The 72,089-nt window shown below is 32.6% G+C and overlaps 1 protein-coding gene and 2 long non-coding RNA genes across 16 annotated transcripts; all 3 read right to left on the bottom strand.

Moving 5' to 3' along the window:
• Positions 1-17,590: 17,590 nt before the first annotated feature.
• LOC112783241 (uncharacterized) lies at positions 17,591-22,629 on the bottom strand. 13 transcript variants are annotated; one of them, XR_011878400.1, is made up of 12 exons: positions 22,397-22,535; positions 22,032-22,283; positions 21,789-21,918; positions 21,257-21,330; positions 21,026-21,151; positions 20,541-20,645; positions 19,575-19,977; positions 19,374-19,424; positions 18,923-19,288; positions 18,355-18,849; positions 18,175-18,204; positions 17,591-18,014 (listed from the first exon to the last, which is right to left on the bottom strand). It is a non-coding gene; the product is annotated as an uncharacterized lncRNA (long non-coding RNA). The 13 variants fall into 13 exon arrangements; XR_011878399.1 differs by lacking the exon at positions 21,026-21,151 and having other exon boundaries at positions 18,923-19,291; positions 22,397-22,629; XR_003816357.2 differs by lacking the exon at positions 21,026-21,151 and having other exon boundaries at positions 18,140-18,204; positions 22,397-22,613.
• A 28,969-nt stretch (positions 22,630-51,598) lies between these two features.
• On the bottom strand, positions 51,599-54,166 carry LOC112785726 (coniferyl alcohol acyltransferase-like). The gene is made up of 2 exons (XM_025829164.2): positions 53,741-54,166; positions 51,599-52,667 (listed from the first exon to the last, which is right to left on the bottom strand). The coding sequence occupies exons 1-2, from the start codon at positions 54,164-54,166 to the stop codon at positions 51,648-51,650; spliced, it is 1,446 nt and encodes a 481-aa protein (XP_025684949.1). The 3' UTR covers positions 51,599-51,647.
• A 589-nt stretch (positions 54,167-54,755) lies between these two features.
• LOC112785225 (uncharacterized) lies at positions 54,756-59,283 on the bottom strand. Of its 2 annotated transcripts, none has more exons than XR_003194192.3 (7): positions 58,526-59,283; positions 57,741-57,904; positions 57,198-57,659; positions 56,992-57,083; positions 56,802-56,872; positions 56,551-56,651; positions 54,756-55,104 (listed from the first exon to the last, which is right to left on the bottom strand). It is a non-coding gene; the product is annotated as an uncharacterized lncRNA (long non-coding RNA). The 2 variants fall into 2 exon arrangements; XR_003194190.3 differs by lacking the exon at positions 54,756-55,104 and adding an exon at positions 55,853-56,072.
• Positions 59,284-72,089: the final 12,806 nt, after the last annotated feature.

Here is a 72,089-nt window from a genome sequence, read left to right as displayed (position 1 = left end):
AATAAAACTTTCAATAAATATTTTGTCGAAAATTTGTGCCTCCACAATATTATTGTTATCTAAATGAGTATAATGATCAGAATTCGTGTAATTATTGGACCCAATACACAAGCTCAAGTTCTTACCCTAAGCCAAGAGCACCCCTTGATAGAGCGTAGAGTTTCCATTGACATAGTCAACGGTGGTGTTGACCACGGTTCAAAGTGTTCCGTCAACGATCTGGTCAAAGATGGCTGAATTTGGCGTCGTTCGTAATGAAAGTAGCGGGGGTGTAGCGGTAAGGGAAATGCACTGGTGTAGATGTTATGGAATTTGTCTTTGCTAACAGGGACGGATTTATTCTTGTGGGTGTGGGCAATGTCTCACTATAATTTAAAATTTTATTAAGTAGTATATAATAATATTATTTATTTATTCCTGTTAAATTATTAAATTTAATTTTATAATAATTTTTTATTTAACTTTTAACATTATAATCAAATTGAAAGCTTCATATTAGATATCTATTATAATGATCAATTTTTAAATTTAAATAAGATTGATGTTCTTTTTTAAAAATCGATTCGAAAGAATATTATCTATCCATTTATGTTTTTTCTTTTAAAATTAGCTTTAATTTTTTCATAATAACTACACTAATTGAATGAACTTTTTTAACTATGAATATCATCAAGAACTAATTGTACGAAAATTGAATTTTAAATAATTGTTTAATGACATATACAAAAAAAAGACACTTTGATTATATTATCAAAGTTTCAAAATATGAAATATAAAAAATTAAATTTTAAATTATATGTTATTATTTAAATTACTATTTTAGTATTTTAATTTGTACTTAAATATTTTGAAACCTAATCATATTTTATAATAACAAAATATAATTATAACAACAATTATGCTATGTATACATAAAATATTCACTTGTACAGAATAAATTTTAAAATACAAATTTTAAAATATAAAATACACATTAAAAATAAATTAAATAATATATATATTTATACACAAATTTATAGTAGATAATTTGATAGTTAATTTTTTATATAAACATAATATTTTTATTATAAAAATTATTATCATGTTATATATATTTTTGTAACACCCTAACTTTTAGCACGTCACGATCGTACCAAAAGTGAGGCATTACTGACCTGTTTTCCGTATTTACTATTTAATACTGAACCTTTAGTTCGATTTTGCGTTTCAATTTTTAGGAAAAAGCCGAAAAATTTTATTTCTATTAATTAAAATCATATATCAAAGATCTCCAAGTAAGACTAGTCACATAGTTATTAATAATATAAATATTATACAAAAAAATTCAAATAAAACTCACTTACAACTCTTATCTCTCTGTATAAAATAAAATCTTAAATAATAAGGGCGAGGAAATTCTATTAAAGCAACTCAACAAATAAAATTAACTTAAATAAGACTAATATTCGCCCACAGCTTCAAACTGAATCTTCAAAACTGTGTCACTGAAAGGGTGAAAGATTTTGGGGTGAGACGTTCTCAGTAGGGAATATGAATGCCGTAAAAGTAATAGATATAATGCAAATAATTAAAGTAAAACTATTTTGTTAAATCTTTGGAAATACTTTTTACTATTACTTTATATAATTAATTACCTTCTTTAAATTTCTGAACTTAAGACAAGTTTCAATCACAACCTCAGTTCTCAGTCACCTCAATACATAAACTAATAGGACAGGAAACAGATCAACAGACAAACAAATAGCAATAAGACAAACAGCACAATCACAGAGAGACAAGATAAGCAAACACAATCAAATGCAAATGTGCAAACAATGATGATGCATGTCTAGTCCTATCGCAGGTAATGAGCTCATTTGTCGGTTTCGACCCGCACCCGATGCAATCCGACTCGCAAGTCAGATAAGGTATTCCAGCGACATAACCTTTGCAAGTTTCTACTTCTTGCAGGCGCTGATTCTTCAGCTGAAGTATGCCGAACATGACCTCTGCAAGTACTTGCAGGCGCTGATTCTCCAGTTGAAGCATGTGCCACTTTCTCCTGAAAGTCATTCCATACATACGGGCATCTCCGCAATACAATCATTCATACATAAAGCCCACGACTTAACATTCTCACATCGGCACCCTAACTAGTTACTTTTCGTCACCCTCTCGTGACTTTTTATTCATTTCATAATCACACGTGCCATGTTCTCTTTCCTCTTTTCTTCTTTCTCTTAACAAACCGAACTCAAATAATAACTTGAAACAAAATCTATTCTCAAAAAAACTGAATGTAAAACCTTATACTTTCTTAATAAATCAAACTGAAAATAAGACTTTCTGTAATAACTTGAAATCAAATAGTTTTCAATAATTGAAACGTTTTCTTTGAAACTGAGCCACTTTCTATTTTAATAAAATTCAGACCTTTCAAATCTTATGTTATTGAGTCAAACCAATTATTAATAAATCAAATCAATAATTTCTCAAGATAAGCTTATAAAATAGATTTTAAAAATGAAATCACTTTTCGTATATTTTTACAAAAATTGGACAGCATCTCCCTTTAAAATTGGACTTCACCACCCTTTTCGGGTCCCAACCGAAATCATTCTCAATTTTTTTTCAATCATTTCCAATAACTCAAACTAATTCCAATATCAGAAATCATTTTCAAATCTCAATTCAATACCAACAAATCAAACCAAAACCAATCTCACCAGTTAATTACTCACAACAACGAAACCAGTCATAATCACAGGCATAATTTAACCAATTTCATCACATTTAATTATATTCACAATTACTAACAATATCAATTTCATCAATTTTCATCAGTTAATCAAACGAGACATTTATGAATTATTTGCAGTTATTCACTAAACTTCAATGGCATTCATAAATTAAAACAGTTAATTTTGAAATAAATCCCCTACTTCTGTACGAAATCAAAATCAAAGAAGATTTCGAAAAATTTTTTTGACCGAGCTGCTGAAGAAAAAAACGTCAGAAATTGCCTGTGCCTCCTAAAACTCCAATTGGCCGAACTCAAGGAGAAGGGGAGCTACGTCACCATCAACTTCTACCAAATAAAAATAACGTCAATATGTAAAGGAGGAGAATATGAACACTTTTATCGAATTAGATTTTTAATTGGAGTTACGTATCAAAAAAATCGAAAAAAGAAAATAGAAGGAACTCACGGTTTTCACCATGAAATTCGGCCACTCTCTCCTTTGTTTGGATAACATGCAAGCTCGGTTATTGCACAATGAATGTGCTTAATGGATTTGATGATGATTTGGGCAAAGAAGAATGGTTAGATGTCACCTTTAGATATATATATATGTAATGAGGCATAAGCCACGTTTGGCTTTAATGAAGGATGATTATATTATTATATAAACTTAATGAAGTGTCATGGTTGTATATGTGCATTTATGCATAAAAGTCACGTTCTCAAATCCATTCTCCTTAGCTTGTTCCTTTTAAAGATTTTGGTTAGTTAAATAATGGATGAATTAATAATAATAATAATAATAATAATAATAATAATAATAATAATAATAATAATAATAATAATAATAATAATAAATTTAAATTTTGTCTATTAAAATAATTTTTAATAAATAATTTAAATTAATAGAATTAATTAAATTAAACTTTAATAATAATAAAATTTTATTTAATTATTTTTGTTAACAAAAATAATTTTTTTTAAAAAAAATATCTCAATATAATATAATAATTTATAAATAATTAATTATTTGATTTTTAAAATTTGGGGTCTTACAATTTTGTCCCCTATCAAAATTTTTTGGATTTGTCATTGTTTGCTATAGATGAACAGCGGTGCGAGATACGATTTTGGCAGTGTCGACGAGAGGTAAGCTACTACAGCGTGTACGAAAATTAAAAGGTTGTAATGAGATTAAGAATAACGATACATAATATGAATATATTTTTTGGTGACTTAATATAAATATATTTAATTGTTAATCTTAATTTTTTAAATTTTAAAATTTAAAATTAAATAATTAATTAATAATTTAATTTTTATTTTTAATTTTATTTTTTTAATATATTATTCACATTATTTACCATCATCTTATTTTCTTGTACTTTCTCTTTTTGAAATTTCCATGAGGTGCTCATGGGTGTTAATTAATTGTCACTGGCAAGTGAATTTTCGCGATTGTCAAAATCTTCACGCTACAATCAAATAGTAATACAAGTAAGGAGTGACTCTCTTTTCATTGGCGCAAATTCTCCATGAACCCTAGTAGTAGTAGTTAATAATCATCATCATCATCATCATCATCGTGGACAAGGACAACATAGTAGCATGCCAATATGCATTTTTTTTTTTTTTGGGGTCAAGATTCGAGAAAATTTGGAATATATCAAAAGCCAGTCTCATACATATACTTCAGAACAATTCATTTAATACAAAGAAAAATTATAAAATACAGAAAATCCTCGGCTAGCTGTAACAGCAGCAACCCAAAAAAATGCCTCAACTACCAAAACAGAAACAAAAATATGACACAAACCCCCCAAGCAGAGAAACTTGAACCTCGACCTCGAACATAAGTAAGGAAAGAATAATGCATTAAAATTCCGCAAGAGGTAGCAATTGAGCAAACATGTTCTGTAACACAAGACATATTTCATACATTCACTCTATAGAACATTAAAACAAAAAAATTTCTTTTGAGTGCTATATAAAACAGGTTATACAATAATAATATCTAATGAAAGTTTTTCCATTACTGATGCTACCTTCCGCATGATGTCAACAAAACGAAGTGCAAGGACATTCAGAACATCATTGATAAGATCGGGATGCTCTTGCAAATAGAAGTGAACAGCCTTGTAATACAACTCCACATTTGCAACTTTGACAATGACATCTTTGAACTGCAGGTGATCCCATGCTTCAGGCGAATGGTTCATGATGTTGGTTGCAGCATTATCGAACTCATCATATTGGATATACAAATAGGTCAGTTCCTTCCAATGCTCATTATTGAAGCAACCTCTATTTTGGTAATATTCACTAACTACTTCCAAGTCATCCACCTATAAAATTCACAAGAACAATCAACATATTAAGCATAGGAAATACAATAAACTCACTAACAGAACTTAAACGAATATCATTTTCCCATTACAATCTGAAAGCTCATTATTATGAACTTTCCAAACTGAGCCAGTTAAAATATTGACAGAAAACAACATACTACCTGAACAATAATGTTGAGTCCACATATTTGGGCCAAACGGCATCAACACATGCAAAGCAAACTTCTTTCCACGTTTTGGCACTGTTAATATAGTTATTTTTTGTGTTTATAAAATGTATTTCATGTTGGAAATTTCTTTTGGGTGAAGACCGAGGCTGATTTTTTTATATGAAAATTATTGTTGTATTATTTTCGGTTAGGAAGAAGTGCCGTGTTTTAATTTAGTATAGAGATAATCATAAATTATTTTTAAAAATTAAAAAAAATAAAATTCACAAATCAGATGATAGATTTTATGTAAGTTCACAAATTGAAAAATCAGTTTTATGTTATAAAAATTTAAAAAATTAAAGTTCACAAACTAAAGGATTAAATTTGTGTTAGTTCACAAATAGAAGGATTTGTTTTAAAAATTAAAAAAAAAAGTTGAATTTCAGATATTAGACCATCAGATTTGTTATCTCCATATAAAAAAACACACCAACTTTTATACATTGTTCAAAACCACTAATATACATCCAATATCAAAATTAAAAAACAGAAAAGTGAAGATTATAACTAAATTTAAAAAAAAACGTGCATTATACATGATATTTTTTTTTAAATATTTTTTTATTGTAAAACAAATAATGTTTATTCTTCGCCTAATTTCTCTTTGCACTATAGTATTACCCTTTTATGTTATAATAAATGTGTTATATTTTCTTGTGTTTTTAATATATTTTATATTTTTTTTATTATCGTACAAACCTTACTTGTTATTATTTAGGTGTGTTAGTCACATTTTCTCTGTGTATGTTTTTTATATTTTATATTTTTTTATCATTGTACAAACCTCACTTGTTATTATCTAGGTGTGTTAGCCACATTCTATGTATTTTTTTATATTTTATATTTTTTTAATTATTGTTAAGACCTCACTTATTTCTATCTAAATGTGTTAGTCACATTCTGTCTATGTATATATTTTATATTTGGAAAAGTCTAAGGGCAGCAACTTTGTTAAATTCTGGTCAGTATGTAACCAACAAAGAAAAGTAAACCATTGGATGAAATCTTACACCAATCTCATACCATTAAAACCATCTTGATGACTATTTGATGACTACAAATCACAAAAATTGCTGCCCCTAGTATTCCTCTTTATATTTTATATAATATTTTTATCATTGTACAAACCTCACTTGTTATTATCTAAGTGTATTAGCCATATTTTATTTGTAACAACCTTTTAGAATACATTAAAATTCACTACATAAATTTATAATGAGATATAATATTTGATTATAGTGTACACAAATAGAATCCAAAATCCAAATACAAGATATATGCATATATATATTCGCTAGAAATATAACATACTATTAAAAGTATTTATAAGAAAAATCTACAAATTATTCATATACAACTTGTAGAATACACACATTTAAAGGAGTTTGTTTGCTTTCTACGAGTGCCTACTGAATTGAATATGAAACCACATGCATGATATATAGATAAAGTAAGAATTTAAAATCCTTATTATATATAAATAGTATTTTTTTTATTAGTTCTAGCTAAAAATAACGTAGTTATCATCACAAATTCACAATCTTAAGAAATAATTCTTTTAATGCAATTGAAATATATATAATGATATGATGTTTCTATATTACTTTTCACTTTTCTTCATATGTTTGTCTCACATATATTAGATTTTTTTTGAAAATTTTCAATTCTTAATTTGTCTCATATATATATATATATATATATATATATATATATATATATATATATATATATATATATATATATGCTACCCTAACTAAGACATCTTGCCTTCTTAACTATTAGCAGTTAATCTTAATATAATTTGTTATAAGCAATTGATAGTAAATAGGTAGCATCATTGTAAAAGAATAATAACAAAAGAAGCTAAAGATTAAATGTCTTTTAGCGAATAATTTCATACCATTATATATAATCTTACACTATCAAAATACTAATAATAACTAATTAATAACTATAAATTATAAAATTTACTGATTTCTAACGCTCCTTAGAAAGTCAATCTTTTGATTCGAAAAATCCTTATCCCAAACACACCACAAAACATGGACTTCCACCGGTTTCACAATAAATTCAGGTCAATGCTAATATATTGGCGGAGTGCTTCCACCCAGCCAACTAGCCGTAAGAAGTGCTGTTCCGTTGCCGTCGCCTTTACGATTTCGTGAACCTCCTCGGCTACCACACTTAGCGGCTTCTCCACTAGCTCATTTATTGGTTTGCCACCAAATGGAATGGAAAGCATGTTTCCAAAGTAAGAACTCATCATTGCTTCCTTCTTGTCATTGCTCAACCTCCTACTTCCATCAAGGATTACACCCATCTTGGCAACTCTCACCCTTTTGTTGCAACCTATATATATTGTATTATTGGATCTCAAGTTGTGAATATATTACACAGGAATACTATAGGATTGCAGAATATATTATTTTTGGTTAATAGTTAATCAGTATTATTTAAAAATATAAGTTATATATTATTAGATTGTTAGAATAAAAGAAGTGAACTAATGATTAAAAATATTAATAAAAAATAATAAATTATAATGGTTCTTGAACTTTTTTTTATAATATATACAATTACAAAAATATATTAAAATTATCCACAATATATATATATATTATTTAACTCATTTCAATATATATTTTATATTTTAACATATATTTTATATTAATAACTGATTTTAATGTACATCTAACATTATTCATAAAAAAATATAAAATATGTTATCCGTTAATAAAAATATGATGACTTTAGTTAATAGGATATGAGTGTTTATATAAATTATTTTTATATTTTGTAAAAAAATTTAATTATATATTATTACGTTAACAAAAGAATTATTATTTAAATATTCATTTAAATGCTAAGAATTTGATTAGATATCAGTGTAAAATATTTTAAAATAACGGTTACAAATTTTGATATACACTAAGTCACTAATATTGTAAAATGTACGCAGTTATATGTGTATATATATTTTTTTTCTTTTTCTTTCTATCGAGGATATATAGTTAATTTGTTATTAGTTTGACAAAAATAAATTGTGGTAACAAAAATATAGTTTAATAAGAATAAAAAAGATATACAGTTAATTATCATGTAATTTCTTAACAAAGCCAAGCAACTTCATACATGTATCAAGTATAATTGTATTTTGTATATATAAGGTTATGACTTATGATACTAAATTTTGCATAATTTACCATAACCAGTTTCGGAGGAAATAGCGCCTGAAGCTACCAACTTCCACAAGAACGTTGATATGGACTCAAGTTTTGTGGGCTTAGCACTATTTGAGGTTGCAAGTGTCTGTATGTGATTGAGTTGTTCAACGGTGATGTAGTATAAAAGACAGATGACTGGGCCGACATCGGGCTTGGTATTTGGCTCGGGCTTGGATGAAGGGGGGAGATCCGTATGGGGAACATACATGGTACACGCGGTCAATTGAAGGGTTGATTGAAGGTGGGCGTTGTGGGCTGAGGCGGGAGGAACGAAAACAAGGTTGATGAGTTAAGATGGTGGGCTTTGTGGGCTGTGATAGTTGGGCCCATGATACCAAAAACATGTTTGCACTATAAGCATCTGCCATGCGATGGTCAAAACTACATGCTACTACTAATTTACCAAACTTTAATGAAGTTGCCTAGTTCAAAAACTTCTTTGGCAGAGGTAGACGCAATCATCAGAGACATTCTCCATCTGCTGAATGAGGCTCCAAATATGGGAGTTACCTGAACTCTAAGAAACGGAAACAACTTAGCTCACCAACTGGCAGCGATAGCAGTGAGAAATGGATTACAGAGGCAGTGGATAGTCAATCCACTTACTCAAATCAAGAATACAATTAGAACAGAAGCAGGGTTCGCAACACTTCAGCAGGAGCAAAATTTACAAAATCATACCAATTTGGTTCCATTTTCAACAAGCCATCAAAGACAACACAGAGAAGAGATTTTACCTGTGAGAGTGGGTGTTGAACCAGGGGAGAGTGAAGAAGCTGGAGTGGATGATCAGACTCGAGCATTTGGAATGCTTAGGTAAGAAACTGGGAACTACAACGAACCAATAGAGACAGGGAGAAGGGCCCTTGGTAGAAGTCGCTGGCAGCCTCAATGCAACTTGGGAGGTGCCACGGGAGGGGACGACAGGAGTCACCACAGGGCAGGAGTAAGAATTTTCTTAGAGAAATGGGCAGAACACCCTCGGGAGAACGGAACCACTTGCGCTTTGGAGTGAGAAAGCAACAAGCCAGGCGAAGCACAAATGGCCACCATTGAAGACAAGGAGCAGCCTTCTCAAAGCAGAGGAGACGCAGTTTTCACGACCTTAAGAAATTAGCACCTGCAGTATCCGACTGAAGTCACTGATGAGGATCCGGGAGCTCGTTTTCATCCACATGCAACAATAGGCTGAAAGCTTTGGAAGATCTCTGGTTGAAGGTGAAGAAGAAGAAGAGAGGATAGGGTCGGGTTGGGGGTGGGTCTCTGTGTGGGCAGTTCTTCGGGTCGGTTTGAGTTCTGATTGTGTGGGCCAGGTCATTTCTTTTGGCCTTAGGCCATGTCCAAAAAAAAAAATGAAGTTGCCTAGTTGCCTACACAAATTGATTTAAGTGCATCTTTAATTACAATAATCAAACCAAAATATAAGTAATTAAGTATTATCATTTTTTTTAAACCGGAGATTTTTCTGTAAAACTGTTTTAATAAAATAATAATTTTTAAGTAACCGAAATAGATTCAAAATTTAGAAGTTTTAATTTGAGAATATAAAGATAAAATTTGATTTCAATGAATCTTTCTAAGTTGAAAAATGTATCTTTTGCGAAAGATTTTTGTAAAAATGTGTACCGGTGCTTAAGTCGGCAGTACTGGCTCTGGTATGTCCGGTACCGTGTTTTAATAAATATAAGATTTTAAAAATTTAATTTATTGTTTTGAAAGGACAATATTAATTTAAAGTTGAAAAGCGGGTGCTAATTTTAAAGGTTTAGCCCAAAGTTGGGCCAAACGGGTTAAAAATGCTAACGAGTTGTACCGGGCCTAAGTTGGGCCCAATCCGAACATATATAAGTATGTAAATGAACCCAAATAAGCTCATAACACACTTGAAACCAAACTCTAGCAGTTGAAAAAGAAGAGTGAAGAGAAGAGAGAAAGCACTATTCATCATCCACTTCCAGTGGCCATAACTTGAGTTACGGTACTCCGATTCGCGTGCGTTAGCGGCTACGCGAAGCTCTCACCGAGTCCGTTAGTTCCATCTAGATTGTGTAGGTAAAAATTCGAAATTTTCTCTCTTTTTCTCTATCCTAAGAAATTCGAAATTCAAGGTTTGAGTTTTGAGTGGATTTTGTGTTTTGGTTATTTAGGTACTAACCATTAGTGAGGAATTGTTGGATTTCATCCTCAATTTCTGTGGATTAGGTGAGGTTTATCATAAACCCTTGTAATTTGGTATATTATGAATATTAGGTTTTGATTTTTGATATATATATATATATATATATATATATATATATGTTGTTAGTTTGAGCTTTGGTGCTTGTTGGAGTTGCTTCGGCTTTTTGGAAGCTTGTGGGATCTAAGTTTTGGTGTTTTGCACATATTGAGAATCGGCCAAGGTATGGTTTCGGTTTTCTCGATGTAATATGTAATATTTCTAGACACTTAGGCTAGTGGCCTTTAGGATAGGACTGAATGATGTGGGTGTATAATCAATTGTATGTGAATATTTTGATTGATGATGATGATGATGATGATGATGAGAGTTGAATGAGTTGTATGTGGAAAAGTATGATTTTGATGATAATATGATGAATGTTGGTGTAATTATGATTGATAATGATTATGACTTGGATGATGATGAATTGATGATAATGTGTCTATTTGGATGGAAGTTTAGAAATATGTAACGTTAATAATTGATGACAATGGTGAGTAGTAATATTGACGTTAATGAGGTTAATAGAAATTGAGAAATGGGAATTAGGTTAGATTTAGAATTGTTGAGTGAGTGAGAGGGATGTGTGACTAAGAAAATGGTTGAAGAAGTATTTGGTATGAATGTTGGATTATTTTGGTATGGTTAAAATGTGATTGAGTTGGTTTTGAATTGAGAGCTTTGGTAGAATTTGAGTATTTAACGTTTTTAGTAAAAATAGATTTTTGATAAAATTTGATAGATCACATCTTGAGCTATAGTTTTTGAAATTGAATGAATTTTATATCAAATTAATGATAATTCAAAGAGCTTTAAAACGGTATAGATTTTGTAGAAATCTAAATTTAGTAGAGAAAGATATGATTGTTGGAAGTTTGGGTAAAAAATATGAAGTCTGTCATGTTGCAGAAATTGTAAATTCTAGTTTGTGTGCGCACGCACACTGCTGTGTGCGCACTCTGATCAGTGGCTATACTTTGACTTGTGCGTACGCACACGCAGGGAAATGCCTATTGTTGGGAGCGCTAGCACACTCTGGTGCGCGCACACACCCTGCAAAATTTACAAGCTATGCGTACGCACACCCTCGTGTGCACGCACATGCTGGGAGGTGCAGTCTCTTCAGGGCGTTCGCACGTATCCGTGCGCGCATTTAAAATGAAAATTTTTACCTCTTGTACGTACGCACACTTCCATGCGTACGCACACTTCTCGAAAATCCTTCTGGGCGTGCGTACACACAACCCTATGCGTGTGCACACTGCCCTGTTTTTCAATGAAAACCTTATTTTTAACTGTTTTACCTTTCCAGCAAGCTTGCAAACTTCCACAGCACTTTTGAAAAAGCTTTTTACTAGTTTTTGGATCTTGGATCGAGGAAGAAATAATAAGTGAATACGAAGGGGTATTTTAGTTATGAGTTTAGAGCCGGTGACATAGGTTTGGAAGGTTTGTGTAATCTCTAGCTTGAATTGGCGAATGTTGAGTTGTGAAGTTTATGGTTGAAGAGATTTTTGAGAAACGAGAATGCTTATGATTAATTTGAAAAGTTGGAAACCGGTGATGGGATGGTTATGATGAGTTGAGAACTTGGAAAGGAATAATGAGGAAATTATTGGATTATATGGGAGTGTGCGGAGCCTATATCTCCGGCGTGGCAGTTTGTCTGCTGCATGAGTGTGCGGAGTCTATATCTCCGACGTGGCAGTTTCTCTGCTACAAGAGTGTGCCCAACACTATATATTTGAAATGAGTTATAATGAGATAGTTGTTGTTGTTTCCTTCCTTGCTGCATGAGTGTGCAGAGCCTATATCTCTGGCGTAGCAGACTCCCTACCGCATGAGTGTGCGGAGCCTATATCTCTGGTGTGGCAGAATTTTTCTGCTGCATGAGTGTGCAGAGCCTATATCTCCTGGCGTGGCAGGAAGGCTACATTCGGGAGGATGTGTCGGGTTGGCATTCATGGACCGACAAGTGATATCACGAGCCATTTAGGACTGGCATTCATCATGTGCATATCCTATATGTTTGTTTGCTTTGCCGACTTGTATTGTTTGCCTAATTGCATAAAATGTTTAATTGTTTCTTGCTTTACTTGCTATATATGATATTTACTTGTGCTCTACTTGTCTGTATTACTTGTGTTTTCTGTTGGGATTGGGGAGGTTTGGTAGGAGGTGGCGATGGGATCGTACGGAGGTTAGGTTGGCGAAGGCTGTGGGATATAGTGGTGTGATTAGTACTAGTTAGAAATCTCCTAATATTAAATGACCCTATTTATTATTTATGGTTTAAGTTCTTTATTTTGCTAAGCTTGGATATCTGTTTGGTATGAAGCTCTAGGATTGCCTCTGGTGTCCCGGGGTCTTACATCTTACATCACTAGGTACTGTTTGCATACTGAGAACCTCCGGTTCTCATTCCATATTTTGTTGTTATTTTTCAGATGCAGGTCGTAACCCACCTTGGTGAGCTACTTGGTGGTGACAGAGCGGAGAATCTTTATTCCATTTTGGAGTCTTTTGATTATTTTGATTAGTTCTCTCACTTTTATATTTACATTTGCCTTAGAGGCTTACCTTGAGAGAGAGATATTGTATATGCTGTTTTTCCTTTCAAAACTCTATATTGTCCGTATATAACTAGCCGGTTAAACTCCGCGGGTTGCATCTAGAACTTTATGACTATTCTACTTATGTATCTATATTTTGTGCCTCGATTAGAGTAGTTTCGTGTGAACGTTTTACGCTTTTGAAACTCTATTTTTGAGCATTATTTCTTCATCGGGCTTCTAGAATTACTATTTCCTTCTATATATATTAATGTATAAGCCTTAAAATTGTTGTGACCTCTGATTAACCTTTGCTTTACGGCATGAGGTAAGCCTTACTAGGACCCAGTTGGCTTAGTTTTACCTTATGGAAGGTTGTCGTAAGTTTGGTTGAACTTAGAGATTCGTTAGAGGGACCAATGGAGAAGGAGGCTTTTGATGCATGTAGCCGAGTAATCTGGACTCTTAGTGACAAATAATCAGAGTGACGCAGTGAAAGGAGAGAGGGAGTATCGACACGGTAGAACACTTCGAGGAGGATATATCGAGTAATTTGAATTTTCGAGGGTAAAAATTTTATTAGGAGGGGAGAATGTAAGAACCGGAGTTTTTCACGTAAAATTATTTTAATAAAATAATAATTTTTAAGTGCCCGAAATAGATTCAAAATTTAGAAGTTTTAATTTGAGAATATAAAGGTGAAATTTGATTTCAATGAATTTTTCTAAGTTGGAAAATGTATCTTTTGCGAAAGTTTTTTTGTAAAAATGTGTGCCGGTGCTTAACTCAGAAGTACTGGCTCTAGTATGTCCGGTACCGTGTTTTAATAAATATAAGATTTTGAAAATTTAATTTATTATTTTGAAAGGACAATAATAATTTAAAGTTGAAAACCGGGCGCTAATTTTAAAGGTTTAGCCCAAAGTTGGACCAAACGGGTTAAAAATACTAACGGGTTGGACTGTGCCCAAGTTGGGCCAAAGCCCAACATATATAAGTGTGTAAATGAACCCAAATGAGCTCATAACACACTTGAAAGCAAACCCTAGCAGCTGAAAAAGAAGAGTGAAGAGAAGAGAGAAAGCACTATTTATCCTCCACTTCCGGTGGTCATAACTTGATCTACGGTACTCCGACTCGCGTTCCGTCAGCGGCTACGTGAAACTCTTACCGAGCCCGTTAGTTTCATCTAGCTTGTGTAGGTAAGAACTCAAAATTTCCTCTCTTTTCCTCTGTCCTAAGAAATTTGAAATTCAAGGCTTGAGTTTTGAGTGGATTTTTGTGTTTTGGTTGTTTAGGTACTAACCATTAGTGAGGAATTGTTGGGTTTCATCCCCAATTTCTGTGGATAAGGTGAGGTTTCTCATAAACCCTTGTAGTTTGGTATATTGTGAATATTAGGTTTTGATTTTTGATATATATATATATATATATATATATATATATATATATATATATATATATTATATTGTTAGTTTGAGCCTTGGTGTTTGTTGGAGTTGCTTTGGCTTTTTGGAAGCTTGTGGGATCTAAGTTTTGGTGTTTTACACATATTGGGAATCGGCTAAGGTGTGGTTTCAGTTTTCTCTATGTAATATGTAATATTTCTGAACACTTAGGCTAGTGGTCTTTAGGATAGGATTGAATGATGTGGGTGTATGATCAACTGTATGTGAATATTTTGATTGATGATGATGATGATGATGATGAGAGTTGAATGAGTTGTATGTGGAAAAGTATGATTTTGATGATAATATGATGAATGTTGGTGTAATTATGATTGATAATGATTATGAGTATGGATGATGATGAATTGATGATAATGTGTGTATTTGGAAGGAAGTTTGGAAATATGTGACGTTAATGATTGATGACAATGGTGAGTAGTAATATTGATGTTAATGATGTTAATAGAAATTGAGAAATGGGAATTAGTTTGGATTTAGAATTGTTGAGTGAGTGAGAGGGTTGTGTGACTGAGAAAATGGTTGAAGTGTTTGGTATGAATTTTAGATTATTTTGGTATGGTTAAAATGTGATTGAGTTGGTTTTGAATTGATAGCTTTGGTAAGCGCTAGCACACTCTGGTGTGCGCACACACCCTGCGAAATTTACAAGCTGTGCGTACGAACAACCTCGTGCGCACGCACACGCTGGGAGGTGCAGTCTGTTCAGGGTGTTCGCACGTATCTGTGTGCGCGTTTAAAATAAAAATTTTACCTCTTGTGCGTACGCACACTTCTATACATACGCACATTTCTCGAAAATCCTTTTGGGCGTGTGTACGCACAACCCTATGAGTGCGCACATTGTCCTGTTTTTTCAATAAAAACCTTGTTTTTAACTGTTTTACCTTCCCAGCAAGCTTATAAACTTCCGTAGCACTTTTTAAAAACCTTTTTACCCGTTTTAGGATCTTGGATCACGGAAGAAATAATAAGTGAATACGAAGGGGTATTTTAGTTATGAGTTTAGAGCCGGTGACATAGGTTTGGAAGGTTTGTGTAATCTCTAGCTTAAATTGGCGAACGTTGAGTTGTGAAGTTTATGATTGAAGAGATTTTTGAGAAATGGGAATGCTTATGATGAATTTGAAAAGTTGGAAACCGGTGATGGGATGGTTATGATGAGTTGAGAACTCAGAAAGGAATAATGAGGAAATTATTGGATTATATAGGAGTGTGTGGAGCCTATAGCTCTGGCATGGCAGTTTGTCTTCTGCATGAGTGTGCGGAGTCTATATCTCTGGCGTGGCAGTTTTTCTGCTGCATGAGTGTGCGGAGCCTATATCTCTAGCGTCGTAGTTTTTCTGCTGCAAGAGTGTGCCCAACACTATATATTTGAAATGAGTTATGATGAGATAGTTGTTGTTGTTTTCTCCCTTGCTGCATGAGTGTGCAGAGTCTATATCTCTGGCGTAGCAGACTCCCTGCTGCATGAGTGTGCAGAGCCTATATCTCTGGGCGTGGCAGGAAGGCTACATCCGGGAGGATGTGTCGGGTTGGCATTCATGGACAGACAAGTGATATCACGAGCCATTTAGGACAGACATTCATCATGTGTATATCCTATATGTTTATTTGCTTTGTCGACTTGTATTGTTTGCCTAATTGCATAACATGTTTAACTACTTCTTGCTTTACTTGCTATATATGATATTTACTTGTGCTCTACTTATCTGTATTACTTGTGTTTTCTGCTGGGATTGAGGAGGTTTGGTAGGATGTGGCGATGGGATCACATGTAGGTTAGGTTTGCGAAGGTTGTGGGATACAGCGGTGTGATTAGTGCTAGTTAGAAATCTCCTAATATTAAATGACCCTATTTATTATTTATGGTTTAAGTTCTTTATTTTGTTAAGTTTGGATATCTATTTGGTATGAAGCTCTAGAATTGCCTCTGGCGTCCCGAGGTCTTACATCTTACATCACTGGGTACTGTTACAGTACTGAGAACCTCCGGTTCTCATTCCATACTTTGTTGTTGTTTTTCAGATGCAAGTCGTAACCCACCTCGGTGAGTTACTTGATGGTGACAGAGCGGAGGATCCTTTTCCTTTTTGGAGTCTTTTGTTTATTTTGATTAGTTCTCTCACTTTTGTATTTATATTTGTCTTAGAGGCTTACCTTGAGAGAGATATATTGTATATGCCGTTTTACCTTTCAAAATTCTGTATTGTCTGTATATAACTAGTCGGCTTAAACTCCCACTACAAAAAATTCTGGTAAAAACGGCAGTTTTTCTTTGTATTTACGACGGTTTGAACCGTCATTATTACCAATAATGGCGGTTTCGTAAAGCGACATAATTTTGGGTGCCATTCTGGTTATTACGGCGGTTTTCTGAAAATTGCCATAATTTCCTGGGTTAAAACGGTGGTTTTTGAATAGGTTAAAATGGCGATTTTTGGATAGTTTAAAATGGCGGTTTGAACCGCCATTATTACCTTGATAGAGTAGCGTTTTGGTTGGTTAAAACGGCGGTTCAAATCGCCGTTATTTACAGGGTTAAAATGGTGGGTTTTGGATAGGTTAAAACGGCGGTTTGAACCACCATTATTACCCTGACAGAGTGGCGTTTTAGTTGGTTAAAATGGTATTTTTGAACTGCCATTTTTACCCTGACAATAGCATTTTGGTTGGTTAAAATGGCATTTTTGAACCGTCGTTTTACCCTGACAGTGACATTTCTTATCGTTTAAAAAAACAATTTTTACCGTCATTTTTATCGCGTTAAATAAATGTGATTAAAATTTCACAATAGCAAAAAATCATAATCCATAAATGAAATATTATATAGCTCATAAACAAAAGATTAATATAATATATAATTTTTTATTATTGAAAATCAAAAGTAATAACTCCTATACAAAACCTTGTCTTACTAAACTTACCAAAATACAAGCATTGCAATAAACACTAATCAGTCAAATCTACCATCTAATTCCCTAAACTATCTTAATATCTAATAATGTATTTAAACGGAATATGAATATGTATTTAAACTCTTGCTGCTGCAGCCCTTCTATATCAGTTCTGTACTTCATATGCAAATGTGCAATCATCTGTTCTTGCATGAGAACAGGCAATTTATTCCGTTTGGCAAAACTTGTCACAGCTTGAATTGTGTCTCTTTGAAATGCACAACATGTAGCCAAGAAAACCAAACATCAGAAGTACAATCTGAACCTCTTAGGAAGATAATGATCTAGAATCACAATAACCAATAAACCTGGAATCTGCATTAAAAATAAATAACTAAATAAATAACCAAAGTTGAAGAAATGTATATATAGAAGTTACCTTTCAATATAAATAATCATATTATCACATGATATAAAACGGCTGCACACTCGTTTTTTACCATGGTATTACACATAGACTGGAGTAATTTTTTACCATGGTCCCATTTGGATTTAGCTTCCACATCTGTTGGAACACTGGATAGATCAGCTTTCAATAGAATCTATATATATCAATCAACAAATACAAATTGGGCCAATGTAGGCTTCTATACTTATTTCTAGAGATTAAGGACCACATGCAAATCTTGTATGTGAAATATGGAGTAAAGCATACCTGATTTGCATCCCATCTGCAAGGAGTAAATGTACCCCTCTTGAACTTAGAAATAAGCTTATGTTTTGGGGAAGCATCCAAGCAGAATTTCATTTCGTTGGTTGCAACCAAATGATGTTTACCCCGATAGTCCTCTTGATGCGTACTCTCGCCATCAATGTATCTCTGCAGCAATACCTGAAATTGCTGGAATTGCTGTGCTGTGCTGGCAGGACAACCGCTATCAGCCTCGTGGCGCCAGCCATGGCAGGTCAAAGATTGCAAGCCATCTTCCAGGAAGAACTGATAACGAGATAAAGAATTTCTGGAACACTCACATAAGGAAGAAGCTTCTGCAGATGGGTATTGATCCAGACACACACAAGCCAAGGACTGATTTCAATCACCTCATCAATCTCACACACTTGCTTGCAGCAGCCATGTCCTTCAATTCGGGTATTGATGCAATACGATCTGAAATTGATCTTGGAGAGGCTTCCATGGATCCTAAATACTCTGAAGATGGATTAGGCAACTATGTTAATGAATTAAACTCTAAATTTAATAATTATGGATGATGTATTGTTACCTGTTTCCTCAAGTTTCTGTGCACTAATTCTGTCTAAGATGGACATTTCTTCATGATATTTTTGGAACAAAGTATATGATTCCCACTTGGGACAACTTCTTCTAGATGATGAAGACAATGCTTCTTCTGTCTCAGAATCCTTGAAATGAATGGAGCTCCTCCATTCAGAGGAGACCCTAGGTGTAGAACTAGAACCATCAATGCATGAATCACCATCATCATCATCATGATGCTTATCTTGAATAGTCAGCTTCTTATCTTGGAACTGATGGGTTGGATCAAAAATAAAGAACCTATCATCCCTGGTGAGCTTTGCCTCCTGCACCTTCTTATTCTTTATTGTTCTTCCAACACAAACACGTTCATCTGCTGAAAGTAACATTGTAGCATCAGAGATGAAGCACAAATGTGAGATTGTGAGTGTGGAATGATGTGTGAAATTAAGATATACCTTGGGAGGTTTTGTTACATTTATGTGTTCATGATGATAGTAGAGGTTGGTCTGCTTGCAAATGAGACAGAGTTTGAAACAGAATCAGCATTTATAGAAATGAAAAGGACTTTACCTAAGCATTGATTTATAACCTTATATATGCTTCTCACATTGAAGATTAGATTTATAGAGACATATATAATAATGTGACATATATACCTCGAAGCGTGAGGGGTCGAATTTGTGTGGTTGAGGGAAGAAATCAGCAGAATGGTGAATGCTTCTGAAGAGTGGAAGGACCTTCCAGCCTTTGGGAATGTAGTAATCTTGAAGCTCCACATCTTCCACTACTTCTCTGAATGTGAATGATAGTATGCTTGCACTTCTCAACGTTTCTCGTAAAGAGCAGTTGCAGTGGTGTCATGTGCAGTGGCAGATAACACCAATGAGATTATAAGAAACCTGAGAATCAGAGAGTTGGTATTTTCCTTTTGCTTCCAGCAATTCTCCCAATAACCCTCCACCAAGCTCTCCACTTTCTTTTCTTCTTTTTATTAACCTCCCTATACTCTCATCCAGAAGCTTCCTGGCCTTCATTCATATTAATCACCAAGTAAAGATCCTGCTATCGCAAGCAGTGTAAAAACAAATAAATTTAGGCAACTTTTACAAATAAAGTGAAGGAATCCATAGCATTTCTATAAAGAGAATACTCAAATAAATTTAGGCAACTTTTTCTAGGTTCTTGAGATTATTGTACTTCGAAAATTTTTAAATTCTTTTAGCTCAAATTCTCAATGCTCACATCTTAAATTGCTATGAACATAAAAAATTGAGTTCACAATAATGATAACAAGATCAATGTTATTTTTTTTATTCGATATATATAGTAACAATAGTATATAACAGTAATTGGAAACATTGAAAGGGGACTAAAAAAGTAGACCTAGTAACATTTGGCATCAAATATTCAGGAGTTTTTCTTTCCATTAGAATGAAATTTTATGGCAAGCGAAAATGACTTGCGGCAATATCTAGAGGAAACAATTTTCACTTCAAAATATATTGATCAAATTTCACATATAAGACACTTGTAATTATAAAAGGTTATTCAACATATGACATATCCCCCTTAGAGGTAATGAACAAATAAGAAACAAGTTCAAAAAAGTCTGAAGTACTCACCTCATAGTCATTCATCGACGAAGCATTAGATTCTGGAAAAATACCATTTGCCGCCTGCTTTAGCTTTACTGCCAAAAATTTGTTCTCACTTGCTAAGGAAGAAAGCTGCAGATAAAATGCAAATATTTCATATTTAAACAAGCAAGGAACTGTATCTTAAGAACTTAATATATTTAGTTTGCCTTTAACTAAGCTTGAATTTAATACCAAACTATCTTCTTTGCTGATCCAAAAAAAAATTCAAGCAGATTTGGTATAGTCTTCTGCTATTCTTTTTTACTTCTTCAATTAAAAAACTTGAATGTTTTAACAAATAAATATTCTATCAACTCAAACATCCCTTGGGCCAAGTACATTGCTACTAAATTTTGTTCCTCTAAATTTTTATTTAATAAAATTTAATGGAACAACTCCATGGACCAAATAAGTTCTTTTTTGTTTAATTTTTCTTGGGGAAAAAAGGGGGTCAAATAGCAAAAACTCACATCTAAGGATATTATTTTTAGGAATGGGGTCTGAGCAACCGAGTAACCAATTAGCTAGATTATCTAGAATCAAACACCCAAAACCTCCAAAATTGTTCCTATCCCTGAAGCTTGCATCACGATTCACTGAGGATATATTTGAAGGTGGAAGTTGCCATGCACTTAAATTCCTTTAAGTAATTTGAAATTGAAAAAAAAATAACGATCTGAGTGTCAAATAAGATAAACCACCTTTTTCTTGCTCCAAGGTTCACTTGCATTCAAAACTTCATTGTTTTGATCCTTCTAAACCCATCAAATTTCAGCTGGAAAAAGAAAATCATAATCCTTAAGCTGTTTGAAGGCTTTTTTCTGAAATTTAAATTGCTATCTAAGAAAAATAAATTAGATCCATGGCTTTTCCAAATTTGTGAAGTCTTTAGATAGAACCTAAGACAATGATCAATAATTTCTATTTCAAGTTGTATCTTTGGTAAAGATGAGAGTTAGACATGTCTTTTTTGTAACGGAAGACACAAATAGGTAATCCATCAGAGAGAAAAAGCCACATACATCTAATTTCAAGAATATTAGTCGCCATAACCAAAGTCAGTTATCTATAATTCGAATTCCAAAAAGAGAGAGTAAGAGAATGCTGAAATTTATTCACTGATGTTACTAATTGTATGCAAAAGTAATTACAATTAAAGAATAAAACCGCTAGTTTATGTATACAGGTTTTCTAAATTTCATGAAACAAAAGCAGAAAAAATAAATCAATTACTCTATTGTAAGCAATCTGTAAATGATTCGCAAGCAGATCAATGGTGTCTTGCTTAAGAAACTTCTTTGTTGAATTTCTCTTTCTCCTTATCACATTAATCCGATTCCTTGATTGTTTAATTAACAATTTGCTGAAAAATAAAAGGAGATAAACTGCAAAATTAAAAATCGAAATCTGCATAATTACAATCAATGAAATGTATTAAGAAGGAAGAAAAGAAGCAGAGAAATCAAAGTGCAGAACCATTTCACGATGAATTCCCAATCAAAGAGGCCGTAAAAAATTTTGGCAGATCTAATTTGGTGGCGCGAGGGGATGAGAAACAACGACGAGATGAACGATAGCTGCGGAAGATGAAGGGCGACAAGAGATTAGGGTTCATCATTCACATCACTCATACTTTCTCGTACGCAGCAACACTAATCACTCTTCCATATGGAGCATTCGATCTAAAACCTCTGCGTCGGGCTTCCATGCCGCAACTGATCTAAAAATCTTGGAGAAGAAGACGCATTACTCAGAGAGAGAGAGAAGGAGAGAGAGAGAGAGAAGAGGTAATTAACGCATTCCAGAGAAGAAGAAGAGAAATAAGAATTTTGTATACAAACCTAGAAGTGAGAACGCAGATCGCAATCGAAGCTTTGAACTCTGAAGAGGCATCACCGCAGGAGAAAACTCACTCTTGTGCACTCTACTTGCTAAGCTAGATTTGCTTAAACTAAGTTTTTCTTTAATTAATAAAAGAATATATCGGCGGTTCTAACTGCCGAAATCACAAAGCCTGCCATATTCGAAAAGGAAGTTACGACACCAACATGTACCGCCGAAAATAAAGAAAATTATGGCAATTATAAATAACCGCCCTAATAAACATGTTTTTTTAAACCAGTTTTTTTGTAGTGTCCACGGATTGCGACTAGTACTTTATGATATATAACTCTTGATATCTTGTATCTATATCTTGTGCCTCGAGTAGAGGAGTTTCGTGTGAATGTTTTGCACTTTTGAAACTCTATATTTGAACACTATTTTTTCGTCGGGCTTCTAAAATTACTATTTCTTTCTATATATATTAATGTATAAGTCTTAAAATTGTCGTGACCTCTGATTAACCTTTACTTTACGGCATGAGGTAAGACTTAAGGTAATTAGGGTGTTACATTTTTCATATAAAAATAATATAGCAAGCTAAAATATTCTTAGATATATATAGGATCAAATGGAAATTTTTTGTTCCGTAAAATCCATGGTTAAATTGAAAATTTATATTTTTCTTTAGTTTAAATAGTACTTATATAATTGCTACTAAAAATTTTTAGCAACAAAATATAAGACGGTTAATATTTAATTGTCAGTAAATATATTAGCCATTATTTTTATTATCGTTAAAAGTAAAATAATTAGTGTAACACCCTAACTACCAAAGCTCACGCTTCCGGCTGCGCTACTCTGATAGCTCAGACATTACGACAACACTTATACTATTTATTACTAAAATATGAGCCTGTTTAAAACTTTAAACCGCAACAACGCTCCCAAAAATACTTTCATCCGATAACATACATCCATAGATACCATACAACTTACAAAACTCATAAAGAGTACATCCATATATATATATATATATATATATATATATATATATATATATATATATTTACAAGCATTAACCAATACAATCCCTATCCCTCTCACAGAATATATCAAGATAAAGGCGAGGTTACAATAAATAATCTACATCAATACAGAACATATCAATAACTAAATAAACTCTTCGTGACTTCTGCGCCCATATCCTGAAAGGGGAAAAATGTAGGGGGGTGAGAACATCATCCTCGAAAGGGTTCTCAGTAGAGGGTTTTTGGGAATTACTATAATAGGATACATGAAGATAACCGCACCAGTGATTAATAACCGTCTTATGCCTCTTTTCAAAAACAACAGTTTCCAATAAAAGTAAAGTCGGAAATCTTTTCGGAAAGAAGAACCGTTCAATTCTCAAAAACTCAAAAGCCTTTCAAAACGGTTTATCTATGCGGAACCAAAATAGCCTTTCATAATTTTATTCCAAACCAGAAACACAAAACCGAAATCAACCATCAGTTCATCTCATTCCAACCACGGCCCTAGGCCCAAACAATCCAACTAACAACCAATCACCACAATCCAACAAAGTCCCAGATGCAAACACAAATAGGAAGATGCAGGCACAAATAAACAATTATTGCAAGTAGGACAATTAGCAATTAATCACAAAGGCAAGCCAAGTACAATATGCACACCCAAGCAATGTCACATAGATGCATATGATGAATGCCTGTCCCTAGTGGCTGATGATATCATCTGTCGGTTATAGAGCCAACCCGACAAGTCCTGGTAGCTAACTATTGGACTGTCCCTCTGTCGCGCATCCCCAACTCGAGTTATACTCATCATAAACTTGATCATAATCATGATCCATATCCATCACCCTCACTGGTGAATATTTACGGGGGCGAGCTCATCCGGGGCTTTCACAATGCCCGGCCATACTTACGACATAGGGTCAACAGAGTATCAAGTCTCAACCTGGAGCACGTGGTGGCTAGCCACTGCTACTACCCAGGGAAACTCGTATCTCAGATAGTGGAAGTGCAACATTCACATTTATCAATGATTCAGCATAAACATGCAATCAATCTCATCCATGGATCAACATCCATCTCAGCCATCCGGCTCACGGTTCATTCCAGAACCAGCCAATATTCATATCATACACAGCCATTCCGGCTCACGGTTCAATCCAGAACCAATCAATATGTATAAACATACACAGCCATTCTGGCTCTCAACAAAACAGCACTTCCACATTCAAAATCATCAAATTCATGAAATCGGCATTTAAGCCATAAATCAATTTCTCAACTCATTTCACTTTGAAATCAAGTTTCAACTCTTTTCAGCCTTGGCTTTAAAGATCTCATTTCTCAAATCATCTCAGGCTCATAAGCCACTTTTACTCAAGGTAAATTCTCCTTTCAAAACAATGCCACTCTCGGCATCCTCTTTCCAAAACTTCCATAATCATGGCAAGTTAAAAGCCTCTTTGAGATATTCAAAATCACCCATCCAACAATGGAATTTTATAACAAAAGTTTCTCGGCAGAGTCCCAAGTCTTTAGGGGAGAATAACATAACTCATTTCTCCAAATTCATTTAAAATCATTAAAACATTGGCTTTCCGACTTGAGTAATAAAATAGGATCTAAGCCAAACCGAGTCACGTAATCATTTACTTCTTTCAAAGCCGTTTCCTTTACCTAGGCAAAACCAGCTTCAACCCCCATGATAAATTCTAAAGCATTTCAACTGTTCAAAATTGTTTTAGTCTTGCAAAAGTTCAGAATTCAAAGAGTACTTAAAACCTTTCTCAAAACATTTAAAAATGAAACTTGTCAATAGACAGTCAGGTCTTTTCAAAATCATTAAAACTCTTTAATTGAAACCCCTAAGTCAAATTCAAAGGTATAAACCCTTTTCACATTCAAATAGCTTTAAAACACAAGTTTCATCTAAATAACTTTCTCCTGAGAGAGATACAATGCCTTTCTTAAGAAGCAAGACTAAATCACAATTCCCTTTTTAATAATTCATTTCAAAAGTATGAATCATCCTTTTCTTGATAATTCAAATAAAATAGTAGAAGTCTTTAACTCATCATTCTCCAAACAACATTTCAATAAAGACTCGGATTTTATAGAAATTTCGGCAGCACCTCCCCTAAAACTTGGACTTTTGCCACCCGTTTCGGGTCCCAACTAAACCGTTTCTCATTCCTTTTCAACAATTCAAAACCAGAAATCAATTCAAAAGCAAGCTAAATCCAACAGTCGCCTCAGTGGCATATCTCAAGGAAACCATTTCAGAAATCAACTCAATATCAACCGATTTAACTCATTTCTAAAGCTTTAAAGAAACGGCTCAATAACAAATCATTTGTCCAAAACCAAGTCAATTAAAGTAAACCAGGCTGATTTCAAAAGTGCGTTCGACTTTTCACATTATCAAGATAATTAACTCAATTCAAATCAATCCTCAACGGATCAAACTCAGATTTCAAATCTTTAAAGAATCAACATCAAAACATTATATTTCACAAGCCGCACAACAATTCAGCCAAACAAGCATCCTTAACCATTCGAGACAATCAAATAACACACAAGGCAGATACAATCACCAAATACCAATTGTCTCATATCAGTATCCATATGTAATAATTCCAATACATAAAACATAGTTTTTGGAAAGCGCCCCTACCTCAAAACGCAATTCCATAATCCAAACGCGTCACAGAATCCTTTCCGCCTTAGCCCGAGATCAACAATCGAAATCCCGACAGCCAAAACCTCAGTTCCAAGCCACTTTCGCAACAGTCTCAACAACTCTAATCGCAACATACAACAACCGAAACTCAATCGTATAGCGATTAATGCCACAACCTCAGCGTATGATAACAGAACAGTAACTAAAGGACTTTCAAATCGAAAACGCTTACCGAACCAAAGGAGGAACGGCTGAACCGACACAGCAGCGGTCTCCGAACCGGCTCGACGGTAGCCCGGCAGCCACCTCAAGCGGCAGCGGCAACAAATTCCAATCACGATGACTGAAACCAACAGGCAGTGACCATAGTAACCTCGGAATTCAAAAAGGACAGAAACCCCAAATAAAACCCTTACCGGCATTGGATCTCGACGGCGGCAGAGGCGTTTTCCGGCGACGGCAGCGGGGTCTCAAGTGGCAGAAACGGCCAGAAGCTCTGGTGTGGCTCCGGCAGCCACAACCACTTCTCTAGCAGCGACACCTGCGGCGGCTTGAACCCCTTTCTGATGGCGACAGCTCCGGCGGAGGCGGCACCGGCGACACAAACGGCGGCTGGACACGGGTGGTTGGACTCCCAGCCCAGCCTAAAATCTCTCTCTTTCTTGCTCTGCTCCTGAACTCTCTCTTTCTGGCTCTGCCATACATGACAGCGGCTGACCCTGTGGCAAGGACGACGGTGGCGCAGAGAGGACGACGGCGGCTTCCAGATATGGCGTCTTCTCCCCTCCGGCCATGGCTCGCATCTCCTCCCTCTCCGGATCGCGATTCACGGCGGTGATAGCAGCGCCGTTGGGAGAAACGGCGGCAACAACAGTGCCGCCCTCCACCCGCGCTCGCACTCTCGGCTCGTGGGTCACCATGGACAGCGACGACGGTGCGGCCTCAGGGAACGGCGACGCTTCTCTTCCGCGGGCCCTTTCTCTCTCTCCGTCGTATCTCTCTTCAGCTGGCGTCGATGAAGACAACGACACGGTGACGGGCTCGGCGGCGACGCTCCTTGCGGTTCCAGCGACGAGGATGACGGCGTCTCTCTCTCTCTCCTCTCTTCCTTCTCCCTGTCGCACGCTATTCCCTCTCTCTTGATTTTGTTTCGTTTCTTCCATGGAAAAAGGGGGAAACCGTGTTTGTGTGCCACGGCTGCTACTGGGTTTTTGGGAGAGGGTTTCAGTGGCGGCTGCTAGGGCTAGAGAGGTTAAGGTGTTGAGTGAAATTAGGGTTAGGGGTAAATTGGTAATTTCACTTAAAATTGGGAATAATATAGTAATTGAAACCCAAATTAAATCCAACACTAATTATATATAGAAAGTACTATTTGCTCACCAATTTCACAAATTATTTTCAATAAAATACCCAAATCTAAAAATTAGAAATAATATAGTTAATTTCTCTATTTTCCAAAATAGCAGTATTAATATTTAAAATATTAATTATTTAATCCAAATCATATAGAAATCCTTATTATTTCACAACTTCTAACTTTATAATTTGAATATAGAAAATAATCCAATAATTATAAAATTGGATAATAATCATAACTTATCTCAAGTTCAATAAATCAAAACTTGCCTTAATTATCCTTAATAAAATAATCTCTGAAATTAAGGCTATAAATAACTATATGATTTGAGACTTGATCATAATAAGACTTTTCAAAGATTCTGGGTCTTACATTCTACCCACCTTATAAAAATTTTCGCCCTCGAAAATTGATACAAAATGAAAGAAATTCCATAACAGTTCACCCTTGAACACATTCAAGGAAGAAGCAAAATATCTCAAAATATAATCATATATACGATTTTCAAATACTTTGATTGTCATAAGCATAAGGATGTAAAGGTAGGAGTGTGATTGCAAAGCAAACGTTACAAGATAGGCTCAATGCAAAAGATAACATGGGTCAATCATATGATAGAAGGGCAAGGTATCAAAGGCTATAAAACAGGATGGAGTTAAAACGACGTGCTTAACCTCCGCACACTAATCTCATATCAACCTCAAAGTTTCAACTTTCCAACTCCATCAAGCACTTTACAAACCCCAAATTCAATCATTAGCCTGACAACCACAAACCCGTTCGCAAGGAACAAAACGCCCACAACTCATACGTTGCACACCTACCGCTTCAACTTCCGTATACACATCACGTCTTAAAGAACTCACGTATCGCGTTACTACGTCTACAACACGCACGTGATATCAAAACACTTCTCGAGTCTGCTCAGAAGGATACCAAATTTAGAACAGAGAGACAATTGTCAAGGACAATACTCATAGATTTGAAAGAATATACCCAATTCCAAATAAACAAGGATGTTCAAGCAAAGAAGTTTGCTAGAAATAAACCAATTGACCACTCCAAAGATAACCCTTGGATCCGAGAAATTCAATAGGACTAATAAGAAGAGAACCAGCGCCTTAGTTCGAAACAAATTCAAGTTAAGTCGAAGAAGTAGGAGGGTTACAGAAAGGAATATCTCAAACCCAAGACAAAGCTCACAGAACTCAAGAGCACGATTACAAATACTTTCGAATATATTGTTCATGAAAGAGTCGAAAACTTGCGAAAAACCACTTTGCAGTCTAGAAGAAAAGTTGAGCAACAAACATTCTTCAAGAGAGTAGCAAAAGTATAAATGTGGCTTTACCTCAATACAATTTCATGTTGAAGTAGATCACGTAGAGTTTTAAAAACAAAATACGCACAAGTTTGGCGAAGAGCTAAAATATTTTCTCAAATATTTTAGAAGGATAGTTAGGTGCACAACGTAACCAAAAGCAGTTCATAAAAACTCGAAAGTGATCAAATGCTTGTTCAAAAATTCCCAAAGTTCATATTCAAACAAGCGTGTATAACATTCATAGCAAGAGTGAAAGAGGAAGTTAAACTCTTTTAAAAAAGAAACTCCGAGACAAAAATTTGCTTACAATTTGGTAAAGGAAATAAGTGGTGCATTACAAACGAACCAATTTCCACTAAACAAGGAAGTTCTCCAAAACCTCATTTAAAATAGCGTATGCCAACTTTAAATTAATTTCGTCAAAATTGGACAATGGTTTTCAGTCTCAATCAAGCAACAGAAAATAAATTCCGTTTAATATCTCTTCAAAGAGAATTCAAAACTTCTTTAAAAGTTCAAAACAAGAATCCAAAAGTATACTTGAAATCACCATTTCAAAAGGATATTCAAGAATATTAGGATATACTTAAAAATAGACAAGCCATAGAAGAAAGGATCTTAAATCAAAGTAGTTCAAACAAGATCCACTAAACATGAAACATCAAACAAGTTTTAAATTGATCCAAAAGAATACAAAAGTCATAGGAAAAGACAACTCAATCATTAGTAACTTCTCAAGGATAAATCTTTGACTAAAAACTCTGGTAGAGGCAATGAGAAGATAAACAATGCACTATTTTGAAACGAATCAAACTGACTCATATAAGAAAGATTCACCAGAGAAAGGACAAACTAAGATCAATGGTAATATTCACAAGATGTAAAAGGTTAGTTAAGAACAGAATCACGTATGACGTTCATAGAGATGAAAAGCTTAAGAAGGAACGATTCCGTTCATAAGAATAAAGCTATGAATCCAACATTTTCAAAAGAACAACAATGGCATAACCCATTAGTATGCTAAATCAAACTCAAATCAAAATGAATTAAGTAAAGTTTGTCAAATGAAACCCAACCGGAACAAAAGCGAAAAATCCTTTCTTTCCGGAATTCTGAAAATACCCAAATACATAATCAAATGAAGATGTACATTGGAGCTATAATAGAATTACTGGAAAGTCAATTTAAAGCAAGTGCAGTTCCATAAGCCAGTAAAAGTACAGGCGAGGTATCAAAAATAAGTGGTTGTTAAACTATGTAAGAAATCTTCAAAATTTCACATATAGATAAGTATACATCTATTCAACAGCAATTTTCATAAAAATCTCAAATTTAGCTGTAATCACTGTCAAATAAGAGAAAAACTGAATCAACAATTTCTCAGAGTGGACTCAAAACCCAGAGTTAAAAGGCACAACACATTAAGACAAGTTCAAAGCTATATTAAGGAACACGTGAATAAAAAAGAACTCAAACAGAGAAAGGTAGATACAACAAGGATTTCAACCAAGCATAGGCACTTAAAATCAAACAAGAATGCATATGAATAGAGAAATAGAGTTGAAAACGCAAGCTACTTTTCAAGAGGATTAACAAACAAGAACTTCAAATTAGGACATGAAGGAGCAGGTCGACTCGAACAGAATTCAAGACACACAACTGAATAGCCTCGAGAAATAGTTTCTAACGTTCCCAAAACTCGCGATTCGCTTTACTCGAAACTCATATATCATCTATGATAACCTATCAGTGCTTCCATATACATAATTTACTAGTATTAAGCTGGCCAAACTTAATACCAAGAATTATGCAATGCAAGACTAACAGCGTTAATCAATAGATCGTCATGTGCATAAAGCTCTAATTCTCGTCATTCGACAAGACCTATTACATGACAAACGCTCAGAGCATGCAACTGAAGCATAGTCAGTCCATTCCTCAGGCTCTACAGGAAGAACTGTTCTGATACCATAATGTAACACCCTAACTACCAAAGCTCACGCTTCCGGCTGCGCTACTCTGATAGCTCGGACATTACGACAACACTTATACTATTTATTACTAAAATATGAGCCTGTTTAAAACTTTAAACCGCAACATCGCTCCCAAAAATACTTTCATCCTATATATATATATATATATATATACAAACATATTTACAAGCATTAACCAATACAATCCCTATCCCTCTCACAGAATATATCAAGATAAAGGCGAGGGTACAATAAATAATCTACATCAATACAGAACATATCAATAACTAAATAAACTCTTCGTGACTTCTGCGCCCATATCCTGAAAGGGAAAAAATGTAGGGGGTGAGAACATCATCCTCGAAATGGTTCTCACTAGAGGGTTTTTGGGAATTACTGTAATAGGATACGTGAAGATAACCGCACCAGTGATTAATAACCGTCTTATGCCTCTTTTAAAAAACAACAGTTTCCAATAAAAGTAAAGTCGGAAATCTTTTCGGAAAGAAGAACCGTTCAATTCTCAAAAAATCAAAAGCCTTTCAAAATGGTTTATCTATGCGGAACCAAAATAGCCTTTCATAATTTTATTCCAAACCAGAAACACAAAACCGAAATCAACCATCAGTTCATCTCATTCCAACCACGGCCCTAGGCCCAAACAATCCAACCAACAACCAATCACCACAATCCAACAGAGTCCCAGATGCAAACACAAATAGGAAGATGCAGGCACAAACAAACAGTTATTGCAAGTAGGACAATTAGCAATTAATCACAAAGGTAAGCCAAGTACAATATGCACACCCAAGCAATGTCACATAGATGCATATGATGAATGCCTGTCCCTAGTGGCTGATGATATCATCTGTCGGTTATAGAGCCAACCCGACAAGTCCTGGTAGCTAACTATTGGACTGTCCCTCTGTCGCGCATCCCCAACTCGAGTTATACTCATCATAAACTTGATCATAATCATGATCCATATCCATCATCCTCACTGGTGAATATTTACGGGGGCGAGCTCATCCGAGGCTTTCACAGTGCCCGGCCACACTTACGACATAGGGTCAACAGAGTATCAAGTCTCAACCTGGAGCACGTGGTGGCTAGCCACTGCTACTACCCAGGGAAACTCGTATCTCAGATAGTGGAAGTGCAACATTCACATTTATCAATGATTCAGCATAAACATGCAATCAATCTCATCCATGGATCAACATCCATCTCAGCCATCCGGCTCACGGTTCATTCCAGAACCAGCCAATATTCATATCATACACAGCCATTTCGGCTCACGGTTCAATCCAGAACCAATCAATATGTATAAACATACACAGCCATTCCGGCTCTCAACAAAACAGCACTTCCACATTCAAAATCATCAAATTCATGAAATCGGCATTTAAGCCATAAATAATTTTCTCAACTCATTTCACTTTGAAATCAAGTTTCAACTCTTTTCAGCCTTGGCTTTAAAGATCTCATTTCTCAAACCATCTCATGCTCATAAGCCAATTTTACTCAAGGTAAATTCTCCTTTCAAAACAATGCCACTCTCGGCATCCTCTTTCCAAAACTTCCATAATCATGGCAAGTTAAAAGCCTCTTTGAGATATTCAAAATCACCCATCCAACAATGGAATTTTATAACAAAAGTTTCTCGGCAGAGTCCCAAGTCTTTAGGGGAGAATAACATAACTCATTTCTCCAAATTCATTTAAAATCATTAAAACATTGGCTTTCCGACTTGAGTAATAAAATAGGATCTAAGCCAAACCGAGTCACGTAATCATTTACTTCTTTCAAAGCCGTTTCCTTTACCTAGGCAAAACCAGCTTCAACCCCCATGATAAATTCTAAAGCATTTCAACTGTTCAAAATTGTTTTAGTCTTGCAAAAGTTCAGAATTCAAAGAGTACTTAAAACCTTTCTCAAAACATTTAAAAATGAAACTTGTCAATAGACAGTCAGGTCTTTTCAAAATCATTAAAACTCTTTAATTGAAACCCCCAAGTCAAATTCAAAGGTATAAACCCTTTTCACATTCAAATAGATTTAAAACACAAGTTTCATCTAAATAACTTTCTCTTGAGAGAGATACAATGCCTTTCTTAAGAAGCAAGACTAAATCACAATTCCCTCTTTAATAATTCATTTCAAAAGTATGAATCATCCTTTTTTTGATAATTCAAATAAAATAGTAGAAGTCTTTAACTCATCATTCTCCAAACAACATTTCAATAAAGATTCGGATTTTATAGAAATTTCGGCAGCACCTCCCCTAAAACTTGGACTTTTGCCACCCGTTTCGGGTTCCAACTAAACCGTTTCTCATTCCTTTTAAACAGTTCAAAACCAGAAATCAATTCAAAAGCAAGCTAAATCTAACAGTCGCCTCAGTGGCATATCTCAGGGAAACCATTTCAGAAATCAACTCAATATCAACCGATTTAACTCATTTCTAAAGCTTTAAAGAAACGGCTCAATAACAAATCATTTGTCCAAAACCAAGTCAATTAAAGTAAACCAGGCTGATTTCAAAAGTGTGTTCGACTTTTCACATTATCAAGATAATTAACTCAATTCAAATCAATCCTCAACGAATCAAACTCAGATTTCAAATCTTTAAAGAATCAACATCAAAACATTATATTTCACAAGCCGCACAACAATTCAGCCAAACAAGCATCCTTAACCATTCGAGACCATCAAATAACACACAAGGCAGATACAATCACCAAATACCAATTGTCTCATATCAGTATCCATATGTAATAATTCCAATACATAAAACATAGTTTTTGGAAAGCGCCCCTACCTCAAAACACAATTCCATAATCCAAACGCGTCACAGAATCCTTTCCGCCTCAGCCCGAGATCAACAATCGAAATCCCGGCAGCCAAAACTTCGGTTCCAAGCCACTTTCGCAACAGTCTCAACAACTCAAATCGCAACATACAACAACCGAAACTCAATCGTATAGTGATTAATGCCACAACCTCAGCGTATGATAACAAAACAGTAAATAAAGGACTTTCAAATCGAAAACGCTTACCGAACCGAAGGAGGAACGGCTGAACCGACACAGCAGCGGTCTCCGAACCGGCTCGGCGGTAGTCCGACAGCCACCTCAAGCGGCAGCGACGACAAATTCCAATCACGATGACTGAAACCAACAGGCAGTGACCATAGTAACCTCGGAATTCAAAAAGGACAGAAACCCCAAATAAAACCCTTACCGGCATTGGATCTCGACGGCGGCAGAGGCATTTTCCGTCGACGGCAGCGGGGTCTCAAGTGGCAGAAACGGCCAGAAGCTCCGGTGTGGCTCCGGCAGCCACAACCACTTCTCCGGCAGCGACACCTGCGGCGGCCTGAACCCCTTTCTGATGGTGATAGCTCCGGCGGAGGCGGCACCGGCGACACAAACGGCAGCTGGACACGATGGTTGGACTCCCAGCCCAGCCTAAAATCTCTCTCTTTCTTGCTCTGCTCCTGAACTCTCTCTTTCTGGCTCTGCCATACATGACAGCGGCTGACCCTGTGGCAAGGACGACGGTGGCGCAGAGAGGACGACGGCGGCTTCCAGATATGGCGTCTTCTCCCCTCCGGCCATGGCTCGCATCTCCTCCCTCTCCGGATCGCGATTCACGGCGGTGATAGCAGCGCCGTTGGGAGAAACGGCGGCAACAACAGTGCCGCCCTCCACCCGCGCTCGCACTCTCGGCTCGTAGGTCACCATGGACAGCGACGACGGTGCGGCCTCAGGGAACGGCGACGCTTCTCTTCCGCGGGCCCTTTCTCTCTCTCCATCGCATCTCTCTTCAGCTGGCGTCGCTGAAGACAACGACACGGTGACGGGCTCGGCGGCGACGCTCCTTGCGGTTCCGGCGACGAGGATGACGGCGTCTCTCTCTCTCTCCTCTCTTCCTTCTCCCTGTCGCACGCTATTCCCTTTCTCTTGATTTTGTTTCGTTTCTTCCATGGGAAAAGGGAAAAACCGTGTTTGTGTGCCACGGCTGCTACTGGGTTTTTGGGAGAGGGTTTCAGTGGCGGCTGCTAGGGCTAGAGAGGTTAAGGTGTTGAGTGAAATTAGGGTTAGGGGTAAATTGGTAATTTCACTTAAAATTGGGAATAATATAGTAATTGAAACCTAAATTAAATCCAACACTAATTATATATAGAAAATACTATTTGCTCACCAATTTCACAAATTATTTTCAATAAAATACCCAAATCTAAAAATTAGAAATAATATAGTTAATTTCTCTATTTTCCAAAATAGCAGTATTAATATTTAAAATATTAATTATTTAATCCAAATCATATAGAAATCCTTATTATTTCACAACTACCAACTTTATAATTTGAATATAGAAAATAATCCAATAATTATAAAATTGGATAATAATCATAACTTATCTCAAGTTCAATAAATCAAAACTTGCCTTAATTATCCTTAATAAAATAATCTCTGAAATTAAGGCTATAAATAACTATATGATTTGAGACTTGATCATAATAAGACTTTTCAAAGATTTGGTCTTACAATTAGTCGCTAAAAGTAATTTTTTTAATAGTACTGTCTTATCAAATCAATACAAATAATTAATTTAATTTTTATTAAACTCGTTATTTAAAAGAATTATTTAAATATATAAATCTGATTTGTTGATTATATTGATTTTTTTTTACACTGTTAAGACATTAAATCAAACTCTTCAAAATAACAATTTTTTTAATAAACATATACAATAATGAAGGATATTTTAGAATAAAAAAATATATATCAAATCTCTCTAAATTAAAATAGACATATACCTGAACAGCAAGGATGCCATGCTTCTTGTTTGGAGCAAACTTGCCTTCAATGGATTCATCAGGGTTATACAGGTTAAGACTGTGGAGATCAACATCAGCCTCAGCCTCAATAAAAAAAATCAACCCCTCGGTTATTGCAAAGAATCTGATCAGGTTCACCCATGGAGTTTTGCACCACCTCACCAGCAAATACATAATAGGAAACCAAAGCCTCAGATCGACAATGCATTCTTAAGGAACCCCACCATTGATCCAAAGCTCATTGTTGTTGTGTTGTTACTATTATCATAGCAAAAGAAAACACCAACATCAAGTGGTGGAAGAAGAAGGTCAAGGTTTGAGAGTGGTAGCCAATGGTCTTGCATGGGAAGCATGGCTGCTACCACTTTCTCTTTTGTTACTTTTACTTTGAATCCTTCTTCCTTGTTTCCAATACCCATTATTTTATGTGAATTGGATAGCAAGATAGGGAATGGTAAAAAACTCAACACTAACAAGCCAACTTTGTATTGGTTTGTGTATTTATTGTTGATTAATGATTAACAAATTAGCAAGATTGCTTGGGTTATATATAGATAGTAGTAGTGGATATAGATACATATATAAATAAGATAAATTAATTAATATTTTAATATTATATTATTTGATATTTAATTTTTGTCTAATTTATTTTTATAATAAATTTTAATTATTTAAAAATAATTTATTTTATATTTTTAAATTAAATATTAATTTTTAATTTTTTTAATGTTAAATACTATTTTTTAAGCACTATAATAATTACGTATAATATAAGATTCGTATATATGCATGCATGTGGAGTACGTACAGTGATGAGAAGCTTCTCTAATTACTGTTTTATTCTTTGTACTGACTATTCATTACAGCTTAATATTTATCATAATTATTATTATATTATCATATCACCTAAACAAACGTTCAATACTTATATAGAAAGGTATACTATAACTCGGTCAATTATATTCCAATGCCTATACCTCTAAATAAATAAAATAAAATTTTCTTTGAAGTTCTAAAATTTTATTTTTCTTTTTCTATTATTGTTATTACAGTTACAAATTACATAAGAAGATAATATTAGTTTCTAAAATTGAATATAATTAAATCCTTACAATTTTATAGTATATTAATATGACATCAGATTCAATATTAATGCTGTGTTATATTAAATATTATAAATTTCACATTTTAAAAATTTAATGTATTATTTCGTCAATAATAAATATAAAGCTAACTTCGGAGAATTGGGAACATACATATGGAATAAGGCCACCATTCAAATAAAGATCCCAAAAATAACTTTATGGTAAAGACATCTACGTAGAAAACCTAAACCATACATTCTAAAACCACACTTTTTACTTAAAACCATAATTTTTCACAAAGAAAACGGCACCTAATGGAAAAAAGTAAATTAGAAGATTTAAGAGAAGAAATAATTAAATTATCAAAATTAATAGATCAAAAACTAATGATTTTAACTAATGTTAACTGTAATGACACTGAATTCTTAAAATCAATACAAAATGATTTTTCTCAAAATCTTTATTTTACTATAAGTTTTATTTAAGGACTCCAAAAACCTGAAAAAACTTATATTTCACACGGAATTTCTAAAAAATGTTACCATGGAAATGATTACCCACATCTTTATCATACTTTTAACCCACAATTAAATTCTATAGTAGATATACTTGAAGAAATATTAGTATCCATAAAATTTCAAAGAAATAAGGAAAAAGAGAATCCTAAAGAAGAAAAATTTCAAAATATAATCAACATAACAGAATTAAAAGTAAAACCACCATTGAAATTATGAATATTGAAAAAAAATTAGAAGAAGTTACAATACTTTTTAAACAATTAAAAATGGCTCAAGAAAATAATATTATGGAACAGGGATTTCAAATAGAAGAAGAATTAGTAAATTCTGAAAATATAGAAAATATAGAAAATGAAGAACACATCCTAGATTATTCAAGTGACGAAGAACCAGCAATTCCAATACAAGTAAAAAATGAAGCTGGAACATCTAAGGATAATCAATTTAAATGGGGAAACAGGTTTTGATAATTATGCTTTTAAAAAAGGGTTTATAAATAAAGATTCAAAATATACAAAAATACCATCAAAATACGTTCCTAAAATCCAGGAAATGGAAGGAGAAAGAATGCTCGATTTAGACTGTAAAAAGAATGAAAAAGAAATTTTCGAGAACTGGTTGAATTCCTTCTTATTAGAAGCCTTTACTAATCCAAAACTTAGTGAATTGTCTGGAAGAGATATTTGGAATTACATAGGGTTTCATACTAAAGGAACTGTAAGAGATTATATGACATCAATAGAAAACCAAATAATAGAAGAATTAGCAACAAAAACAACAGCTTATGATAAGATATTACATATAATGATGATTCTATATAAAGAATTTTTTGGAAAAAATATTATAGATCATAGACAAGAAGTCTATAATAAAGAATATCAAGAAGCAAAAAACCATTTAGCTAATATTCAAATATATGATTTATGTAATGTGGAGTCTTATATGTGTGAATATAGAATACATTATTATAAATTAAAAGAAGAAGATAAAGACCATTATCTTAGTATGTATATAACAAAACTTCCATATCCTGCTAATGAATTTATAATGGGAAGATTTATAAGAGAAATAAATAGAGGGACAATTGAAAATAATTTTGGTGGAGCAACCTCTGCAATAAGAGAGGAAATAAAAGAACGTTGTATGCAAGAAGTGACTCAAAAAAGATTTGCAAATATAATTAGAATTTGCTGTCAGGATAATAAAGAGATACCCCAAAAATATGGTCTTAATAAAAATTTTCAAAGAAAAAGAAAATATCAATTTAGAAAAAGAAAATACTATCCAAACTGGAGAAAAAAGAGGTATTTTAGAAAAAAAAATAACAATAAAAACAAAAGACAAAAAAATGACTATTGCCCAAATAAAAAAGAAAATTGTAAGTGTTGGTATTGTCAAGAAGAAGGACACTATACAAATGAATGTCCAAAAAAGAAGGATAAAAAGGATCTTACCAAACAAATAGAAATTGCTAAGTCTTGTTTCATGGAACCATTAGAAGAATCTGATGATAACTTAGACTATATTTTTTAATATGTCTCAGAAATAGACTCAGAGACTGAGTAATAATGCCACATTTATTACTATAAAAATAACAGAAAAGTTTATAAATGCTTTCATAGATACTGGAGCAACACAATGCTTTTCTAGTACAAATATAAAACTTGATTGGAAAAAATTAAAGAAACCATTAAGAGTTAGAATAGCTGACAAATCAATACATAAAATTGACCAAAAAGCAGAGATGGCTAAAATATTTATTCAAAATTATAGGTTCATTGTTCCATCTATATATATGTTAGATTCTGGAATGGATTTTATCATAGGAAATAACTTTTTAAAGCTATATCATCCATTCATTCCAGAATTAACATATATAGTTTTAAAAGCTCCACATGATTCTTCAATAAATCAAAAATCAAAACGTATAAAAATACCAACTACTACTATAGATAAGATCTTAAAATTTAAAATATTTTCTATATTAGAAACATGTTATTTAAATTTATACTTTCAGATAAATATTCCAAAAAATAATCTTGAAATAAAGATAGAAGAACTTTTGGATGAAATTTGTGCTGAAAATCCTTTAGATATTAAAAATACAAATAAAAAATTAGTAAGCATTAAATTAAAAGATCCTACAAAAGAGATAAATGTTCCAAATAAAATTCCTTATTCCGTAAGAGATAGAGAAGAGTTCTCATTAGAATGTAAAGATCTTTTGGAAAAAGGAATTATAAGATTAAGTAAAAGTCCTCATGCGGCTCCAGCCTTTTATGTCGAAAACAATAATGAAATTAAAAGGGAAAAACGAAGGATGGTAATTAATTATAAGAAGATGAATGAAGCAACTATTGGTGATGCTCATAAACTTTCGAGAAAAGATTCTATTTTAGAAAAAATCAAAGGAGCAACTTGGTTTTCATCTCTTGATGCAAAATCAGGATATTGGCAACTTCGTCTAGACGAAGAAACAAAGAAATTAACTGCTTTTACTTGCCCAACAAAAGAATCAACAAGTGTGTTGCTCTATGAATGGAATGTATTACCATTCGGATTAAAACAAGCCCTAGGTATTTATCAAAGATTTATGGAAGAAAATCTAAAAGAGTTAAATGAATTTATTTTAGTTTACATTAATGATATATTAATTTTTACAAAACAGGATAGAGAAGATCATCTTCAAAAATTATTAATAGTTTTAGAAAGATACATTAAGAAGAGAATGGAGTTCGTCTACAACGCATTAGATCAAGAAATTCAAAAATATGAGCAAGAGCTCAAAAAATGCAAACATTGTCAGCAAATAAGAACACAGATCCAATCTCTCAAGAAGGCCATTCAAGCAATGAAATCAACACAACAACCGAAACCATCAGAGTTCAGCCAGCTAAGCATGGTGGACAAGTCAGGTGAAGAAAAAATTTCAGAAAATATAATAATTGCTGAAATTATTAAAAAATTCACCCAGGATAAAAAATATTATGTAATTTATAATGGCCCCATGAAAGGAGTATATGATGCCTGGGAAAAAGCAGCACCATTCACACATCAATCAAGGATAATTCATAAAGGAGGATTTTTAACACTGGAAGAGGCAAAAAAATCCTTCAGGAAATATGAAACTCTTCATCCAGAGCAAACCCTAAAAAGAGCAGATAAAGCTCCAATTCAAACCCAGAGAACAGGAATAATAAGAAACATTCCTACAAGGGCTGAAATCAAGGAAAAGAAAAGGGTCTGTAGATCAAATCTCAGAGAAACCCTTAATATAGTCCTGAATTGGACTGAAGAAAAAAGGGCAATTTTGGGATATTATCCTATTGTCAAAGAACGGCTAACAAAGCTGGTTATCTTTCCAGATGCTTCCCCATCTGACACTTATCAGTTCTTCCAGTATGGATTAATTGATACAATTTTAATTTTTAAAGATCTAAAAATTATTAGTGAGTTTCCTGCAGGATTTGTTGATGCAGTAAAGAGATTTAAAAATATGATTGACAATGTAAATCCAAGGGATGTATCCCTAAAATTTACAAACAGTCAACCTATTTTTAATGAAGAAGAAGAATGCTTGGTTCCAGCACACCAAGTAATATTCATGTCCGTCTTCTCAGGAAATTTTCAACCAATTGATCAAATTCAAGATCTAACAATTTATAGTCATGAAGGAAGACTAGCCAGCACATTAGCAAGGGTCTTTGAAAGAACTCAAAAAATAACAAAGGAATCTCACACAAGGATTAATTATAAAAGTAGAAATACTTTGCTCGTGTCCAGCAAAAGAAATGAAATTGAAGAAAGAGAGATGAGACTCTTGGTAGAATTTGAATCAGCATTCTACAACTTATCTGGACTTTTAGAAAAACTCCCTGAAGGGATAAAGAGGAATCTCTGCTATTTGATAAAAGATAGAGAAGACCACAAGTGCCAGCTATGTGCCTCAGAAATATCTGAAGAAAGCAATAATGAAACGGAATCAACCCACATGGTAAAAGAAGAGGACAATACATCTGAAGCCCACATGATAAAAGAAGAGGACAGTGCATCTGAAGCATCCCTCAACATTATTGCATAATGACGTAAGCGCTTAGGTCATAAAGCACCAATAATGTAGCTGGTGCAAGATAACAAACAATGACGTAAGCAATGACGTCATAAGAAGGGTAAGGATGGAAATTGTCCATCAGACCCAACTATTATAAATAGGTTGCTTAGGCAATTGAAGAAGGCATCAGAAAACAGAAAGCAGAAGGCTAAGAGTACTCATATGCAAGGAAGAGCAAGGAGGAAGCTGCCAAGGCGATTCTGTAGTCTGACAAAGAATTCCCTTAGGGAAAAAATAGTTCTAAACTCCCCTCTGGAGTTAGTATCTACAATCTCCCCTCTGGAGATAAAAACACCTTATGTAAAATATACTAAATAAAAGAAGTTTTTCTCCAGAAAGGTACATCTTCATCCTAGTCTTTTAGTTATGAATTATTTAGAAAGTTTAGAATTAACGGAAGAATCTGCTTATTATAGATTAACTGCTTTATTAGATAATGAAAAACAGGCTGTTCTAAAAACAGAATTAAATCTCAAATCAAATGAAAATTTTAATAAACAAAGTCTTTTAAAAGAAGTTTTTAATAGAAAAAATATAATATACTATGGAAAAATTCAACTTGAAGCCCCTATAAAGATAAAATCTGCCAATGGAGAACTTGAAATAGCTTTGATAAATGATGAAGAATTGAGTAAACAGATTGAAAAAATTAAGGATCAACAAAAAAGATCTAAAATTGGATGGATTCATATTAGTACCATACAAGTCTTAATCAAATCTACATATATGAAAGGAATTAATTCACCAATAAGTTTAGCAATCTGTGACAAAAGAATTACTGATGACCCAATAGATCAAATAATTGGAATTGTTCATGGAAATTTGGCAAATGTAAATGTTAAATTTAATGCCCATCTTGGATATGCTATACCTTTATCAACTGAAAATCTTGGAAGATCTATAAGTTTGGCTTATAAATTTCACAGAAAGAATCTAATGGAACAAGATGATGAACCATTTTCAATTACATATGCAATAAATTATGCTTTAACAAATAGCCATCATAGTATAATATTTAAAAATAGAGAAAGAATTTATGTCGATGAATTATTTCAGAAAATTGTAAAAACAGAAATACCAAAATATAAATCTATTGAAAACCCAGTTCTATTATTAAAAAAACCATCAGAAAAATCGGTTTCATCGAATTTTCAAATAAGAGAATCTAAAATCAATAGTCCTTTAAGTTTATCTAAGTTAAAGATTAAAGAAGAAAACTCTGAAATAAAAGAATTAACAAAAAAGGTCGAAAAATTAAATGAAACCCTAAATACTAAATTATGACAATAAATAAAGAAGAAATATATGTAACTTATCAAGATAAGAAACAAGAGCTCTTTGAAAGAGAGAATCGTTTGAATTATTTGCAGTTTTCTGAAATAAATCAAAGAGCATTTGAAGCTCTAAAAATAATCTATAACAAGTTAAAAAGAGAAGTTGAAGAGCTAGAAAAATTAATAGAATCTCTAGAAAATAGTGATGAATCGATGATAGAGTTTGCAGAAATTCTAAAATAAATAATGCTAAACAAAACTATTTTTAGGAATTATTTATGAAGCATAAAAAGATTGAAAAATCAGAAAATAAAATAAAAAGGAAAAGAGCGAGAAAATTAAAAAGTAAAATAGAAGAGTATAAAAAAGAATTAAATCATCTTCATATCGAAATTGATGATCTTATAATAAAAAGGTTAGAAATAAGAATAAATATAAACAAGTTGGAATTAAATTTAGGAAATTTATAAATGCCTGGAAAACTATATTATGATTTAAAAGAATTAAAGCTATTGAAAGAAAAAATGAAGAATGAAATTGAAAAATTAGAAAGATATTTAGAAATAAGAGAAAGTGTAGAAATAAAAGAAGTTCTTGAGGATTTGAGAAATTATATTAAAGAAAAAGACAAACAGATAAAAAATTTTATATATAATAATCCATGTAAAAAAGAATATTATAATTATGATAGAAATTAGAACAGAATTAAAAAACTATAAGTACGAAATTAGGATTATAAATATACATCAAGGACTAGTAATAAATAATTATATAACAAATACAAGAGAAATTGTAGAAATGGTCAATACTTTAGATTATGAAGTTGCAAATTACTTTTATCAAAATCCTTTGGATAAAACACCACCAATTGAATCTATACAAATTATAAACTTATTCGAAGCAAAATAGGAAGACTTAGTAGAAATTTCGAAAAAGAAATTAAAAGAAAAGTCGAAAATGAAAAATTGGTATCAGAGCCAAGTTAACGATTAAGGATAACACTTTCTCTTTAAGCAACACTTTTAGTGATACGCTTTTAAATCAATAACAACCACAAAAAGAAAAACGTCTTTACAAAAAGATGAAACTGACAACTTTATCAGAGTAGCCACCATGGAATAATATAGCAATTGCATAAGTCCCACGCAATAAATATTAGATTTCTTTCCCTAAACATAAGCTTAAAAAAGATGATATATAAGAAATAGAGGTAAATATTAAATCAGTACTCGAAAGATTTTGATGCTGACAAAATAGTATTTGATCTTTTTTATTGACAAAATGATTCCCGAAAGATTTTAAAATTTGACAAAAACGACCAACTGTAAGTAGAGTTACCTGGAATCAAAGTTTAGAGATGACGTGTCAGTTAACAATTATAATAATTACAAAATTTACTCACTTTTAATTTTTATAATTTTAAAACATTCCAATTTTAATTTTCTAAAAATCCTAATCCCCTTTTTTCTGAAATTCTCATCTCTTCCCCTTCCTCATCATCATCCACCAATTTTCTTCTTTTTTCCCAATAAAATCCTCTTCATTTCCATTCGTTGCCGCCTCTACCTTCCTCCTTCTTACTCTTCTAACCAAAGATGCTTCTCTGGTACTCAACTCCTTCTTCTCAAGACTCTACCCCTTTTTCATTTCTCATTTTTTTCTCCACCTCGTAGCAACCAGACCCATACTCAGAATTCTCATCAACACAACTCACAAATGGCACTACAAGAAAAATACCCATTTAGGTACACTTGAAAAGTGTAGCCAAAAGTAGAAAAAAATGATGCCTTAGGCTACGGCTACGCTTTCTGGGCTACGACTACGCTTTTTGGGGTGATTCTTATTCGGCTGTTGCTTATTCTCAAAGGCTACGCTTTTCTGTACCAAGGGCTACGCTTTTGACGTTTGGAAATAGGGTGCGTTTTTCAAGTGATACTGTCCAAGACCAAAGTATTGGAATGATTATAATTTTAAATATTCATACATCTTATATTAAAATAAAAAATAGGTAAAATTAAATTAGCTTCTACAAAATGAATAGAGTTATTCCTTAGCACATCTATAATACGCTGCTGTTTATATAATTGTAAACAATTAACAACAAAAGCCTTCTTAAACAGAAATATACTAATCCAAGAACTTAGGCTCTCTATCAATTAGTTCTTCCTTTGTCTTTCTAGCATTAGCCTTCCACCAAATATACTCATTGCTATCTATCTGAAAACAAAATAAAAGGACACTTAGCATAAAGAAATGTGCCATTTTGTACCAAACCACAAGGGTTCTTAAATCAAAGTCATGAATTCTAGGTACTTGGCAGTGTAAAATCAATTGCATAAAACAAATTTTGTACAAATACAGAGCAACACCATGCACTTTTGTACCAAATAGAAACTGAAAATAGAGAAAATAAAATAGAAGCCTATACAACTTGATTCCTTAATTTGAAAGCATGATAAGGAGTGAAGCAAAAGACAGATACTAATCAGCAAGATTGACAAACTTGACAAAGGCATTAAAATAAATGAACACTAAATTTTAGCAATCATAATTATTTATACTCTAACTATATCAGAATTGCAAATTGAGCAAGTAATATAATATAATTTGAAATACTAACAACAAAAACAGTAGAAAGCACTTCTCCAAAAGGACTTTGTACAACAGTAACAAGGGCATACACTGGGACAACTGGGGCAAGAACAAGTGCAGAATTTTGGGAGAATGCAGCAGTTTCTGAAGTCGTCTCTACCTTGGCAGCATTTTGATTGAAGACAAGAGCAACTGAAACAGCTCCTCCTCCTCCATTTATAGCACTTTGATCTGAAATAGCTCCTCCTCCTCCTTCTCCATTTTGATTGATGGAGGGAAGACAATTGCAGCTGCAGCAATTGCATGGCCTGCAGCAGTGATACAAACAAAATTAGAAATCGCTCAGAGTTTCAATCTTCAAAGGTAAACAATATTAACATACTATTATGTGAAAATCAAAGAAAGAAAGACACAGTTACGGCAACAACATTGAAGAGTGTGATAGAATTAAGGTTAATAACTCAGTGTAGTACTACAATTAATAGTCAAGACTTAAATGCTGAAGTAGGTTAGGACATTACCAATAATTTAGAATGTCACGAGAAACTTTTCTGAATTTGACAAAACCAAATTATATGCGCATTGAAAAACCTAAGCAATGTGCATTAAGAGATTGCATATCAGATAACCCGTCAATCGTCTGATGACAACAACTAAACACGATAAAGATAACAAGCAATGAATTTTATAAGGAACACATTTAATCAATAATTCTAATTCACTAAACTAACCAGAGATCTGGAACCAGTTAAACAATCACAGACATTTATAAAATTATTATTTCCTCTAACAGCAAGAAATCATCATTAATTCATTATTTATTGATGGCATCAATTGAATAAAATAAGCGAAATAGAAACTACATATCACTGAATCCAGTTGTGTAAATACTACTAAATAGCCAAGTAAAATACTGCATCTGAATTCCGAGGGCCCATTTTCTCTCAACAGGGATCTATGGTCTTATTCCTACTTGATAGTCCATATAACCTGGAAAGTTCCCAGCAACCGGAGAAGAAACTTCACTAGAATGATTGCATCCTAAACAGTTATATTATAAAACTAAAAATAAGCTTTTCACAATATCCTATTTGAAAAGAGAAAACAAAGAAATCTAATACCAAGAATAGAAAATCTACAACTCCAGCACAAAATCCATAAGAACTCGTTCTAACTAGAAAGATAGATTCCATCACATGGAGTGTAGAAAGAAATACTTGGCTGCTTCTCATTTGACATGGGTATAAAGTTAGAAGCAAGTTAAAAAGTCAGATCACTTTATCTTTTGTTGTAGTAGATGTGAAAATGACTAAACTAATTCACAATTATAAAAATAAAAAAAGAACCACAACAATTTGGATACTATCACAGCCTTTATCTTTTCTTTCTTGAATTACCTTTCATCTATATCAGTAAATTGAGTGAAATCATCTTGATTCACTCTTCCATTTTGTTTTGCTATTTTATTCCATGTTAGGTACCAGTTGTTAATACATTAATATCATGTCTTTCTTGATCCTTAAACTATTAACAAAACAAAGACATAACAAAAATAAAAAGCAAGCTGAAGTTGATGCATGCCAAAAGAAAATTTTCCTAAACTTTCTTAGTAACAATCATCTGAATAACTATCAAGGACAACATCATGTATGTACATCATCAAGGCACTTCTGAGCAATCTCCATGCACTTCTCAAACAAGTCTTTATATAGATAAACAAAAATCAATACATTCAAATAAAGCATCAATACCTTTATATAGATATTTTACCTTTCGAGAGTTAGGTGAGTGTAGTAATTAACTACCATTTTTCAACAAAAAACCAGCAACTTCAGCTAATTACTTTCCACTAAGATTACTAGGAACGTAGAACTATATATAATAAGGAAACATCACATCAAATTAATTAAGATTAAGAAGAGAACTAGATGAAGTTAGTGTTTTTGGTTGGATTAGCTGCAGCCTGGTTTTTATATTGAAATTTAATCATGATGAATTGGAATCTATTAGCTGCAAAATAAGGTTTTGGTAAAATGCACAATAAGATCATGATAAATTGGATTCTATTAGCTGCTAAATAAGGAGGTTTTGGTGAAATGCCCAATAGGATAATACTATTCATTCATATTCATTAGTTAATATCATGTCTTAATCCTTAAACTATTAACTAAAACACAAGATAGAGCCTCCTTAATCCTTTTTACTATTAAGGAGACAACACAAAACAGAAGCATAACAAAATAAAAAGAGCAAGGTGATACATTAAAGGCTGTGATGCATTAAAGAAAAGTAATATGGATTTTAAATATATATATATATATATGTGCCTTTGCCTCCGTCTCTTTCATGTTAAAAGCCTTAGTCAGCTCCAAAATATCTCTAAATCAGACTGATTAAGCATGAAAAAAGGCAAGTATCAATAAATTATAAACCATGGCAGTTTGTCAAAACATTGAATATCAAAAAAGAAATGGAATTCACAAGTTATAATGTAGTCAGGACATAAAATAAAATAAAAAAATCAACATAAAACTTAATTAATTTTCTCCAAAAAGTGATACAACCTTTGCCAATTATATATCACTACAGATAACTCAATTAGGTTAATAATTTGATTAAGTGTGCTTATGTGGAGAGATTTATTATCAAATACTAATTTAAAATACTCGTTACACAAAATCAATGCTCAGATTTGTAATGAAGCTTTTTCCTATGCATCATCAATGAATTCTTTGTAGCAATGTAATAAACCATAAGTCCTAAAAGAACACACAGGGAATGATTGAGGACAAGAATCAAAATTTAAATCTCAAGACAACTGTAATTAAACTGCGTGCAAATAATAATTAGAATATTTTGACAAAATTTGAATTTATGTCAAGGCCTAAACTCGCTAAATTTAGAGTGCAAAATCTTAAGCCCTGAACTAACCAGGAAAAAAAAACTACGGCAATTATATGGATTCAATCAGCAAAATATAGCAAAATCAATAAACCCTGATGAAGCAATATACAAAATCATAAAGCAAAATGTAAAATCAAAAAGCAAATTCTAACAAAGGAAGAAAGAATTAATACTATTCAGATTTAACATATAATTTTCAGTACATGTCCTCTAATTATTGCTTTTCTCTTAATCAATACTATTCAGATTTAGAATCAATATGTCATCATTCTCTGTTATTCAGATTCACAACACTAACAGGAACAATTAAAAGTTACACAGCAACAACACCAACAATTAAATCGCAATAACATAATAAAAACAAGAAAAAAACAATAACAGACGGGATTCTTACTCAGATGCAGGACAGAACTCAAACCAAGATGAGGGAGAGGGAGCAGTGGAGTACAGGCGACGGAACTGGAATAGACAACGACAGTGGAACAGAGGCGACGCAACGCAATGATAAAGACAAGTTGCGACAGCGCTGGAGCAGTAGGAGCGGGGACGGCGGCTGGACCAGATTCGACGGCGGCGACACAGCTTGAAAAAAGAGAGCAGCGGCTAGGATTTTTCTTTGAGAGAGAGAACTTCAATGTCTCGGTGAGTGGTGAGCGACGAAGATGAGGAGCGGCGATGGTGAGTGGTGAGCGAAGGTGAGAAGACGAAGGAGAAGGGCGACAGCAAGTGGTGGTGGCGTGAAAACAGCGTGAAGCAGAGAAGGAGCTGAGCAAGACGCGTGTTTTTGGAGGAGAAGAAGGAGGGTTTCTAAAAAGAAAACAAAATTCATTTAAGTATAGGTGAATATTTTAGGCATCACTATTGAAGCGCACCCAAAACTTAGTAAATAGGCTACTCTCAAAAAGCGTTCTCTTTGGTACAAAAAGTGTATCCATAGATATCAACATATGACTACGCTTTATAAGTGATTTCTATAATACCTAAGGCTACATTTTTTAAATGATGCCAGAATTGTGTTTCCTTTTCTCTAAAAAAAAGGTAACATTGAGAAAAGCGTAGCCTATTCATAGGATAGGCTATTCTATGAATAGGCTACGCTTTTCAAATGTAGCTTAAAAAAAGTGTGGCTAAATGGGTATTTTTCTTGTAGTGTGGGTCTGTGTTGATGGCGCCACCAACACCAATGGCTCCTCCATGATTCGGATCGTAACTAAACTCCAAGTTGAGGTTCAGAGTCCTTGCCTGGTTATTCATGTTGTTGTTGTTGTTGGCATCACTATATTGATACAGAGGAGGATGATTACTCGATCTTCAAATGGGAGGAGGAGGAAGGTTTGGAATAATGTTGCGAGATTGTTGAATGGAGTGTTTGTCATCTTCTTTGGAGAAGTTCACTTTAACTTTCTTTCCGCGAATCTTACGACCTTCTCTGTCATAGGCCCTGGCGGCTTCTTTGGTGGTGTTGAAGGTTCCAAGTCAAACGCGAACACCTTTTCTTGGATAGCGAATCTCCGCCGTCCATTTTCCCTCTTCACACGCCTTCCCAATCGCAAACTGAACCATTGTCTCAAGAACAAAAGGTCTTCCATTAGATGCCTCTGCAACAGATCCCACCCTCTCTACCGTTATCACCACCACCACCACCACCACCACCACTACCACCACAACCACAACTACAACCACAGAGCTTCGTTAACCACCACCTAATTCCCAAAAATGGCATCGTTGAGAGGAAAAAGAAGAAAAAAAAGGAGATTAAAGTTTTAGAAAATGATAATGATTTAGTAAAAGAGACGAGAGTTTTAGAAAAAAAAAGGATTAGGGTTTTTTTAAAAATTAAAATCGGAGTTTTTTTAAATTATAAAAATTAAAAGTGGGTAAATTTTAACTGACACGTCACCTACTCTATACCTGAACCCCAGGTCACTCAATTAATAGTTGGTCACTTTTGTCAAATTTTAAAATCTTTCGAAAATCATTTTATTAATAACAAAGATTAGTTAGGTACTATTTTGTTAGCGTCAGAATCTTTCGGATACTAATTTAGTATTTACTTCTAAAAAATAAAAAACAAAAGATATTTCCAATAATAATAATTTAAATTGAGAGTCCTCTAACGATATGTTTAACTTTAATTTCTTTATAATTAATATCAATTTCATTTTTCTAGTTCTCAAATTCCTTCTTATTACTAGCTAGCTAAATCGTACCGTTAATAAATTTAAATTAGTCGAATGAGTATCTCACTTATTCGATTAAATGAGTGTATGGAGTTCCTAAATTCTATTCTCAAAACAAAAGTGCTCTGCATGACACTAACAACACAACAACCTAATAAACATAAGCATAGAAATAGAGTGAAACAATTCATGGAATCATGTGGCTTCAAACATTTAGTGAGTATTAATTTGCATTCCAAACTAAGGATGTTGGAGGACCCAGAGAGAATAGTGACCAGGAAATCATATAGAAAATTATATATATATGTTAATTATCAGATACTATATACATGCTATTGTGTGGTTATGAATGCAGCTTCTGCTAAGTGATTCATAACATTCTTAACACCATGGATGAGATTTTGGAATAAAGTTGGTTGCCAAGTATAAATAATGAAACACTACAAAAGCATGAAACACACTATTACATATCATTTATTTTTTCTTCCTCCTTATTCTCCTCTTTTCTTTTTTCTTTTTCTTCTTCTGTCGTCTCTTAATTTTTTCCCAGCAACAGCAACACGTTCTTCTTCTTTTTTCATGTCGCTGAGTTAGTTAAAATATCTTTACATCTAGCTTTTCTCTTTTATGTTTTCTCAATAAATCTACAAATTACATATAAATATACAAAATATACACCAAGTTCAGCTACTAAATAATTTGTGTCTTTTTATCGGTTAATTTTTTTAAAAATAATTTATAATAAAATATTAAAATTTTTATAACTTAAAAATCTAAAATTTAATCTTTATTAAAATCCAAAAAGAAAATTTAGCATAAAACTAAAAATAAAAAAAAATCTATACAAAATTAACATAATTCCAAAAAAGGAATTTATATGAAAATATGTGTTAGATATAATCTTTCATTATATTTCTTATTAAATCTTTAAAAGATCAGAAGTAGTTTAATGAGAAATATTTTTTAATGTATATAAGATTATTAATATTATATATATATAAATTGACACCTTTAATTTAAGAAACTTTTATACGTAAATTTTTTATAAATTTATTTTGGGAGAGAAAAATATACGATCGTGACTTTGATACTTTTATTTCACTATGACATCCACTACAAAAATAAATAATGCCAAAATTTTATATAAATGAAAAACATTTTTATTATATTCTTAAAAGTGAAAACTCAGGTGTAGTTGACTTCACGAAGTTGATAGTCGAAAGTCGTTAGATAAAAATTTAGTCAAATCAATCAAATCATCTAACAACTCTCAGTTATCAACTTCTCGTATCGACTGCACCTGAATTTCCACCGTTCTTAAATATTACAAGCACACCAGCAACGACAAGAATCAAAAGCGAATTTAATTAAGCAACAAATCATGAAGTAAATGTTAATTGTTGAGGTAATCCCAAGTGAAGGGCTTAAAGACATCATTTGCAATAGACTCAATGAAATGTATGTGGGGTTTGAGAAGGTGCATGTACACCACCCAATCACCATTTCTCTTGGGACTTGGCATTGGCATCACATATCCAGCATCACCACCCCAAGGAAAATGGTATGATCCAAACACAGGTTTTCCCCAACCAAAGTCAAATTCTGACTCGGGAAATCTTTGACCAGAAGACACCACAAGAGCGGGTCCCACATCAGTTGTGTTGCCGCAATAAATTCTGGCCAACACTGGTGAGGGACGGTGCTTTTCCACCCAATCAATGAGCCCTAGGAAGTGTTCTTCCGTCACTGCCGTTTCCAGAAACTTGTGAACCTCTTCTGCCACCCAACTCAACGGCTTCTCCACCAACTCCTCTACCGGTTTCCCACCGAAAGGGATGGAAACAACATTGCCAAAATAACTATCCATCGTAGCTTCTTTGCTTTTGTCACCGTTGCTCAGCCTCTTCCTTCCGTCAACCACCACACCTATCTTGGCAACAAGCCTTTTTCCGCCACCGGTGGTGGTGGTGGTGGAGGATGTAGCCATGGCAACCATCTTCCACAAGAACGCGGAGAAAGATTCAAGCTTTGTACGATTCTTGATATGATCTAATGATGAGCTTGCAAGTGATTGAATGCGGCAGAGTTGATCAGCAGTGATGTAATATATCCGGCTTATGAGTGAGTCAAAATTATCGGGTTCGGGTTTGGGTTCGAGTTCAGATGGTGGTGGAAGGGAATTCATGGGGACATACATGTCGTCAAGGGAAGGCTGGATGCAGAGAGGACGTCGAGGGATGAGGAGGGAGCGCCGAAAACACGGTTGTGCCGAGGTGGTGGCCACGGTAGTGGGCTTCATGGGCCGGGCTATCTTGGCCCATGATACTAGGAACATGTTTGCTGAGTATGCATCTGCTATGCGATGATCAAAAGCGCATGCCACTATTATTCCACCACATTTCAAACGTGTTGCCTGCACATTTTTACTATGCTACTATTTATTCATGATATAATAATGCCATCTCTTAAAAATCCCATAGTTACATCTTCAAAAATATTATTTAACTATATGACAATTGATGGTTGCAAATGTAACAAAATATTGTTAATTTATTATACAAACTAATATTCTTTTTTACTTAACTATTAAATTGATATCCAAAAATTTTTTATGTCGACAAAAACAACTCTAAATTAAATAATTCAAAAGACAAGATAATTTCTTAAAAATTTTAAAATTTCACAAAAATATTTAAACATTAATTTATCACGTCTCTGTTAACAAATGTTTATTTAGTTAACTAAGAAAATGAGAGAAAGAGATGATTTAGTGTCATGTCATTGATTCCATTAGCCATGTAATTGTTTTGGGAGACTATTTTGTCTTTCAAGTTCTTTAAAGATATTTTTGTCAGAATTTGGATCTTTTAAATTTTTTAATTTTAATTTAGAAGATAAAGTATAATATCTTATTATTTATTTTATAGGTGAGACCAAGAGAAAATATAAAAAAAAAATATTTAATAGTGAGAGATCACATTTTATCCTTTAAAGTAAAAAATCCAAAATTTAGAAGATCTAAATTCTTTTTATCAATGTAAAAAATTTTCAAATGCCAATTTAGTAGTTAATTTTTTCTTTTGTTGTATACAAAAATGTTTTACGTATTTTTTCAAATATTTTTATAGTAAAATAATTAAAATTTTCAGGAATAAAAAAATCAACCGCATCACACTTCATGTACTCTTATTTCCATCTTGTTTATAAATATAAATATAGTTTATTAACTGTATTATTTATGAGAATTATAATTGTAGATAAGAGACTACTATTCTATGGTATTTATATAAATGATTGATTGATATAAATAATTTTTAATATTTATGAAATATGATTGTCATATATATTTCGTTAAAGGAAAAAGGAATTGCCATGATTTAAGATTTTTAAAGAAGTATACGTATTATATAAAAACTTAATTTTTAGCAATATTTTTCAAATATTAGCGAAATTCTATAGCAATGACAACTACTGAAATAATTGTACCTGAACAGTAAGGACGCCATGCTGCTTCTTTGGAACAAGCTTGCCTTCAATGGATTCATCAGGATTGTACAAGTTAAGATTCTGAAGGTCAATATCAGCCTCCGCCTCAACAAAATCAACCCCACGGTTATTACAAAGAAGCTCCGGTTCACCCATGGAGTTTTGCAGCACCTCGCCAGCAAATGGATAATATGAAACCAAAGCCTGAGCCAATGCATTCTTAAGGGACACCACCATTGATCCAAAGCTCATTGGTGTGTTTTTGTTGTTGTAGCAAAAGAAGACACCAACGTCAATGGGTGGAAGAATGAGATCAAGGTTTGAGAGTGGTAGCCAATGGTCTTGAATTGGCAAAACCGCCGCTACAACCTCTTCATTGGTCACCCTCACCCTAAACGATAATTTTCCTTTTCCATTAACACCCATTGCTAATTATTTTGTTATAGGCTAGAAAAATATAATAAGATAATAATCCAGAAATGTATGTATTTTGATTTTGAGAGTATTTGATGAATTTGAGCTCACAAGTTTAGTTAGCATGTATTTATAGGCGGGTGTTATACCTTACACTTGTGTATGGACAAAGACTTATTAATAATATATAATCTATCAACGAGCGCGATTGTTCACTACAAGAAAAACATTAAATATCGTTGAATTTACAGTCAGATTTAGCATTGGACGTTAGCGGTGGGTTTATTGACGGATTTACCGTTGGATTTGATTTTCTGACGATAAATTTACCGATAATAAATAATGGAGGCAAAAAAATGAAAAAATTGACGCGAGCATTACCGGGGATTTATCCGTCGGTAACCATGATTAATGCAACGCTGCATTTTGGTCACTTGCAAAGTATTATTGGCGAATTTATTTGCCAATAAATCCGACGGTAATCTTGTCATAAATTCAAATCGCAAATCCTCTCCCCCTCATTTTCGCATTATTCTCTCTCACTCCCACTCCCACACACAAAGGCACAGTACCACCCCCTCTCCCCCAGCCCTTTCACTCTCATCTCGGTTCACCACCACCACACGCTTGCCTTTGTCGCGGTGCCTCTTGCCAGATCCACCACACCATGTGCTGGCGAATCATGTCTCCTCCAAATGCACCGCATCGTGTGCTCTCGCTGGATCCACCGTATGCTCGCGTCTCGTCGCGCCCCTCCCCTCGTCGTCCCTCGCGTGCTCGTCGCTAGTTTTCTTGCTCCCTCTGTTTCGTATTATGCTCATCCGCCATCACTGCACCCAACGCCTTGTGAGTGCTCGCGTCTCGCCACGCCACGCCACGCCATGTCCCCATCCCCCCTCGCCTCTCTTCTGCGAGTGTTGCTGCCTGTACTACACTACTCGATTCTGCAGCTACAACAACAGTCAACATGTAAGTTTTTTCTGTTATTCTAATATTCTATATTAATTTTTAATAGTTGATTCATTGATTCGAATATGATTTATGAATCTGATTAGAATATGGAAGAGGTTGAACTTAAAATGTTGAAATGCACTACAAGAAAATAAGCGTTTTGCCACAGTTTTAAAGCGTGATGAAAAGTGCAAAAAAGCGTGTCAATAGCTTTTTGTCACGCTTTTTGTGCTATCAGCACGTTTTTAAAAGGGTCACATCCGCAAGCGTACCAATAGCTCTATCGCCACGCTTTTGTGGATCTATCGGTATGTTTTTTTTTTTTGCCACGCTTTCATCTCTTGCCATGTTAATCTATAGCTACGCTTTAAAAGTATACCAAAAAGTGTACATATCGCCACGCTTTTGGAAGCGTGCCCAGTGGGGTGGTTTTGGCTACACTTCAAAAGCATACCGATAAGGGAAAGATATGACTATACTTTTTAAGCGTGCCAATAGAGGAAGATATGGCTATGCTGGATAAGTGTGGCTGTTGATGATTATAAGAAGATATGGCTACGCTTAAAAAGCGTGCCAATAGCCGAGAACATGACTATAAGTTAGATCAAAATACTTATGGCTATACTTGTTTATGAATCTTCCTAATTAAACATTGTAAAATTGATATATAATTTTAAGTCATAGTTTGAATGACTAATTTAAACAATGAAAATTTTTTTATATAATTTTAAATTAACTAATCCAGCATACATAAACTTTCATCATATTTGTCAACAAAAAAATAAAATTTATTATTTGAAAAATACACATACACATCATCAAAGATACAGTAAAAGGAAAAGTCAAAATTTGTGATTTGAAAAACAAGAAAATTGTTCTTGTTTGAAGATTAAAATAGCTTTGGCTCACTACTGTAGTGCAAGTAATGAACAACCCTATCTTTCTCTCATTTTAAGCATTCCTTAGCCTGAAATGAATTACACAACATCAAATAAATTACTATTCAATAGAAACCACATACCAACATAATGAAACTAAAATTCTAACGTACAGTAATCATCACAAAGAAATAGTACCTTAAGCAAATAATCAGGACAAGAATCTTCTAGGATCTAATTTAAAGCCTTTTGAAAATAATAAGCAGAAGTATCTTTCAGCATGGCTACTTCAAAATCATTCCCATAGTGATCCATTTGACCCATTCTAATTTCAATAAATATATCTAATAGATTTTTTAATAGATGAATCAGGATCGCACAGTAAAATGATTAGGGTTGATATCATGTTTAGAGCTTCATCATCCGGATATAACTTGCTATTTTTGAATAAATATCCTATAAGATATGCAGATGATCTTCTAATAGCAGCTTGGAGAAGAATATTGTCAACAACAAAAAATAGTCGAGAGGAGAGAGCCATTCTATCAGTAATGAAAAGAAAAGTACCTGACGATCATTAACACCTTTCACAAGCTCTGATAAGAGTGACTCCACACCTTCATCATCAATGACCAAAATCACTGTTCCTTAGCTGAAGGTTGAACCTCCTAGAATATAAAATAAATAAAATCAGATTATGTATTGAATTAGTTGAAATACATCCACAATCAACAAGAACACTCATAATTCTTGAAAAAGAGCATGTATGAAGATGGAAAGTCTTTATAAGAATTTCAAAATAAGAAATTTTGGTCTACCTTGTCTTCATCACCCATTGCTGATAGCAAAGAAGGAAGAACGGTACCAAGATGAAAGTTAAGGCCAGGACCTTAGATGAAATAAATAAATAAATAAGATGCAACAAATAATAAAATAACAAGAAATTATTACAAACAATAACGTCAATAGACATGATCTCCATGGCAATGATGGCAACAAACAAGTTACCTTAGAATTTATTTAAGGCCATCAAGTGTAGTATCCTCCAGTGCATGTAGAAGAGTGGGAACAATTTCATCAATAGCTTGCAATCCAACACTCTACATTGCAAGATTCGGATGGAATAAAGGTGTTGTAAAAGCTCTAGTATTATCTAAGATACCACAAACTAAAACATCATAAAGAATGAATAAGTAGACAGCAAAGAGTGCAACCTTATAAAAAGTGTTGAATGCAAGCCAGCTGATTCACGAACCTCAAGCACATTGTAAATACATTGATCTAATTTATCAGAAAATACAATGTAAAAATTTTCTAGAAAAAAGGCTTAAAATACACAAGCCTATCACAAAGCGTAGTCCGAATAGTGGGAATGATGAGCTCATTCATGAAACTCAACAACTAACTCTTGCTAGTGCTTACCATAACTTCACTCAGACCAACACATACACCCTTTTCATGCAACATAAACCATAATTCAATCAAATTACAAGATATGAGCTATCAACACATAGATACACCCATAACTAAACAAAAAATTTCAGTAGCAACAACTATTCTAACCTATCTTCTGCTGCTATTAGGTCACTTAGGCCCTGGGATAAGATTGGGATTATCAAGGGGAGCACATATTCACCAAGTTTCCTGACTAGCTCACCCAATGATTGTCTGGAAACCTGCACAAAAATGAACAAAGGTAAGACAAAAACTCCACAACTTGTGGCAGAAAATCAGTTAAAATGGATATAAGTGCACACCTGTCGTCTTTTAGAGGATGGATGATGTTGTAAGGGATGAAATTAAAGTATCCATTAGAATAGACATAATTTCCTAAGAGTCTTAGGAATATTTGGTGGGAGTAATTTCAAATAATATCAGGAAGTACATGCTCAAAGTACTGGATGCGAAGTGCAGCTAAGACCTAAAATTCATGATATATATATATATATATATATATATATATATATATATATATATATATATATATATATATATATATATCAAATAATTAGGAGCCAAGGAAAACACAAGCAGTGTAAAAGCTATTGAAAACAAGCACATTCTTTACTTCAGGAAGCAAAAAAAGTATACACACAAAAAAAGCATCAAATAGTATGACAGTTCACAATCAAAGCTAACTTATTGAAGGGCTATTTGCCCAGCTGACCGAACTTTAGGAAGAGATTTATGTTTTACCAAGAACTCACCATCTTTTGTATTGAATATATCATTTGTCACCTAAAAACAAATGCAATTTCCAAAATGGTCAAAGTAAATGCATCATATAGTAAAGGCAAGAACATGATAATATATCATAGAAGAAAAATGCACACCTTTATAAGTTTGAAAATACTACAAGTTTTACTATTTCTTTGTTGTTGTTGTGTAGATCAATGTCTTGTCCAAATAATAATTTGAGGATAATTCTTTAAAAAACAAAGGTCTCACATAGAAAACAAACAAAGAAACCATGTATGACTGTGTACAAAACTGTCTACAAGATCAAATAATGACTTGAATGCCAAAGTTTTATTACACTTACAGCAGTAAGACGGTAGTAATCTCGAAGATGTTCACAGAATGCCAACATTAATACTGTTTTCTTGCATTACCAAATTAGAGCCAAAATTCAGAATAAGGAATTGGTTCAGAAACAACATTCAAAACAACCAAAACCCAAAACTAAAAATTAGAACCGGCAACAAATAATCATAACAAAGAAATCAGAATAAAAAAAATAACAACCAAGAACAAATAATTAGATCCAGAAAAACTAGAACAAATAATTATAAGTAAAAAAAAAAGGTAGAAATTCAACAACTAACTGCAAATAAGAAAAATAAATGTAGAGTTTCAAAGAGCTGGGTGAAGGATGTAGAGGAATGCGACTGTTTATTGCGTTGTACTGCGGAGGACGATAGCAGCTGCGAGTTCCACGGAGGATGACAGGTGAGTTCTGAGAAGGACAACGGGCTACGGCTTTGGAGTGCGACTTCGAGTGACGGGCCAGTTCCGTGGAGGACTACAGGTGACGACCGCTGTGATTGCGAGGGAAGGAAAGGGTGAGCCAGGGACTGCGACAGTGGAGGGGCTGAGTGGCGCTGAGGAGGAGAGTGGGAGGGGCTGAGTCTATGAGGGTTGAGGGAAAGACTGAAATAATGGTGCTGGAGATGAGGAAAGTATAGTAGTGTACTAGATTATTAGGTTTAAAAAGATGGAAGACGAGGAGGAGTGCTCGAATGAAGAAAATGAGAGAGAGGGAGGCACTACTACTGCATGAATTAGGGTTAGGGGAATGGGATAGAAGGAAGCAGTTAACAAATGAATGACATAAGTATCTGATATCTAGTGGACATTGGGAATCAAAAAATGGAAAAAATTAGGAAAAAGTAAAGTGTTCGAAAAAAAATGGGTGGAAAATTAAATTTTAGGTGGGAACTCTGTTGCTACATTTTTGTAGGGTGCCCAAATAAATACAAGATATGGGCATGCTTTAAAAATGTGACCGTTGGAAGACAAACTAGCCACGCTTTAAAAACGTACCTGTTTCTCTATATGGCCACATTTTTGAAGCGTGGCAAAAAAGCGTGGCCAAATCACAATTAGTGGCCACCCTTATAGAAGCGTGCCATTTTTTCTCTATGGCCATGCTTTTCAAGCGTGGCAAAAAAACGTGGCTAAATCACAAATCAGTGGCCACCCTCATAAAAGCGTGACCATTGACCACTTTTGGCCATGCTTTAAAAGCGTGGCAAGAAAAAAGTGTGTCGACAGGCCTTTCTTTCTTGTAGTGATGGTTGAAATGTTATTGTTGTTAATTTTATTGTTAATTAGGTTAGGGATTGGGTTTGCTGACTATGAATATGCTGATTTTGTTATTTGTTGAATTGGTTTATGAATTGGTTTTGCTGATTATGAATACGAATTGGTTGCTCTGGACTCGAGAAATTGAGCAAGATAATAAAATATATGGTTCAAATGACGGTCTAAATGCTAGTGCACCTTTTACTTTGTCAAAACATAAGGATAATGAAGTGGTATGTCTTATTTGCTATTCTGACTTTCAGTGAAACTGTGAATCTGAATGGTATATTGTGATATTGTCTTTAAAGCTTAAGTTACTTTGCTTTCGTAATGATACTTAACATCCCTAGGTGAATTGAGATTATATGAGCAAGTGCTCATTTTAAATGATTGAAATTATTTAAATGCAATATTTTTCTCACGATCATAATTAACTGCTTTTGTTATTTCACTCTTAGGAGCAGGAGATCAGTTCTGATTCTCAAGATAAATATCCTATTGGCAGTAAAGTTCAGACTGTTTGTAGTAAAGATGGAAAATGGTATATTCAACAATTAATTCTTTTTGATGCTTTGTTAGAAGTTGAGCGAGTTGCTGAAGCTACAAAGTAGGCTATCAAACGAAAAATTGCACAAATAGCAATTATCGATGTCCAATCACAAAGTTTACTGGCAAAGTTTCGTATAGAATCAGATGACCCTGAGAATATGGTCAGTAAGTTATTCAATAAGATTATTATTTTCTAATATTTCTCCCTTATCTATAAAATTTATTAGTTTTTATACATAGAATGCTTACTACCAGCATTAATTGTATGTTTGACTAAACTCTTTTGCTATCTAGATTTATAATTTCTAGCTCCATTTTTCTTCTAATTATTATTTTACAAAAATTAAAACAAAAAAGATTTATAATTTTGCTACGTTAAACTCAACATTACTTGCTACATTCATGGATTCTGTGTGCGTTGTGCCATGTCGTCTTCAATCTCTTTGTCGTTTATGTCGCTGTGTCGGCCGTGATGCTGCGTCTCTCTCAGTCTCTACGTCTCTATGGCTGCATCTTCCAATGGAGGCTAGGTATGATTTGTTTCATTCTTTATTCTGATTTCTTATTTATTAAGATTTTTAAATTTCTCAAGTCTTAGGGTTTTTATTTATTGAATTCTGTTTGTAAATTGTATTTACTTGCTGAAACTTGTAAATTTTTTGTTTTGGTTCCTTAGAATTTTTTTTTTTAGTTTTGTTTGTAAATTCTTTTTATTTGCTGAAATTTGTTGTTATATCATTAAACATTTTATCCTCAAGTTTCGAAGTCGGCTGTTTAACATACATGAATTATATATTAATTTTTAAATTTTTTTAATTTAAAAATCTAAGTTTACCGTCGGATTTATTGTTGATTAAATCCGTCGGTAATTATTAATTTAACTATTAATTAATAATATATTACCGTTAGATTTATCGGAGAAAAAATCTGATGATAAAAATTACTAGTGAAAATATTCTGATGGTAAGCAAAAATCTATCAGTAAATAATTACTGACGAGGTTTATACTGTCGGATTTATTTTGCCGGTAAATTCAATGATACTCAATATTTTTCTTGTAATGATAGTGAAGATTGATTGTAAATTTGTAATCCCTCCATTTGATATTAAGATTTATTAAAAATATAAACAATTAAAAAAACTACTAAAGTATTCTTAAATTTAATTTTTTTCTTTATTAATTCTTTAGTTTTAAATTTTTTATTTAATAAGTAAAAGCATAATAAATAAATATTAATTAATGTTTTTTGAAATTAAAAAATGATACTTAATATATAACAAAAATAAGTATAAAAAAAACACTTAATAATAATGTACAATGAAAGAAATATGTATCTATGTATTAATTGCTAAGTCAAAGTATTTATATGTATTAAGTAAGAAGTTATTGGAATAAATCATGAAGGTTAGGTGCGGTAAGCACGAATGCACGATCCTGGTTTCTAAACATTCTTAGTCGTATTATTAATAAAAAATGTTATTGGTATATTAAAATCAGTCACTAAAATCAATCATTAATGTATTTATATATAAATATATATAATTTAATTTATTTTTAATATATATTTATATTTTAATATATATTTTATACTGATAATTAATTTTGATAACTAATTTTAATATATATGTACCATATATAATCGATTAATAATATCAATATATAGCTGTGCTCTAATCGGATGTCATCTTATTAGTTAATTCTTCCGTTTAATATATATGGTTGCATATTATATATGGAGGCTACAGTAGTTATAACATTTTGACTAAAATTAAAGTAATATTTTTTAATTAAAAAATAAAAACAAAAATATTATAAAAATATATAAAAAAAAGTAAAATATTAATTTTAGCAATATTTTTTAAGTATAATAAAAAATATATATAGCCGCCGAAATCATTATATAGATTCCACTGTAAATATATAAATTAAAAAATACTATTGCATATAGAAAATTAATCATGGTATATTTGTATTTAAATATATTTATTATTTAACACCTTTTAAATATATATTTTATATTTTAATATATATTATATACTGATAATTAATTTATTGTATATACATGACATACATGATTAATATCAGTTATATATATATATATATATATATATATATATATATATATATATATATATATATATATATATATAAAAGTGTAACTAGTGAGTCAACTATTTATCAACTAATATCAACCAGCATTTTTAAAATTTTAATTATTATATAATAATTAATTTTAGAGTACATATAATATTTTTGTTAAAAAATTGTATGCAGAGAGTTAGTTTTCATTTTAAAAAATATTATATTACTAATTCAAACGATAGTTTAGTCATAAATATACATTCTCGACGTCCTCCATGCTGTTAATGATATCATTCAACTGGAATAAATAAATAAATAAATAAATAAAAGTATCAGTAGAGAATAAAATTACTAAATAATGTAAATAATAGATATATTAAATATTTATTTTACTAGGTGTGCGAATAATTATTCTAATATTAAAATTTAAATAATTAATTTAAAAATATAATATATTTTAATTTAATTGATAGTTATTTATATTGTTCAAAAAAATTATTAATTACCTAATATTACCCTTAAATAAAATCCGGATAACAAGTGGTTCCGGCGTTTAAGCGAAAAGCAGAGCTTGAATGCTATATTCCTCAACTAGCATAAATTTATCTTCACATACCCTATTTATGTAGTATATAATTTTAGAATAGGTTACATCTCTACCTACCTATTTTTCTTCTTTTCCTTTTTAAAACAAATTTTAGCATACTTCTAATCTAACAACCCTCAACAATAACATCATTTAAGGTTTTTTCTCCTTTTAAAATTAAAGATGTGTAACAAAAAATTATATATCATAGATACTAGATAGAATTTCGGAACAGATTTAACCAGTTTGTTTAAGTCCGAACTTATATATATATATATATTGAATTTTATCTAACTCCCTCTAAAATAATATATAAGTTATCTTTTATGATGTATCACACTTTATCTTAACTATAGTTGGGTTATTTTATAATTTATTATTTGAGATGGATAATTATATAATTTTTTAAAAATATTAAAATTCTACCCCGTTAATTGAAGCACATTTTCACTCATTCATTCTTTTTTCATTATGTAACATCGTTGCAGTGGTGACAAGAAGCAGCGCTGACATAGTTGTGATCTACTGCCTCTCACGCAATCTCTTTCTATAGTGCATCATTTCTTAACGAATGGTTGAATTCCCATGGCTCGTAACTTCTCCGTTCTTCCTAATATAGCCAGCGCCGACTTCATTGTTATCTCCTGTCCTCTCACTCGATCCTTTTTTTTTTTGCCGTGGATCATTCCTTACCAACATAATTAATGGTTAGTTCGGTTATTAAATTTTTTTATAAAAAAAATATATCTTTATTTAGTTACATAATGGAATATATATTCATATGTAAAATATAATATAATAAAATAAATATATTCAGAGTACTTAGAAGTATAATTAAAATCATGAATATACAAATATAATAATAAAATTTGTACTCTAAACAAATAAACATATCTTTTATCATATATAAATTATTTAAAAAAAATATAAATGGTTAAAATTAATAACACAAATTTAAAATGATAAAATTCAACTTTTTTACAAGTATTTTTATAGTATTTTTATTCTTTAATTTTTAATTTATTAATATTTTATTATTTAATTAATGATTAAACAAATTATTTTTATGAAAAATTATTTTTTGCATAATTTTAAAGAAGAGACCAATATAAAAGTTTAAAAATTAATGTAAAAAATGATATTTTCAATAAAAAATAGTTAATATTAAAATTTTTAAATACAAAAACAAATTGTATAGATATTTAGGATATAAATATGAAATACATGTTTAAAATAAATAAAAAAGACAAAAATAATTCTTTATTTTTCATGAGTATTCCCATTTTATCTGTTTTGATTTATTTTATGCATGTATTTTATATTTATCTCTTAAATATTTATATAAATTATTTTTATATTTAAAAATTTTAATATTAAATATTTTTTATTTAAAATTTTATTTTTACATTATTTTTTAAACTATTATATTAATCTCTTCTTTAAAATAATACAAAAAATAATTTTTCATAAAAATAATTTGTTTAATCATTAATTAAATAATAAAATATTAATAAATTGTAAATTAAAAGAATAAAAATATTATAAAAAATACGGTAAGAAAGTTGGATTTTATTATTTTAAATTTGTATTATTAATTTTAATAATATATTTAATTTTTAAATAATTTATGTATGATAAAAAATATGTTTACTTATTTAGAGTACAAATTTTATTATTATATTTATATGTTCATGATTTTAATTATACTTTTAAGTATTTTGAATAGATTTATTTTATTATATTATATTTTACATATGAATATATATTCCATCATGTAATTAAATAAAGATATATTTTTTTAATAAAAAAAATTTAATGACCAAACTAACCATTAACAATGTTGATGTTGGTAAGGAGTGATTTATGACAAAAAAAAAAAAAAAAAGATCGAGTGAGACGACCCGTTAAGGAATGATGCACTGTAAAAAGAGATTGCGTAGTAGATTGCAACTATGTCAGCGCTGCTTCTTGTCACCACACACCACCGCAACGACAATGCTTAGAAGGACCGATGTTACATAATGAAGAAAGAATGAAGGAGTGAAAATGTGCTTCAATTAACGGGGTAAAATTTTAATATTTTAAAAAATTATACAATTACCCATCTCAAATAATAAATTATAAAATAATCCAACTATAGTTAAGATAATAATCAATTAAAATGTGACACATCATAAAAAATAACTTACATATTATTTTAGAGGGGTTAGATAGAATTCACCTCTATATATATATATATATGGGTCTTTAAAATAAAACTCTAACTTATTTAAGAGAAATCTGTCGAACTAAACGGATTGATCCATTTTTTTTGTCTAAATTAATATTTTTCAATTAAAAACAAACTTAACCCATTTGAACATTCCTAATCATAGGACAATTTTTTTAAGGAATATTGAGAAGATATATTTGAGCTACCAATAAATTATAGTACTACATATATATCATAGTTTCATTGCAGGAGTTTATTTCTTTTTTTTAGGAGAAAAAATTTAATTGAGAAAAGAAGAAAAAAAAAGAAAGAGAAGGAGGAAAAATTTGTGATGGCAGTAGTGACGATGACAATAATGAAAATAGATAAAAAAAAGAAAAAAAAATAATAAGTAACAGCAACAAAGATGAAAGGAAGAGAAAGAAAAAGAAAAAAAAAAGATAACCATGACATCATCTGTGTGCATGAATGTGAAATACATTATAATAATTTAGTTAAATTTGATTAAATATATTTTTTTTGGTTGTAAAATTTTATTATAATAGGTATAGTGTGTTTAAGTATATAACTTATTATTGGTTAAAAAAAAATGTAGTCCCTGTAAATATGTTTAAACTAAAGTTAATTTATCAAAAAAAAAAGTGAAATTAATCTATAGTGGAGTTTGTATGATCATCTAAGTTAGTAATAACATTGAGCAATTTCAATAGTTATGTAAGTAAATAGTCGTAGCATTGGACTTTAAAAAAACTCTAATGGCCCAATATTTCAAAGTTACCATTTCTTGACAAATTCCTCTTTAAATTAAATATGGTCAATTTAATCTTTTTCCCATTTAATAAACGATAAATTCGAACTGATGAATAATTTTTCGTATACATAAAGTTCATATTTCATTTTCCATTAGAGTACACGTGATAATTTTTCTATTAGGTGTTTGTGTGTGTCCTTTTGAAAAAAAAGGATTAAAACAAGAAAAACATACACGTGAATCACGTCGATTAATTATTTCAACTCCTTAAAATGGAGATAATTAACGTTTAATCAAATTGCGTAGCTGCGAAAAGAGTATAGATGATGTATATAATTCAACAGCTTAAATGGAAGATTCACTGCACCATATTGACTAATTGAGAATGGTTAAGTTTTGAAGGGAAAAAAACACTCAGGAAGCAGCCAAAGATGAATGATAGAAATTAAAGAAGTGAAGTTTTTAATTTACACTATTTTTGCATATTCATCCGTAGTTGGTAAGGCTAACGTCAGGTTTAGTTAACAAATTAAATTCAATGTTAAATATTTTAAAAAAATATTAGGTTATCATATTTTAAGAATTATATATATATATATATATATATATATATATATATATATATTAAATTTATTACTGTTATTATTGTCAACTCTCTCTCTCTCTCTGCACCAATCGCGAATATTATTTTAACCTTTACAAAAATTAATCTAAAGTTTAAAAAATTAATTATTTTAGATATATATTAAAATTAATTATTAAAATTAATTATTATTATAAAATATATATTAAAAATGAGTTAAACGATATATATTTTTATGTACCACCAAACTGATTCCTCAGTAACTTTCATATCATGTAGCTTAGAATCTGACAACAACAATAACAATTAGCAAGCCATTCTTGACTTTCACTAACACTATAGACATTCAGCAATGTGAAAGAAAGTCTCTTCATGTTGATGAAAGGAACAACAATTTTTTCTTAGGCCATTCATCAATATATCATCAACAAGCTCCGACAACAATTACTACTACTGCTGGTTTGTCATCATCATACTCATCATGGAATCAGCACCATATTGTGGAGGATTACTTGTTTGCAAATGAAAATTGAGATGATCTTAGATCCGTGGTTGAGTTTGTCACTGACCTTAAGTCCTTAATAATTCCAAGGTTTATCTATGATTGTAATTAAAAAGTTTAATATATATTTTGAGAGGATATTATTATTAAGATATTTAACTATTTAAAATTATGGGAGATGTTGATTTTTTAGGTGTTGAAGACACGTGCAGGCTACAAGGATGACACGCGGTGAGTGAAAAAGTATGGGAAAGCTGAGTCTATGTTTTGTAGCAGATTATAGGTCCCATAGAACAGTATCTGTCAGTTGCTTACATACCTGTTTATGATTATAATATTGGGTTAATCTTTGCAGTAACTAAAGTGTGTAGTATTTTTGTAACTATGTTGAAATTTATTACAACATCTATGATGGGTTATTTCAAAAAAGAGTAACTCGAAGTTAGAGGACTAATATGTTTGGGCTTAGCCAAAAAAACTTTAGTCCTATTAAAATGCTGTTTGTAGTACATAATTTAAGAGTGAATTGCAAGACTTAAAAAAAAGGACTGGATTGAATTGACCAAAATAAAGAGAAAGGAGTTATGCTTATCATGTTAAAAAAATTTTTATTTTTTGGGAAGCCTTAAATAAAAATGTCATAAAAAATAGTCTATAAAAATGTGTAATTTAATAATTAAAGTTGTGACCATATTTGTTAGCAGGATGAAAGATAGTAATAATATAATTTTTGGATTGAAAATTAAGTGTTAATTTTTTTTATGAAATTAAACACCATTTTTTAAAAACTAATTGTCAATAGCAATCACCTTTATTTACTTGTAACACAGAGAATATAGTACTTCCAATTATTTTATTATTCAGTTTTCTTATCGTTATATTTATAATTTTTATTTTTTTAAATTGTTAATAATTTCAATTAACATGAATAAGTGAATAAAAATACAAATAAAAATTAAAAACATGAATATGAGGAAAAAAAAAGTAGAAATAGAAAAGTTATAAAAATAAATTAAAATAAAAATATGAAGACTATGAAGATAAATAATCATAAAATTAAATAATTAGTAAAGATTATTAGTATATATACTATGTATATTAATAATCTTTACTAATTATTTAATTTTATGATTATTTAATAGTGTTTATGACTATGTATATTTATAATCATAACTCCTTTTTTTTTATTTTGGTCAATCCAGTCCAGTCTTTTCTTTTTTTTTTTGGCCTTACAATCCGCTTTTAAATTATGTACTATAAACAGCATTTTAATAAGACTAAGATTTTTTGGCTAGGCCTAAACATATTAGTTTTCTAACTCCGAGTTATTCTTTTTTGAAATAACCAAGGTTCAGAAAATCAGACCGGTCATCAAACCGCTCTAGTTACTGGTTCATTAGTTCACTGGTCTAATCGATCCAACCGGTGATTCAACCGGAAAACCCTTTTAGAATAGAAATAATAAATAAATTATAAATAGTTAAATACACATCCTAAAATATAATTATAGTCTAATATAAATCTTAAAATATCTTTAAAATTTAAAACACTACATAAAATATCATCAACCAAATACATATGATCTTATCAAAATCCAAACTCAAAAGTTAAATAGTAATAAAAGCATATCTAAATATTAAATCCCAATATCATAGTTTATCAATCATCAAAATCCGCAAGAACTTGTTGCAAATCTGCTTCGGTGGGATGATCTTCACCTTCATTCCCACTCTATTGAGCAGAAGAATCAAGAGATGCAGCATAAAGACTGCTACTACCACCGTACTAGCACTACGAGAATTAGGATTAGCAGCATCATCATTCGAAATAGGAGGATCGACAGACATGTTATTATTCACAGAAGCATTGTTATTTGCAGTTGCTTCTTGATTAATACTATTTTCCATAACTGAAATTAATAACACCCACAACACAATGAAATTAAAAATAGTCACGACACAATGAAAATTAACATCATGAAAACTAACCATGTTCTTAACCTAAAGCATGAGCCAAACACAATGCAAATTAACAGCCTACAGCTTACAGCAATTCGGCCATTCAAGTATTCAAGAAGGCAATTCTGCCTACAGCCTACAGCATTCAGCCATTCAAGTATTCAAGAAGACACAATTAAGTAATTAACAAATTAACCATGTTCTGGAATCATTTAATCAGAACCATACATTCTAACAAATTAACAAATACAAAGCATTCATCCATTCAACAAATTAACAAATACAAAGCAGCAAAACACAGAAACATCAACATTAGGCATTCTAGAATCACTGAATCAGAATTCAGAACCATACATTCTAACAAATTATCAAATACAAAGCATTCAGCCATTCAACAAATTAACAAATGCAAAGCAGCAAAACAGAGATGAAACAGAGGAGTCACTCACCTGGGTGCTGACGAAGTGAAGACCAGCGAAGACGAAGCGAGAGGTCAGCGAAGACGAAGCGGCGGTGCTGAGGACCAGGTGACGGCGGTGGCGGTGGCGCTGAGGACCAGAGGACCGCGGGGACGACAGACGGCTACTGGGCTGGGCTACTAGGCTACTGGGCTACAAAGCTAGGGTTCAGTGGTTCACCGTTCATGTGTGGAGTGAGACTGAGATGAATGACTGGGGGAAGACTCCAGGCGACGGCGGTGGCGATGACGACCTGAGGACCTCGGCGACGGCGGTGGCTACTGGGATGGGATTTGGGAATGCTAGGGTTCTCGAGTGAGACTAAGAAGTGAGATGAGTGAATGGGGGAAGAAAGGGGGGGGGGTTCTCGAGTGGTAACCGGGTTGGGTTATTTTTTTTTTAACAACTAAAAACGGCGTCGTTTTACTGTTTTAGAAAAATCGGCCGGTCACCAGTCTGGCCCAATTGGCCGGTTTTTAGCCGGTTCACCGGTTTTCTTCCGGTTTTCTCTCCAGCGGTTATTAGAAGAGGACCGGACCGCTTGCATTGCTGGTTCACAGTTAAACCGGTCAAACCGGCCAATCCAGTCTGGTTTTCAGAACCTTGGAAATAACCCAACACAGTTTTTGCAATAAATTCCAACCGTAGTTACAAAAACACTACACACTTTAGTTACTACAAGAATTAACCCAACGTTATAATCATAAACAGGTATGTAAGTAATTGACAGATACTTTTCTGGATCCATGATCTGCTACAAAGCAGAGACTCAGTTACCCCATGCTTTCTCACTCACCGCGTGTCAACCCTGTAGCCTGCATATGTGTCTTCAGTACCTAAAGAAAGGAGAAGCCTTCAGCATAGTAGAATCTCCCTAAAATATACTACTATTACCAATAAGAATGACATGTATTACTATTATGTATATCTATCTTATTCCAAACCTGAATTTTTTTCTTTGGATTGAAGTGAGAAAGTTTGATAGAGTATGTTTGTATGAAAAATAGGCCTTTAGTTTTATTTTGACTGTTACCTAAATTATCTTTTTTATTAGTTTAATATTGATGGTAATTAATTATAGTAGGAGTACATAAGATTAACCATCAAAAATATTTTTTTAGTTTTTTGTTTTCATTTATTTAAAAATGTTTAGAATGAGAAGAACTTATTTTTCTTTCTCTCTCAACTTTTACTCTTCTAGTTCATCAAACCATTAACATCACAAGTTGAATAGTTCAGGATATGAAATTTTCTTTATGGTGCGATGAGCATGGAGAGCAACCAAATTGTGAATCGAATTAAAAAGTTGTAAATTAATAATAGTTGCCAATGACGCCGTTTTCTTTCTTTCCCTATTTTTCCTTCGACATTTTCTTTTTTCCTTTCTTACCTCTTCCTTCAAACTCATCCAATAGAGCTTGATGAGAGACTATTTCGTAAGATTTTTTCTTGGTGAACATAATTATTTTGATCAATGAGTTGGAAGGAAGAAGAAGATCTGAATACTTATTTCTTTGTGATTCATTGATTTCTCAAAAATGGCAAACATGGTGAACAGATCCTCGAGTGGTGGTTTTGACAACCAGAGTGATGCGAGGAAAATCGTCAGTTTGAAATTTCTTCTCAATAAAAGGATCTCTTCGTTGCAAGTATAGTTCCAAACCAACAATTGACCCGCATCAAAGTTTAATTTTGTTTGTCACAAGTGTAAACCAATAAAAATTCCGAGAGTATTAGATCTCGGGTCGTCTCTCAAAGGAATTGCAGTGAGGTATGCATGTTATTGGTTATGAGGTTTGGGGGGGGGGGGGAGGGGTGGTTTGCGAATAAAGAAACGAGAAATTAAATGGCAAGAAATTTAAAGCAAACAACTAAAGATAATAAATTCTAAAGAGGCATTCATGGCAAGGATTGAGAATCAAGGTCTTCGATCCTAGTCATTAATTATAACACAACAATTACCAAGAGTTAAGCCTATTACGTTATCTCTGTATTGAGAGAAAGTCAAATAGGCCTAGTTAATCCCAATCCATAAGTAGCATCAATAGAAACAAGATTAACTAACAACTCTAGATCACCAATATAAATTGGGTATTAATAATTCAAGATTACCAAGCTTCTTTCTCCAAGCCAAGAATGCTCAAAATATACTCTAAAACTAAGTCAAGCATTTTATCAAACACTTGGTGTGCATAGAAAGGGAAGCATATTAAATTGCAATAATAATAAAATCTAAGGCTACCAAATGCAAGAAAATAATAATAACAATCTAAACAAACATCAATAAATATGAAAACATCAAATTGTATTAAATGAAATGAAAATTAACAAGAGTTCATCAATATAAAAAGTAACAAAAATGAGAAATTAACAAGAAGAACTAAGAAAAGAAAATTAAAGCAATGGAACAAGAAAAAGTAAAAGGAACTAAGAAAATTAACTACGACTACTACTCATCACACAACACCTTCATACACTGAGCACAACAACATTTGACATATTAGATTAGGACACATACCCATGCATAAACTGATTTTACTGAAGAAATATTATCCTTTTATAGATTGTATTGCTTTCAAAACTTTCTTGTGACTCATGTCATTTTGTAAAACAAAAGAAA

The sequence above is a fragment of the Arachis hypogaea genome, chromosome 20, assembly GCF_003086295.3.
Source record: "Arachis hypogaea cultivar Tifrunner chromosome 20, arahy.Tifrunner.gnm2.J5K5, whole genome shotgun sequence".
Taxonomy (NCBI): domain Eukaryota; kingdom Viridiplantae; phylum Streptophyta; class Magnoliopsida; order Fabales; family Fabaceae; genus Arachis; species Arachis hypogaea.
Note: the sequence above shows the minus strand (reverse complement) of the source record. Positions and strands in the feature narration are given on the sequence as shown.

Coding starts and splice junctions, on each gene's coding strand:
- LOC112785726 (XM_025829164.2), bottom strand. CDS start 54,166: ATGGGTGTTAATGGAAAAGGAAAATTATCGTTTAGGGTGAGGGTGACC. Junction 52,668..53,740: donor ATGGCGTCCTTACTGTTCAG/GTACAATTATTT, acceptor AAAAATGTGCAG/GCAACACGTTTGAAATGTGG.